Source organism: Quercus lobata, chromosome 5 (assembly GCF_001633185.2).
Source record: "Quercus lobata isolate SW786 chromosome 5, ValleyOak3.0 Primary Assembly, whole genome shotgun sequence".
Lineage (NCBI taxonomy): Eukaryota > Viridiplantae > Streptophyta > Magnoliopsida > Fagales > Fagaceae > Quercus > Quercus lobata.
This window is the reverse complement of record NC_044908.1, coordinates 21,470,965-21,541,976: the sequence shown is the minus strand read 5'-3', so window position 1 is coordinate 21,541,976 and position 71,012 is coordinate 21,470,965. Positions and strand designations below refer to the sequence as shown.

Here is a 71,012-nt window from a genome sequence, read left to right as displayed (position 1 = left end):
TTTAATTATTATGCTGCACATGGAATGTATAATGTTCGGCTCTTTTAATGTAATATGTATAAGGGGCTAAACAATATAACAAATTAAAGCAGTATAATTAATGACAAATAAATTAAAGCAATATAGTTTATTGTTACGCTAAACAACAATAATTAAAGCTATATAATTAAATTAACCAATACATTATAAAAGACAAATTAATTAAATTATTTTTGTTTTTGTTTGAGGGGTTATTATTAATTAAAGTTGTATTAAAAATGGGTTGATTGTTTAAATTATAGTGGAAATTTTGTTTTTTTCTTGAATATGAATAACATTTATATAACTAAGCAAAAATTTCTAATTAAAATTTTATTTTTTAAAATTCTTTTCAAGTTAATTTTTGAGTCATATTCTTAAAGCTAAAAGAATTATGAGCAAACGAAAAACAATTGATGCATTCTTTAAGAAAAAAGATGTTAGCAATTCAGAAATTAGGACACCTGTGGCTGTAGAAACAAATGTTAATACTTCGATGCCTGATGAACACCCCTCCAAATGTCCAAAACTTCAATCTGAAGAGATAGATCGTGATCTAGGAACACGTAAACAAATATGTGAATTTCCTATCAACAAACAAGATGAAATCCGACGAGCTTATCTCATAGAAGGTCCATACCAACCTAAAGATATAGTCTATCCATACAATGATGATACTCATCGTCGTCGATTTCAACCTTCATGGTTTGTTTCACATAAGGATTGGTTGGAATACTCACCTTCAATGGATGCGTTATATTGTCTACCTTGCTACCTTTTTAGTAAGAAACCAATAGGTTGTCCCGAATCAGATGCATTCATTTCAACAGGTTTTAATAATTGGAAAAAGGTGAAAGATGGAATGAATTGTCCTTTAATTCGTCATGAAGGGAAAGAACCAAACTCCCCACATAAAATTGCTGTGAAATGTTGCAAGGATTTAAAGAATTATTCACGACATATTGACAAGCTAATTGAGAAACAAACGTCAAAAGAATTAGACAATAATCGGTTGCGGCTCAAAACCTCAATAGAGTGTGCTCGATGGCTAGCATTCCAAGCTTGTGCTTTTAGAGGTCATGATGAAAGCCTTGATTCAAAAAATAGAGGCAATTTTATTGAATTGATAAAATTCACATCAACTTTCAATGACAAAGTAGCTAGTGTTGTCTTGGAAAATGCTCCAGGAAATGCCAAATATACATCACCCACAATTCAAAAGGAGATTTTGCATATTCTTGCTAGTAATGTGCGAAATGCTATTCGTGAAGAAATTGGGGATGCAAAATTTTGCATTCTTGTTGATGAGGCCCGGGATGAGTCGAAGAGAGAGCAAATGGCCATCATTTTGAGGTTTGTTGATAAAGAAGGTTTCATTAAAGAGCGTTTCTTTTATGTTGTGCATGTTAGAGACACTACTGCATTGACTTTAAAGAATAAGATATGTGCTGTCCTTTCTCGTTACAACCTCCACATTGAAAATATTCGAGGTCAAGGATATGATGGGGCTAGTAACATGCGTGGTGAATGGAATGGATTACAAGCTCTTTTTCTTAAAGATTGCCCATATGCTTATTATGTACATTGTATGGCTCATAGGTTGCAATTAGCTCTAGTTACAGCATCTAGAGAGTAAAAGATGTTCATCAATTCTTTGATCATTTGGTTAATATTATCAATATTGTTGTTGGTTCTGGTAAGCGTAATGATGAATTGCAACATGCTCAAGCAGAACAAGTTGAGAATATGATTGCTTCTAATGAAATTGAGACTGGAAGAGGTGCAAACCAGATTGGAACTTTGCAACGAGCTGGAGATACTAGGTGGGGATCTCATTTTCAATCTATTTGTAGTTTAATTAAAATGTTTGATGCTACTTGCAAAGTTATCAACTCTATCTCTGAGGAAGGGGCTAACTATAAACAACGTAGTGATGCCGAGGGAGCTTATCAGGTATTAACATCATTTGAATTTATTTTAATCTTGCATTTGATGAAAGAGATAATGAGAATTACTAATGTTCTTTGTCAAGCTTTGCAATAACATTCTCAAGACCTTTTAAATGCCATGCATTTAGTTTCAACTACAAATACACTTATTCAAAAGTTGAGAGATGATGGATGGGAGCCTTTACTTGCTAGTGTTATATCATTTTGTGAGCAACATGAAATTGATACTCCTGATATGAATGCTCGTTACACTAAAGGTCGAGGTAGATATCGTCGTCAAGATGACGATTTAACAATGGAACATCATTTTAGAATTGGCATATTTACAGTTGCAATAGACTTTCAATTACAAGAATTGAAAAGTAGATTTTGTGAGCTAACAACGGAACTTGTCATTCTTAGTTCAGCTTTAAATCCCAAGGATGCTTTTAGATTATTCAAAATTGTTGATATATGCAATTTGGTTAAGAAATATTATCCTCAAGATTTCACTGAACATGAACGAGAACTTTTGGAGTCTCAATTGCAACATTATGAACTTGATGTGATAAAACATCCAGATTTTCAAAATATAAGTACAATTTCTGAGCTATGTAGGGGATTAAAAATTTCAGGAAAGTCTAAAATCTATTTTTTGATTGATAGACTTATTCGTCTTGTGTTGACCTTTCCAGTTTCTACAGCAACTACAGAACGAGCTTTCTCAGCTATGAAGTTGTTAAAAACAAGACTTCGCAATACAATGGAGGATGAGCTTTTGGCAGATAATATGATAGTTTATATAGAGAAGGAAATTGCAGGGAATTTCACTATAGAGATGATAATGGATGAATTTTATTCTATGAAAAATCGTCGTCAGGCATGCTTTGATCCGGTTGATGACCCGACCTGACCCGAATAATGGGAGATTTACTAAGGCTTAGTCCATGGAGAGGAGGCTTGGGCCGACAAAAAATTTTTGGCCCGTTTTGTAGCCCATTGTGAATCCTGTGCGCAAGATATAAAAGCCGTTTTTTTGGTGATTAGGGTTTTATCTTGTTGTTGTTTTTGAGAAAGAAAAACACTGTAGCTGCACATTGTAATTTTCTTTGATAATAGTGAAATCCCTGCAACTCTGTGGACGTAGGCAAATTGCCGAACCACGTAAATACTGTCTTGTGCGTGTGATTGTTTTACTTTTGGCGTTTTGTTTTCTCTATTTTTTTTGTTTCTCACAGGTTTGGAATTTCGGTCGAATTCCCAACATGTTCAAGTATATAATGATATATGAAAGTTGATAATTTTGTATCCAATAGACTTAAGAATTATATTTAGTATATCTCTGTTACAACCCGGCCCCCCCAAGTATGTATTCCTGGCTACGCCCCTGGCTGCTCCCAAAGACTTTAGGAAGCTGTTGATGGGACAAGGATCAACATCAATAATCTAGTCTACACGTGGAGGGTAGAGATGAAATAAAAAAAGAGTATTAAAGAGAAAAAATACCCTGAGGGCAAATGGGGGGGGGGGGGGGAGAGTTAAGAGAAAAAAGATTGTAGCAAGAAGAATAGTGTTTGTAATCATATTCAAGGGATATATACAATAACTAATCTCCTTGGATTGTGCCAAGGACAATTTTCTTTGAATTAAGTTATTTTATCTTTGCTTCTTTGTCATTTGGGCCAATTATAGTTGCTGCATGATTCATTAAGGCCTAATTTTTAAACCCATTATCTATAAATTCATTGTATTGGGCTCTTTGGGCCTAATTCCTTTAACCCTTTGGGCTGAAGAACCAAATCTTGCCCTTCCAAATCTAAATAAATAGAGTTTAAACAATCAATTTTATTTCTTAAAATAAATTATTGTAAAAGTGTTAAGGGTATAACAATGTACTAGCAATTTTGTATCCTCACTGCCTTGAATGCTATTAAAAATAATTTTGAATTCAACATTTTTTCTCTATTCTTTTAAGTAGTTAAAATGTGGATTATAGCAAAAACAAGATTGAAAAAAAATTAAAAACTAAAAAATAAGAAAAAGAGTGGAGGCTATGATTTTAGTGGTATATATGAATATAAGTGGGCCATTTTTTTTTATAAAAAATAATGATTATGTAGAACCCACCAAGAGGAGATTTGGTATTTTCACAAGTTGACACTAGCAATTATATAACTGGTAGACAATAAAGTAGTGTAAGTGGTGGACCTAAATGAAAATTGAATATTCAACAATTGTGAAATTTATTGTGAGAAATACTATATAGACAATTGTGAAATTTGTTGTGAAAAAAATTGTGTAAATTCATTATTTACTGTTAGTAGTTTGGAAACTTGTCAAAAGGACAATACTTTTAGTCTTATGTGGGGCCATTGAACTTTGTTTTCGTTGGAAAAAGACGAAAATGAGATATGTACTTATACATGACATTAGACTGCTTTCTTTTAGAAGTAGAAAAGTCTTCTTATTTATGCTAGGGGCAAAGTTGAGATAGAAAATTTTTGTAAGGGGGCAAATTGCTTTATAGGTATATTATATATGAGTTTTTGGGGAGGTTAGGGGGGCACTTGCCCCCTCTCGCCCTCCCTTGGCTTCGCCAGTGATCTCATTTCTCCCTTTCCTGCTAACTAGCTTCTCTGCCAAGCAGATTATCTTGTCGCAAAATCACGAGATTAGTCAAACAAATCAAGCAACCACCACACCCAAAAGGAGTGACAAAAGACTAAAAGAGTCTTCGACGTGTCGTTTAAGTAGGCAAAACTATCCTATGATGTATGATAACATTGACAACAATTTCTTTCTTAAAAGCACATTATATAAGTTACAGTGTCATTAAGCATTAAATATCACTAGTGTGTAGCTCTGTGCATATATACATATACAATTAAAAATAATCACAATTATATGGTTCAAATTACATTTTTCTTATTTATTTTAGAAGATGTTTACGGGTATTAGCTTACACTTTTTTTAAACCTACATTTTTAAATTATGTAATGGTTTCTCATATATATATATATATATATATATATGTCATATTTCATTAAAAAAAATGTCACATGAAAGATATATTATTATACCCTTTTAAAATTTAAATCCCTCTATCTCATATAAGGAACATAAAACCTAAAAAGATAATAAAAATAAAATCAACGAGAATTTAAGATATAACAAAGTAAAACTATATATAAATTATTTAGAATTTGTAAATAAAGAGTATGCATAACCTTGTGTTTGTACAAACACAAGAAAAATGGAAAAACATAAGAGAAACTAAAACATACCTGGCCTAATGTCTACTCCAATACATTTCAGCACATTAATCATCATACTTAAAAACAATAAAAAAAGTTTCTCTCATTTTCAATGTGGGAATAAACATTTTAACTAACTATTAAAAACAAAAATAATTGAGGACAAAATTGAACTCAAAATATAATTTAAGGACTAAAATCGTAGATTGCTCCAAAAAGAAACAGTAGGCTGGGCAATATGATTGAGAGTAATGATTAGATATAAAATTGAAAAAAAAAAAATTCTTAACTTGCATTGCACTAAAAATATAAATTTTAGACTAAATAATAAATGTGTATTGTACACATTTACAAGGTAAAATAAATAAATGTGAGAAGTTGCAGATGTAACCATTAAAAAAAAAAAAAAAAAAGTTGCAAACGTACTTAGTTAACCTATAAATACCCACAAAAAATAAATTGTAAGTGAAAATGAGATAACCTTAAGGCCTCGTTTGGGAAGGAGGGAATGAAATGGAATGGAAAGGAATGAAAAGAATAATTTTAGAATATTATTTCCTTCCCTTGTTTGGAAGTTTTAATGGAGGGAATGGAAAGCTCATTCCCTTATTTAGGAGTTTAAGTGCGAGGGAATGAAATGAGTAAGAGGGAACACTCATTCCTCTCTATTCCCTTAAAATCTCAAATTTTCATTCCTTTCGAAATTAGGAGGAATGTGAGGGAATGAAATTAGATTTAATGATTTTTTTACTAAAACTCCCAAGATACTCCTATATATTCAATCATTTATTTTAAAATAGGGGTCTAATAGTAATATTGTCATAAAATGATTCCATTCCATACCCTCCATGTTGCTCCCAAACAAGATTACTTACATTCCATTCATTTTTTTCCTTTCCATTCTTTTATTTTAAAACATCCAATCAGGGTTGTTTAATTCCATTCCATTCCATTCTTTTTTATTCTTTTCCCTTACTTAAATACATTCCATTCCATTTTTTTTTCCTTTCCATTCCATTCTATTCCTTTCCATTATATTATGATCATTCCATTCCATTACCTTATAAACCTTAAACCTTAAACCCAACAAAACCCATATATATATATATATATATTGTGGGGCCCAATAATTTAAGGGCCAGACCCAGTTGCTCTTGGAAAATCCGAAAGCCCAAGCCGAGGAGAGCTGTGGCCCAAGCTCTACAATACAGAGCACAAAACAGTTTTGGGAGGCAGCCGAGGACAGTTCAGTCCTCGGCAGATCCAGAATCCCATCGGAATAAAGGGGTAAAACTGGTATAGGAACGAATTTGTAAGAAGATCCAAAATATCTTGGGGGAAATTATCCTTACTACCCTTCTAGATAAGACTCTGCACCTGACAGAGTCGTATTCTGCAGCCTTATCAACCATCCCCAACAGTTCTGGGATTAGACTGATGGGACAAATATCAGTCCTGTAAAGATTGACCCTACACGTGGACGAAGGACAGTTAACGCAGACGAGTATAAAAGAAGAAAGTAAGTAAATCGAAAGGGGACTCCCATTCCACCTCCAAAAAAGGGAGACGATCTGGGTGAGAACATCTCAACAACACCTGAGATTACAGAAAAAACCCATCGTCGGGTAACCGGGATAAGACCTTAATGGTCCTCGGATCAAGTCCGAGGAGGCCCATCCCATAGGATGCGATGCCGTAGGGCTTAAACGTTCAAGCCCAAATCCTTTTTCTACACGAATTCCTCTAAAACCAGGACCGGGCGCCGCCCCGTGACCAACGGCTAGCTTTTCAAACCCACTCTCTACAAATCATATTGTGAGGGATCGTTCATGCGCGAGCCCAACATCCTTATTGGGCCGCCAGAGAACTGTGTCCTTACAATTGGCGCCGTCTGTGGGAAAGCTTGCGCGTTGGCGCAGGTGGCGGTGGAGTCAGCCCTCTAGCAAGCAGAAATTCCTGGGGCTTCCGCCGACTCCGGCGACATACAGTTGTTGCTTCGACATAAGCTTCTGCTAGGGGCTACGCCTTACAGTGCCAAGGGCGCGGGCATCTCTAGGGGCTTCCGGCCTCAAGCCAACTTTCCCCGCCCTGGTATAGGGGCTTATGGTCGAAAAGTAAACCGAATAAAAGAAATTTTACAAGTTTTGGACAGAACCAAGGCCTTGCATGGTCCTCGGACTCAAGCCTATGGAGAAACCAAGTACATAAAAGAAATTTTACAAGTTTTGGACGGAACCAAAGCCTTGCATGGTCCTCGGACTCAAGCCTATGGGGAAACCAAGTACATAAAAGAAATTTTACAAGTTTTGGACAGAACCAAGGCCTTGCATGATCCTCGGACTCAAGCCTATGGGGAAACCAAGTACAAAAAAGAAAAAATTACAAGTTTTGGACAGAACTAAGGCCTTGCATGGTCCTCGGACTCAAACCTATGGGGAAACCAAGTACATAAAAGGATCATAAGTTTTGGACAGAACCAAGGCCTTGCATGGTCCACGGACTCAAGCCTATGGGGAAACCAAGTACATAAAAGGATCATAAGTTTTGAATAGAACTAAGGCCTTGCATGGTCCACGGACTCAAGTCTATGGGGAAACCAAGTACATAAAAAGATCATAAGTTTTGGACAGAATCAAGGCCTTGCATGGTCCTCGGACTCAAGCCTATGGGGAAACCAAGTACATAAAAGATCATAAGTTTTGGACAGAACCAAGGCCTTGCATGGTCCTCGGACTCAAGCCTATGGGGAAACCAAGTACATAAAAAGATCATAAGTTTTGGACAGAACCAAGGCCTTGCATGGTCCTCGGACTCAAGCCTATGGGGAAACCAAGTACATAAAAAGATCATAAGTTTTGGACAGAACCAAGGTCTTGCATGGTCCTCGGACTCAAGCCTATGAAGAAACCAAGTATTATGGCACATAAACCTCAAGATCCATCCGAAGAGAACTCCTCATTAACAGTTGGGTCAATCCCTTAATTGCACGGGTTCCCCGGTCTACCCTCGGATCCCCCGTGCCAAAGGGAATGATGCGCTACGGTACAACATATTACCCGAAAGCACAAAGTCCTTCGCTACTCGACTATCATCTCGGACGAATTGTTTAGAGTTTATCGTTCTCGGAAATTGGTCTAGCGTGCATCGCGCAGCACTCAACAGCTATCTCGGTTAGTTCCATGAATTTAATCTATTGAGGATTACCATTATTATACTTGATAATATTTGCGAGTTTAAACTAATAAGGATTTGTGTTAAAGTATTCTTCTGCCCAGAATATTGTTAAAGGCAGGCTTAGACTTAATATTCAGGCCTAAAGTGGTTGTTGCAAAAAAAAAAAGTATGTATAAAGAAATAAACACATCTTTTATTAAGACAAAAGAACAGTACAGTGTACAATAAAAACTGAAACAAGCTTACATTAGAGTTAACTGCGTAAGCAAAAGAAAAGTACAAAAGAGTGAAGATGATGCCGAGGAGATAGCTCAGAGGAGAGATTGGCTACTGTTCCAAGATGTCGTCTAAGGAAACTATTCCTCGACGCTTCTACATGCCCATAACTCAGGCAGCCAAAGAACCTGACCTCAGGCTAACACCATCTACAGAAAAGGTGCAGGGAGCCAGAAGTTGGGAAGCCCCCGCAAAAATTTGCCTGCTATAAGGCAGACGGCGCTGATGGCGGAAATTCCTTCTTCAGACATACCAAAAATCTGGCATGACCAGAACCTGCTTCGAATTTTGACTAAAAGAGGGAGAAACATCCTTTCCCCTCTCTCGAACTGGAATATTCTCTTGAGTCTATGCCTCCTTTGCTCGTACCTCACTATCTGAAGTCTCAGGAAGACACGGCGCCTTTGTGGCGGAGAGAGCTCCTTTGCCCCAACCCTCGCCTCAAACATGATGTACTAGGAGAGGAGACTGAAGGATTTGTGCGAAGGTAAAGCAACTTTCTCTCCTATTTATTTAAAAGATGAGGTGATGGCATTTAATTCACGCAGCGTCCCAAGGAACGCTACAGACAAAATGTCTCCGGCTCGATTTCCAATGCCGTCTGCAACCCTGAGATTAAAGGAGCCTCGTGAAGGCACACCTCGAACACTGGGATGCCCAAAAAGTACCGCGTGACCTAAGACTACGGAAATACCCCCCAATTTATGGGCCCAGTAAATTCGCGGCCCAGGCCCGTTCAGCACGGGGGCCCATGGACAGAACCAAGGCCTTGCATGGTCCTCGGACTCAAGCCTATGGGGAAACCAAGTACAAAAAAGAAAGCTCACAAGTTTTGGACAGAAACAAGGCCTTGCGTGGTCCTCGGACTCAAGCCTATGGGGAAACCAACTACTCGGATAGGGAAAGTCCTCGGCTCAACTACTGTAAAGTGTTAAGGCCAATAAGAGTGTTCGGATGATGGCGGGACACTCCGCTATTTCGGCAGCCTAAGGGGGCTGTTCACTTTTGCGGGTGATATGCCTTCAAATAGTTACTTCCTACACCACATAGAACATCCAGTTCTAATCTCAGTTTTGTTTCGGGCAAGTATCGCTATTTACAGGTACGAATTGCTATGTCAAACAATTCTATTAAAATTATGGTGACATCTTTTTATTATCAAGTATTTCGGTCTTAGTCATCATTGATTTAGATGCGATATTATTGAGCCGAGCAGTACTTGCAAATTTATAAAAATAAAGAGACAGAATATGTGAAATGAAATAACAACAAATTTTTATTAATACGAAAAATTATTACAACGTACAAAGAGGGGCTCAAACAAGCCTATACAAAATGTGAACTGCCTAAGCAACAATAACATCCGTAGTACAGATATGTAAACAGTCAGGTGTCTTTTAAACTCGTCTTCAAAGTCTCTCCAATCTCTGTCTCAATACTGCTCATATTACGATAAGAACCTTCTTTGGGAAAAAATGAAGAAGGAAATAGTAAGGAAGAAATCAATGAAGAAGATGGAAGAGATGAATGAAGAATATGGAGGACATGAGTAAGGAAGGAGGAGAAGAAGAGAGAAGAGATGAAAAGAAAGAAAGGGAGCAAAAGAGGGAGAAGAGAAAGCACCAGAATGGATCTAGTGCTGGGAAGACTAGGGAAGGAAGGCGGAGAGGGCCACCAGTGAACGAAGAAAGGAAGAAGCAAAGACACTTGGTCCCTGCCTCGGTCCTGACTCCTAACACGCTGGGGCCATACTAGGTGAGCTCATAAGAGAGCGGTTGGTTATGATGATGGGAGTTCTCGACTCAATCACGCCGAAAGTTGGACGTGATGAGTCCCTGCTTCGGATTTTGGCTGAAAGAGAGGCGGGACATATCTTAAGTCTGCGCCATCCTTGCCCTGACTGAGCCATTTCAAGTTTTATCAGAACATGGTGTTTTGAGGAGGGGCATGGTTCCTTCATCATTCGTTATGGTAGACGTATAATGATATGGTGTATAACAATCGGGTTAAGCAAATGCTAAAGGAGGCTATGGGTTTCAGATCTCAGAAGGATGGAAAGGGGTCTGCACGAAAGTGATGACCTCCTGCTTGCCTTCTTATAGGAAGGGCAAAACGAAGGGAGTTAAATTCATTCAGGTTTCCAAAAGGAATCTGAAGAATAAAGGTGTGTCTGTTCCACTTCCCCACCTCATCAGATGAGTCGCCGAACGCAAATTAGCCTCGTAAAGGGAAGTCATTAAAGGCGCATCTTGGACAGCCAAACGGCAGGAGTAGATTACGAACGGATTAAAGGGAATACCTGGTAAACCGGCGAGTTTCCTGGACAGGTGGAAAACCGCCCACATTAAATGCAGGGCTGAATTAAATAAAACCATACTGAAGGCCCGGGTTTACCAAAACCCTTCTTTCCAACCAAGAAGTCGGGTAGCAGGGTTTTGAGGGGCTATTGTGGGGCCCAATAATTTAAGGGCCAGGCCCAGTTGCTCTTGGAAAATCCGAAGGCCCAAGCCGAGGAGAGCTGTGGCCCAAGCTCTACAATACAGAGCACAAAACAGTTTTGGGAGGCAGCCGAGGACAGTTCAATCCTCGGCAGATCCAGAATCCCACCGGAATAAAGGGGTAAAACTGGTATAGGAACGAATTTGTAAGGAGATCCAAAATATCTTGGGGGAAATTATCCTTACTACCCTTCCAGATAAGACTCTGCACCTGACAGAGCCGTACTCTGCAGCTTTATCAACCATCCCCAACAATTCTGGGATTAGACTGATGGGACAAATATCAGTCCTGTAAAGATTGACCCTACACGTGGACGAAGGACAGTTAACGCAGACGAGTATAAAAGAAGAAAGTAAGTAAATCGAAAGGGGACTCCCATTCCACCTCCAAAAAAGGGAGACGATCTGGGTGAGAACATCTCAACAACACCTGAGATTACAGAAAAAACCCATCGTCGGGTAACCGGGGTAAGACCCTAATGGTCCTCGGATCAAGTCCGAGAAGGCCCATCCCATAGGATGTGATGCCGTAGGGCTTAAACGTTCAAGCCCAAATCCTTTTTCTACACGAATTCCTCTAAAACCAGGACCGGGCGCCGCCCCGTGACCAACGGCTAGCTTTTCAAGCCCACTCTTTACAAATCATATTGTGAGGGATCGTTCATGCGCGAGCCCAACATCCTTATTGGGCCGCCAGAGAACTGTGTCCTTACATATATATATATATATATATATATTTCTTGATTCAAAAACTTGAAGGCAGACCAAACAGCTCACTCTCACTGTAAGTTTTGCCATTCACTTCTTTCTCCATCACTCACTCTAACACTTCTGCCATTCCTTTCCTTTGATCCTATTTTTCTTCTTTATCCTCTGTTTGGCTCCGAGAAAAATAAGGGGAAAATGACATAAATTTGAGAACCACCTTATCTTCCATTTCTCATCATTCAGAAAACAGAAACCCATTCTCAATTAAGCTTAATATGTGCGTTGCTCTATTTTCTGAAAACCATAACAACACCGAATAGATGAAAATTTCTTTTTCTTTTTTACCTTTTCACCTCAATTTTCTCGGCGACCAAAGAGGGTTCTACTCTTATCCTTGATGGGTTTAATTGGAAACAACGTGAAGTTGTCTGGGTTTTGTAAATTTATAGGTATGATATAGAAACACAAGTTCTACTCATCTATATATATATATATATATATATATATAGATGAGTTCAAGTTACACATTTTTTAAACCAATTGGATTTAAGTAGATCCAATGGTGCCAAGGGTCTTGTAACTGAATTGGAACCTCTCCATGCACAAAGTGTTTGGGGGTTCAGGGTGAAAGGGTTCAAGCTGCGGGGTTAGCAGCATGTTGTAATTATCTCTAAAAAAAAAAAAGATCCAATGGTAAAAAAAAAAAAAAAAAAACCCTCATTAATGCTAATATTCTAATTGATCTAATTTATTATCCCTTATTTAATACATTCCATACATATCTCTAAACCCCAAAAAAAAAAAAAAAAAAAAAAGTCTACGTCTCTCTCTCTCTCTCCTCCATAATCAAGTTTTTCTTTGCTCTCTCTTTCTCCTCCATCGCTTTTCTCCAACTCAATTCCATTGCCTTTCTCTTAATTCCAATCTCACCACCATGCTCCTTACCTCATCAATATGAACACTCCAGATCTTGTCTCATGATCATGAACGTTGTTTTTTCAACAAGAACCCACTACAAACAAGTATTAGTTGCTTTTAATCTCATCCGGTTGTGTGCTGTTTATATATATATATATATATATGTAAATTAAACTCAACTACGCTTTAATCTCACTTGGTGTAATCTCATATGAGATAGGTTCACGCTCTAATCTCACAAACAATAGGTTGTGTGCTGTTTTTTATTTATTTATTTTAATATTTTTTTTTATGAATGGGTGTGTGCTGTTTTTGAACTCAATTGTCCTAAATCTTATATATGAGAAATGTAACAAAATTTTAATTTGGAGACTATATAGCAAAATTTTAATTTGGAGACCGTAATAACTTTGATGTGATTAATAGTTTTATTTATTTATTTTATTTATATAAGCTAATGTTAAGTTCTTTGAAAAAATTCAAGGGCCATTTTTCTATGATGATTACTGGGGATTCAAGGAGAACATATTAAACAAAGAAAAGAAAAATAAAATCTTAGTAATAATCTATGTTCTTTCTACATTCATAATGTCACCAAAAAAAATAAAAAAATAAAAAATTGGGTTTAGAAATAAGTATAGAATGCATTAAATAAAGGATAATAAATGAGATCAATTAGAATATTAGCATTAATGAGGGTCTTTTTTTGACCGTTGGATCTACATAAATTTAGTGGTTTAAAAAATATGTAACTCTTTAGAGTTATATCAAATGTAACTTGAACCCATCTTATATATATATATATATATATAGAGAGAGAGAGAGAGAGAGAGAGAGAGAGAGAGAGAGAGAGAGAGAGAGAGAGAGGCAAGAAATGAACCATCTTTTACATGAAAATGGATAAGACCATATGAGACCATTTATCAAAGAAAGAACAGGGTTGGACATGGACCAGTTGGCACAAGCTTTTTCCTTTTGTTTGTGTGGGAAATGATTGACTTTGGTTATTAGATTTAGGAAGAGCAATGTGCACATTAGTGTTTACAGACATACAAATGTGTAACAACTGAAAACATGAGTTGAAGACATAATTGTAAGTTCAAATAGTTTTTCATATGTTTAGCTTACTCAATTTTTAATTAAAGCCATTTTAACTTATATAAAAAGAAAAAGCACATGTCATCAAGTTTCCATTAGAGAAGATTAAAGCTAAAAAATTAAAACCTAATAAGTTAGAGTTGATGGTAACTATAACTATATCTATATGTGTTAGTGTTAGAGATTTTTATTTTTATTTGAAATAGAAATCTTACTCTAATCTAATCTAAGTTTATGTGTGTGAATCTCTCTTCTAGTTAGAGATTTGGACCTCAACCCTTGCCTTTTCCTCACCTCCACAAACACTTGTACTTGTGGAGTGACTATCACGTCAAAGATGCGCAGTAATTAGTGTTAAAGTTTTTATACAAAATGATTAGTTTATTATATGGTGGGAGAAAAAGAATGGTCTCCTTTTTTTTTTTTTTTTTTTTTTTTTTTGAGAAACTCCTTTTTCTTAATATGTTAGATAAAAAGTCAAGATGGCAAATCAAATAAAGAAATGGCCTCCTTTTTCCTAATACTAGTTTTGAGACGTGTAAATCATTATTATAGGATATTTATGACAAATAATATTATGATTGCATTACATCCTCCTTAAATTCAAATCTAATTAATTTTCTCTTATATCATTTATAATGTGGACCAATAATTATTTAGAACAAAGTTACTTTTGAAGATTTTGTCAAAGTGGATGGTAATAGCAAAATCAAGAGTCCATAATACGTCTATGATATATAAAAATTTCTCAATTTGTTAGGTGAATGATGTCCTTGATTCAAGGTAAAACTAAAGCTTTCTTTTGGGTTTAGACCTTTGTTATGTGGAAAATCCACTTCTGAATTTCCATTTTTTGTATTAGTAGCTTTGGATATTTAGGAAATACTTGGCTTGGGCATAATGCAATTGAAAGTGAATGCATTAATTTTCAATCCTTGTCTCTTTTTTTTTTTTTTTTTTTTTTTCACCGAATGTGCATGACATGTATGGCTTGTTTTCCATTCAATTGGTTTATTTATACGGCTGCTTAGTGGACTTGGAATTTTTGTGATCATATGCAGGTATGTGTTGGGTGATCTTTCACAACAAAAGTATAAAAGCAGCAATTGAGAATGTTTGCAAGCTAGAGCAAAACAGTCTCTCATTTATTTGAGCCGACAAAAAGCCCCACCTGCTCAGCTGCTCTCTCCATCATCGGCTTCCTTTTATTATCTCCTCCAGTGGCGGAGCCAAGAATTCAATTTAGGAGGGGCAATGTTGAAAGCAAAATTAATCTAAAAAAATTAATTGATATTAATAGCAAACTAAATACACAAATATATATTAATGTAATTTGGAGATTAATCTAAATAAATAGAGTTTAAACAATCAATTTTATTTCTTAAAATAAATTATTGTAAAAGTGTTAAGGGTATAACAATGTACTAGCAATTTTGTATCCTCACTGCCTTGAATGCTATTAAAAAATAATGTTGAATTCAACATTTTTTCTCTATTCTTTTAAGCAGTTAAAATGTGGTTTATAGCAAAAACAAGATTGAAAAAAAATTAAAAACTAAAAAATAAGAAAAAGAGTGGAGGCTATGGTTTTAGTGGTATATATGAATATAAGTAGGCCATTTTTTTTTTTAAAAAAATAATGATTATGTAGAACCCAACAAGAGGAGAGTTGGTATTTTCACAAGTTGACACTGGTAATTATATAACTGGTAGACAATAAAGTAGTGTGAGTGGTGGACCTAAATGAAAATTGAATGTTCAACAATTGTGAAATTTGTTGTGAAAAAATTGTGTAAATTCATTATTTATTGTTAGTAGTTTGGAAACTTGTCAAAAGGACAATACTTTTAGTCTTATGTGGGGCCATTGAACTTTGTTTTCATTGGAAAAGGACGAAAATGTGTTATGTACTTATACATGACATTAGTTTGCTTTCTTCTAGAAGCGGAGAAGTCTTCTTATTTATGTTAGGGCAAAGTTGAGATAAAAAAATTTTGTAATGGGGCAAATTGTTTTATAGGTATATTATATATGAGTTTTTGGGGAGGTCAAGGGGGCACTTGCCCCCTCTCGCCCTCCTCTGGCTTTGCCAATGATCTCCTCTCTCCCTTTCCAGCTAACCAGCTTCTTTGCCAAGCAGATTATCTTGTCGTAGAATCACGAGATTAGTTAAACGGATCAAGCAACCACCACACCCAAAAGGAGTGACAAAAGACTAAAAGAGACTTCGACGTGTCATTTAAGTAGGCAAAACTCTCCTGCAATGTATGATAACATTGACAACAATTTCTTTCTTAAAAGCACATTATATAAGTTACAGTGTCGTCAAGCATTAAATATCACTAGTGTGTAGTTCTGTGCATATGTATGTATACAATTAAAAATAATCACAATTATACGGTTAAAATTATATTTTTCTTATTCTTTTTAGAAGATGTTTATGGGTATTAGCTTACACTTTTTTTAAACCTGCATTTCTAAAATATGTAATGATTTCTCATATATTTATAAATGTCATGTTTCATTAAAGAAAAAATGTCACATGAAAGATATATTATTATACCATTTTAAAATTTAAATCCATCTCTCTCAAATAAGGAATATAAAACCTAAAATGATAATAAAAATAAAATCAACAAGAATCTTAGAAATAACAAAGTAAAACTATATATATATATATATATATATAAATTATCTAGAATTTGTAAATAAAGAGTACAGATAATCTTGTGTTTGTGCAAACACAAGAAAAATGGAAGAACACAAGAAACTGAAACATTCCTGGCCCAATGTCTACTCCAATACATTTCAGCCCATTAATCATCATACTTTTTTTTTTTTTTGAAAAGGCATTAATCATCATACTTAAAAATAATAAAAAAAATTTTCCTTATTTTTAATGTGAGAATAAAATTTTTGACTAACTATTAAAAAAAATGATTGAGGAAAAAATTGAACTCAAAATATAATTTAAGGACTAAAATAGCAGATTGCTTCAAAAAGAACCAGTAGGCTGAGTAGTATGAATGTATGATAGCGGGTAAACATTCCTGGCCCAATGTCTACTCCAATATATTTCAGCCCATTAATCATCGTACTTTTTTTTTTTGAGAAGGCATTAATCATCATACTTAAAAATAATAAATAAATTTCCCTTATTTTTAATGTGGGAATAAAATTTTTTACTAACTATTAAAAAAAAAAAAATGATTGAGGACAAAATTGAACTCAAAATATAATTTAAGGACTAAAATAGTAGATTGCTTCAAAAAGAACCAGTAGGCTGGGTAGTATGAATGTATGATAGCGGGTAAAGATTAGATATAGAATTGAAAAAAAAAAAAAAAAAAAAAAATTCTTAACTTGCATTGCACTAAGAATGTAAATTTTAAACTTAAAATAAATAAATTTACAGGTAAAATAAACAAATGTGAGAAGTTGCAAGTGTACTTAGTAAACCTATAAATACCCACAAATAAATAAATTGTAAGCGAGAACGAGATTACCTTAAACCTTAAACCCAACAAAACCCATATATATTCAGCTTGATTCAAAAACTTGAAGGCTGACCGAGTAGCTCACACTCTCACTGTAAGTTTTGCAATTCACTTCTTTCTCCATCACTCACTCTACCGCTTCTGCCATTCCTTTCCTTTGATTCTATTTTTCTTCTTTATCCTCTGTTTGGCTCCGAGAAAAATAAGGGAAAAATAACATAAATTTGAAAACCACCTTATCTTCCATTTCTCATCATCCAGAAAACAGAAACCCATTCTCAATTAAGCTTAATAGGTGCGTTTTTCCATTTTATGAAAACCATAACAACATTGAATAGATGAAAATTTCATTTTCTTTTTTACCTTTTCTCTTCAATTTTCTCGGCGACCAAACAGGGTTCTACTCTTATCCTTGATGGGTTTGATTGGAAACAGCGTGAAGTTGTCAGGGTTTTGTAATTTTTTTTTTGCAGAATTGTCTTGTTTATAGTTCTTGTAGAAGTGTTCTATATCATTCATAGTGGAAGGAAATTTTGTAATTTGGGCTTATACTATGGTGAAGTTGTAATTTTGTTTGTCACCCACTAATACTGGAAGGAAATTCTAGTTTTGTGAATTTAAATTATATTTAAGCGTTGAGTTTTAAAGGTTGGTTGCTCTATTCACAAAGGGGGTTACAACTAACATGTTGGGTTTTTGGGTGTAACAACTGTTTGATGAAATGCGTCAGAGAGAAGAAGCTTTTAAATTTATGGATTTGTTTTTAAAGAAATTATTTATATGTTATTTGTGATTGTTTTTTGGTGTTTTGGCAGTTACTTAGAAGTTGAGGTAATTCATATTGACAATGGAGAGTGAAGATGATGTAGTGAAGAAGACAAGGACGATGGAAGCCCGGGCAAGAAACATCAGTCACAATGTCCGGTGCACTGAATGTGGAAGTCAATCCATTGAAGATTCGCAAGCGGATATTGCAATTCTTCTCAGGAAGGTAGTTTGCTTACTTTAAACGATTATCTTTGCCTTTCTGAAAACAGACCAATAATATGCTTCTAATCCTTGGTGTTATAATATCACAAGGAATTACACTATGTTTGGATGGAGGGAGAGGAGAGGGGCCCCTCCTCCCCTCTCCTCTCCCTCCATTACAAAAAATTACCCGTGGTGTTATATTTAGGCTAATGTTTAGACTTTTTCTAAACTTCTAGCTGTAGTCAAAGTTGTGAAATCTTTGAATTTGAGTAGGTACAAGTCTGGTTTGAGTTACGCAAAGATTGGAGCACTTGCTAGTGTCTTTAAGTTGATTTTGATAAACTGTATATGCCTATGCGTGTCTGCAGGCATGCTAACCCACACACACACACATATGAAAGCACGTCTCTAAAGGGACCTATTGGATTGATAACCTGCGTGCAACTGGTAAAAAATTTTCTTTCTTTCTGCCTCTTAACTTTTTGCTATATTTGATTAACCTCCGTAGATCACTGGTGGAGATTAATCAGGGGCATCCTGCAATAAGCCTCTTATTGTTATCAAGGTTTCCATTTCTTATTACCATGAACAGGGGTTCCTTTTCTAATAGATCTCATTCTAGTGTCAACAACTGGATTCCTTTTTATTTCTTATTTTTTATGGAGACAATGCAATTCTTTCTTTTCCCAATCAAGTTGTGAGTTTACATCAGATTTTGGTTTTCTTTGTCAAATACAAATAGAGCTTAAATTTTGATAGATGAGTATTTTAACAAAGAACAAGCTTCCAGTTTTCAACTAGATATTAATTGTGACTTCCGACTTCTAATTTAGTTTTTCAGTGTAAAAATTTGAAGCATCGTAAAGAGGACCTGTTTTAGAAATTATAAAACACATAAAAAAGTCAACTAATTTCAGATAATTAAATAATAAACACCATTCTACTCGTATAAAGAAAGTATCTTAAAGAGGACTTAATATTTCCTGCATAAATTTTTCTGTCTTCTTTATGCTCTTTTGATAATTTTTCTATGAACAACCTTGTAAATGAAAAATTCCAATTGGATACTCATAATGCTTGCAATGCAGTTAATTCGTGATGAGATTCAATCTGGGAAGACTGACAAAGAGATTTTTAAAAAGCTTGAGGATGATTTTGGGGAGACAGTACTTTATGCCCCAAAGTTTGACCTGCAGACTGCAGCATTGTGGCTCTCACCGGTTAGTTTAAGGGCCTAAAAGCAACATTTTCATAGTGCTTAAACTATTAATTTTACTGATATTAACCTGTTGAGTTTTTGGAGCAGCTTATAGTTGCAGGTGGTGCTGTAGGAGTATGGGCTTTCAACAAGCACAGGAAACAGACTAACGTTCACATCATGGCTTTAAACCTTGTTAGAGGGGTTTCATTGACACCAAAAGAGAAGGAAACAATGCTAGATCTCCTCACGCCTCCTCCTTCAGAAGGAACTACTCGATCCTGGTGGAGGAGATGGCAAGGTCAATGATGTCCATTGCTCCCATTGTTTTTTATTTGTCTTGGCTAGAAACTTTGTGCTGGAAATTTAGAAACCGTGGTTAGTCCCGGATTTGCAAAATCTGAGAAGCAACTTGTTGGAGAGTTTGTTTTGCTAGGCTGGACTAGGTCATGACAAAGAAGTGTGATTTCTGTACAATATTGTACTGCATAAGATGACTTTGTACATTGAGGATATTATTCTAGTTGGTTTTATAATATAAAATATCTGATCCTTATCGTGTTTGAAATATTTCATGTTTATCATGAGGTTTGAATATTTCAGCATTCTTGTTTGATTGAACTGAATGGATTATTGTTATTCATTTTATTAAAAAGAAAACCTGAAGTTTACTTTTTTGCCTTGTATGCATGTAACCAAACTTCATAGACTGGGAACCTGTTTACTGACAAGCATCACCTGATAAAGATTACCTGACCAATGGATCATCAATTTAAAACTGTCATTTGTTTTCTTTTCGAAATTAAATATATGTTTTTATTAAAGGGAGACAGTCATCATCAACCGTTGGGTTCCAACTTCTTGCATGCAATGGCATGGCCTAGATGCAGAATGGAATTGTAATATGGCTCATCATAGATAGCAGGGACATAAGATAATTTAGGACAAGAAGTTCAAGCCGCACTGTAAAGTCATAATTCAAAGATGAATGGGAAAGCAATTATGGATTGACTTGAAAAAATGGGCTTTAGAAGTTTGTATAAGGTACAATAGTCTAAATTGGTTTGCAGACCTTTGATGGGCATCGGAATGTTGTCGAAGTACATTGGTCTATCCTCTGACAAAAGGGAAAATGGGTCCCGTTAAGTATTGTTTTTCTAGTTGAACTTCCATTGAGGTTCATGCTATTGACCTAAAAATTCAGAAGTCTTTCATCATTTCAAGTAGTTGGGGTAGTATTTCAATCACATCCTATTGGGATCTGAAGTCAAGGATCTTAAAATTCTAGAAGTCTAATGTCATTTGGAATGGTAGGAACTGCACTTTAGTGTACACATCCTGTGTATCAAGAAAAAAGATATATAGGGAGGAGAACGGAGTGGGATCACTCAAATGAGGTTGGTTGACTTGACTGACTCTTCATACTTCAACTTGTGTTCAGAAGGGTTCAAGTTTAAATCCTATTGCTTCCCGTTGAGTGTCCATTGGCCAGTAATCATTTGCAAGATTTCTTAAAAAATAAGGCTATTAATTACAAGCCTAGTACATTCCCACTCCTTGTCCTTCAGAAAGCAAAGCAACTTGGCAACTAAAGTACTGATCAAATGGGTAGGGTCGAAGCCACCCAGGATGGAGAAATACCACAACTTGGTGAACCTATTGGTTCATTTACTCCTAAGTTTCAAGAACAGAAGAATCAGGCCATTGGAAGCCCCTGGAGCACCGGATTATTCGACTGTCATGAACACCAGACAAATGGTATTAGTGTTCTTTAGTTATATTTTTGGCTTTGTTTTGTTGGTTTCTATATATCTATAGTTTGATGTGTTTGCTCAAAAGATTTTTGCTAAAGACAAACATGTCTAAATCTTAAAACACTAGGAGAGGATTTTAAAACCTCAATTCGAACTCACTTTTTAGTAGGTTGGTCCAACTCATGCTTGATATAAACTAGGGCTTTTTTAGGAAGAATTCTGGACTCAGTTTCTAAAGTCACGTGTGCGTGTTTGTGTGTGTGTTTTGGTTTCAACAAATGGGAGAAGGGAAACTTGAATTCAAGTTCTCTACAATGGGATAATTGGGCAAAGCCATTGAGTCACAAGACTCTTAGAAGTCTGAGTTGAGTAAGTACTTCGAATGATCAGATATATAGACTCTAAACCATTGAGCTTATTGGAACACTGCAGCAACTGGCTGAGTGGTCATACCAACAGTAACTCAAGTTTCAAAATCATCCAAACTTGTACCAAAGGATTAGAATAGGCAGTTTAGAATCTGGCTACATGTACAACAACACTGTTTGACAGTCTTGAACATCATATTAAAAAATGGTAATCCTATCACATGATTGCTAACCTAAAAAATGGCAATCTTAATGCAATTTATTTAGTTTCTTTTAGCTGAGATTAAAGAATTTAGTGACTCTACTGATCATCACAAAACTACAAAACTGTAACTTTTATTTTCTTTGAATGAAATCTGCCTGAGGGTAGCTTCACAAAAAAATTTGTGTTGCTTCTTTTGGCTGCTGAAGTCTAAGCTAGGCCAAAATGACTAGCTAATAGTAAGAAACTAATAATTTCTAAAGAATATGAAGAAAGAAACGCTTAAATAGCACTTTTCTTTTGCTTGAAGGAAAGAGTGATTGGTTTTATTAAGCCATACTAATGGGATCAGATCAAATGGAAAATAACACATATATCAATAATTCATTACACTCACCAAAAAAATACATGTATATTGTTACAGAAAGAACTGCTCATGATCCACCGATTATTTTAACAGGCCTATGTATGATATAGCAATATGGTACAAGGCAGAACGATCCATCTAACTCGTTATTTATTTATCTTGGCAGCCATTATGACAGCCTTTTTACCTTGTGTGACATTTGGGCAGATAGCAGAAGTCCTTGATGCTGGCAAAATGAGTAAGGATCCATTACCCAACCTTCCCTATTTCATACTTCTTTCTCATCATAAACACCTAATTAGTTACATGGTTATGTACTTATATGCATAATAATGGCTTCAAATATTTGTAGCTGTTTTTTTCCAATATTTCCAAATATAAGTCCCCCATCTTTTTTTTTCTTTGCTTATAACAAGTGGGAGAAAGGGATTTGAACCCAAGTTTGTTTAATGAAAGGAACTTGGTAGTGTGATTGAACTATAAGGCTCTTATCAAGTCCCCTATCAGTATGACTATTAATTCTAATATGATTGGAGACATGGTTGCCACCTACTAATTGATGATGACATATTGGTGACTGCAGCTTGTCATTTGGGGAGTTTCATTTACCTCTTGATGATGCCTGCCTTGTGCTCTCAATGGATAATCGGCTCAAAATATAGAACAAAGCTGAGGAAGAAGTATGATTGGTAGAAGCTCCGTATACAGATGTGATCTCTCACATCTTTTGTCCATGCTGTTCCCTTTGTCAGGAGTTCAGAGAGCTTAAAAACAGAGGACTTGATCCTGCTCTAGGTACTACATCTCATTCTTTATTTATTTATTTATAGGTCTCTCTTAGCATAAAAGTGCAAATGGAGTTTAAAGTGCTTAAAGACTGATTGCTCTAGAAGCTATATTTTTATCTACAGTGAAGAATGTCTCCTAAAAGGCACTAGAATGATTTAACAAAACTACTTTAAGTGCAAAATAAATATTAGCTTGCACTCAGAATCATATTCAAGGGAGAGAGTGACATCTAATGACTTTGATATATGCTAATTCTTGATGACACATTTTCATATTATTTTTCTTGAGAAAGTCTTTCTATATCAACTTCACTAGTTTAATATGATGCAACTCCACCAGGAACATGCTGATGTGAATGGAGATAATATTAACCACTTCAATTAGAACTAAGAAGTTTAAAATACACACTGACTCTGGTTATAATTTAAATTGCTGATTAACTAATGGAATTTTTTTTTTTCTCTTCATGTTGTTGAGGGGTCAGACAAAGACAATTTACACAAAATAGTTGAATTGCCTTTTCAAGCTTCAAACTTTAATCAGTTTTACTTCTCAAAAGATAAAGAAAAGAAAAGAAATCACATTTCACATTCAAAATGCCAACCCCAACATCTAGTTAGCATAACAAAGGTGGCATCACAAGTCACATCATTACTCAATGACTCCAAAACATTAGAGCCTAAAGAAAATTTTAGTTTCAAAATATGTTATAACATATTTTGTTTTCCTGGCTTTTTTAACATTTCAATTTCGAAAATTTTCAAATGGAGTTAAATTGGAGTTTGTTAATATTGTATGTAGGATGGAATGGAATTCTTGCTGAACAAGAAGGAAGAAGGCATCATGATCAAACCGTAGCTGTCCCTCCTCCAAAGCAAGCCATGTATACCTAAGAGTTACAACCTCACATGGAAAGTTGTCAAATCTCTATATTTGTTTTTATTTTGCATCTTGTATTTCCACATATTGAAGATTAAAAGGTTATGTTGGGCTCGAGTTTAATTACAACCACCCCTTTTTAAGCTTGTGACCATCCTGTTGAATCAAAGAAGTGATCGAAATTTTTAGTGTGCCTTTTATAGTAATACCTAGATTATGCAGATTTATGTGTGAACTTGGATGCACTAGGACTGTTTTGAGTTCTATTTCAAGCCTGTATTTAGTTCGATTTGTTTTTTGATATTCATAAAACATTTTTTTTTATAAAGAATTATTTTTAATTTCCTTAATTTTGAATCCTCCAATATAGAAGTTAGGGGTCTATTGGCCAAAGGTCTGTAGCTCCCCCAAGGAGAAAGTATCTTCACGAGGGTATGAGACCATCTTATAAAGTTATAAGGCATCTTTTTCATATTTGGTGGGCCTCACACACATGTGAAATCTTCATATTTTGAGAGGGGTGAGTTTTATGAGGCTGTCTCATAAGGAAAATGACTTGAGACATTTTATCCATCAGCCTTGACAATTTTTGCTGTTACTGAATATAAACAATAATCTTCTTTTTAGATATAATATATTTCAATTTAGGATACCCGTTTCATGATATTTTTCATCATTTTTTTTTTTGAGAGAGTTTCAACTTTTAACCTATGACGTCTGCTCCTAATGATAATACTTTATCATTAGACCAAGATACCAATCAGTTTTTGGTGTAGGCAAAGATTGAACCTCAGATCTCTTACTCAACCATCAGAGACTTTACCAATTGAGTTAATTGAAATCCACAATATTTTTTTATCATCAAATCAAGACACTCATTGATTTTTTAGTATAAATGAGGTTTGAACCTTAATTTTCTTATTTGAACATAAAAAACTTTAACAATTTTATTGACTGAAAATCCGTATAGACAACAACTTTAATAATTGATGCATGGATGATGCATGTGACTAGATATGGCAAAATGGGCGGGTCGAGTTTGGTTAATCGGGTTGCAGGTCAAACGGGTTGTGAGTCAAAAAGGGTTATTTTTGGCAAAGTTAAAAACCTGTTTGGGTCAATCAGGTTGCGAGTCGAGTCAGGTTGGGTTGATCCGTATTTTTCACATGAATTTTTTTATTATAAAGAAAACAACATGTATTTGCCATTTAGAAAGTCATGCAATAAATTACTTGATGTAAAATGCATTACTTTGAATTCACCACTTATATCAAGAATGAATTCAGTTAAACTTATTAATACTTATTCAATAATTTTAAAATTATACAAATCCTAACATTACTATCTAAAACAAAATAACACAAAGATAAGTAAAACAAATACATAAGTTTTATTTCTACACAATATTAACATTCCAAAATATAAAACAAAATTACAAATGACTTGTTAGATAACTCATTTGACAAAGAATAAAAACGTATAAGAAATTTACAATCTTGAAAATTAATTTTATAAAACGTATAAGAAATTTACAATCTTGAAAATTAATTTTATAATCTATTATCAATTGTGGTTGACACTTTATTTCAATTTGAGATGTACATTAAAGTTTGATTGTTTACTTATTTATACATGATCTATTTTATGAATATCATATCATTGTTAAGTAATACACACTTTAGGAAATATCATAATTTATTTTGAAATGCCGTTTATTTTGGGCATAAATTGTTAAAAAAATAAGTCTAAGCATTTATAATTTATGCTCATTTGATACTTTGACTTCACTATTTTCACACTTGTGAATGTTTCTCACACATGTCTACAATTTTATATCTATATTTTTAACTCTACTGTAACCAGATTATCTTGGCATATACTTTGCTATTTGATATTTAAAAATCTTTACTCATTACAGAATGTTCAACTATTCATCTTTCAGTTAATTTGCAAGCAGTTATGTAAATGTCTTAATCATTTCCTTAAAACTCACAACAAACAATTAAACAAATATTGTCTTAATTTTATTAATTTTTTTACAAAAAAAAAAAGTTTTAAAAAATGGTTTGGGTTCAGGTCAGGTCGCAGGTCTAGTCGGGTTGACCTGCAAAAAACACGGGTCAGGTCACGAGTTAACCCGTTTTTACTTCGAGTTAAAAAATCGGATTTGGGTTAAGTATTGTTAGGTTGGGTCAGGTTGGGGCAGAAAATTCTAACCCGTTTTGTCATTTCTACATGTGACAGAGCTCTCAATAATGTTGAAGGTCAAATGTAATGGAATCATGGTCCCCTAGTAATGATGAGGCATGAGATCTCAATAACTTTGAAGGTACATTGAAATGGATTTGTTCGCTAGCGGGGATGAGATATGTATTAAAAATTAGAATTTTGCATTAGGTGATTTATGTGTACCAAGGCAATTCTAAGAAAATTATGGCATTTACATCCACGTTGAGAAGTTTCCTAGAAACCCCCCACCAAGTCCCCAAAACTGTTTTTTCTACTTCACCTTTTCAGTCATCATTTCCTTTCAATTGTCCTTAATGGGGGTTGCAAATTACAACTCAGTGGCATCCTTGCCCCCATAGTTCTGCCTTTACTTGTCAAACCCCGCCTCTCCTTAAAATTACTAAATATTTATTGATAATACTAAGTCCACAATATTTTTACAATACTTTCATAATAAATTATAAGTAGTAAGTTATTATTAGTTTTAATGTGAATTTATAATGGAAAGTACTTTTTTGCCCACCAATAACAATCTACCATATAATATTTTTTGTGAAAGTGTTATAAAAATGTTGTGACTTTAACATTTATTATATTTTCGATAAGCTCTGTTTGTTTCAGCAATAATATTTTCTAAAAAATGAGTCATTTTTTAAAAAGTATTTTCTATAAAACTACCTCATTTTTCTATATTTGGTAGCAACCTTAAATGAGTTAAAAAATAATCTCTTAACTTCTCTTTTTTAGTTTACTGTGAGATAGAGTTGTTTTCTAAAAAAAAAAAAAAAAATTAGTGAAAAACAATCTCTAAAAATAAGTATTGCTTTTTTGGTTGACCAAAAATAATTTTCCTTTGACTAATTTTTTCTAATGCTATTAAACGCTAGAAAACATGAAAATTATTTTTACACATAGTTTTCCATCGAAACAAACAAAACGTATATTTATTTGTGAGTTTCATCCTCTCAAAGCTATTCCATTGTAACAAGGATAATATTATATACTTGGTACATAATCGTGCATAAAAATGATCAATTTTTCTCTTTTCTTTTTTATGTTGTATAAAAAAAACAAGAAGAAAACACCTGTACATTGTGTTTACTGGTTAGTGTGACTTCGTGAATAATAAAATATAAAAAAATACTTCAGTCAACCTGTTATTTATTGTTATTAAATCAAATGATCCAATTATAATAAGAAAGTGTCATTCACAAACAAAACAAAAACAAATTTCTTTAGTATCATAGGTTTTTTTTTTTTTTTTTTTTTTTTAATAAAGAGAATTTCAACTTGCTCTTAATAATAGCTCTTTATCATCATACTAAGATATCAATAAGTTTTTTGTGTAAGCAGAGATTGAACTCTAAATCTCTTATTCAACTATCAGAGATTTTACCAATTGAGCTAACTAAAATCACGTTATAGTATCATAGGCTACTCCTATTCCAACTTCAAAGAATCATTGGTTAGCAAATTAAAAAGGAAAAAAGTCAAAAACTACAAAGAATCCTGTATATATGCAAAGAGTAGGTACCTTTCTTTTTCAATGGCCAAATTAATTTAGTCCCCTCATAAAAGAACCTTAAGCTTTAAGGCCCATATTAACTCCCTTTTTTTCTTACAACTAAAATAAGAAACCTTTCTTTTCTTTTCTTTTTCCCTTTTTCTCTCCTAATTTTTTTGATGTTTCATAAATAACAATGGGGGGAGCTTATTAAAAGTGGATTTTTATAAAGCAGATTTAAAAAAAAAAAAAAAGAAGGATGTTTTTGTAGGCTCAAAACAAAACAACGCATAAGATCCATAAGAAAGAAGATTCAAAAGCTCATAATAAAGGTATGCATCATTATACTCATTTCAAAGAAGATTCAAAACTAGTTCTTTACGAATAAAATTCATCACATGCCTCCACAAATAGATATATTATGACTTATGATTGTCAAAATATTTTGTAAAATGCAAATAAATATAAACAATTAAATCGTATTTTAGAGCAAAGTAAATCAAAAAATGATTTTATGGATTTATTGGAATTGATCCCAAATTCTCAATCTCATTGCCATCAAGCATGAAATTCATTCAAAAAAGTTCCCCCCCCCCCCCCCCTCTTGTAACAAAGGAGGAGGATTAAAACTAATACTCTCTTCTTTAAGACAATAGCCATTAAATCTTGGCATAAGTTAGTAAAATTTGTTGAAACTTCTTTTAAAATTTAATGAAAAGTCAAAAAGGAAAAACATCTGCAACCATTCCCTTTTACTAAAGAACAGTCTTCATTAACTTTATAATGTAATTTTCTCAATATTGAAAGAATAATTTACTATCATCAGGCAATCTTATAAGATAAATTTCTTATTTTTATTTAAAAAAATATAAAAATTAAGAGTCTTTATAAGTTTACATTATATTCGCGATCTAAATTTACATTGCAAGTAAAAAAAAAAAAAACTTTTCAAAATAAAAAAAAAAACTTTTCAAAATAATGTTATAAAAAAAAAAAAAAAACTTTTTAAAATAAAAAACCTTATATCCCTTTCCATGAGAGCTTTATCAAAAAAAATTCCCTAGTGAAGTAGAACCATTTTTGTTCTTTACAAAGCCGACAAAATCACACAAAACATTAAAACCCCACCACCACCTTTGCTTTTCTGTTTTACTGTCAAGCTTCCCTTAATCCTTTCTTTCAATCAAGAACTAAGCACACAAACCCAACTTTGATACTGTCTGTCATTAATTGATTGTGCCAAAAAAAACACCAACTACCGACTTGAAACAGTCACATGACACACCACACATAATATTGAAACCCAACTAATTCACACACGCAAACCTATATTTTTCAGCACCCATTATTAACAGTCAACTACTTTCTTCAGCAATGAATTGTTCATTAATAAATAAATCTTTCAACTACCAGTTATCTAGGCTCCCTTTTACTTCTTCTTCTTTGCGTTTGGGAACTACTTTGTGTTGTTGTCTTGCTCTCTCTGTAAGGCGTATCAGGAGCCAAGCTTGTTGTTGTCGTGTCTCTGCACCTCGGTCTTACTCCTGTGAGTGTTCTTTTATTTGGGTAATTATCAAAATGAAAACTTGGTTAGTGAAAAATCATTGAAATGAATGCAAGCAATGCAAGTTTTTTTGGGTGTTATGCTTTGTGCTTGAAGAAATGACTGACTGGTCTGGTCTGATTGGATAACTATGCTTGATTGTTTTACTGTTGGTGTTTAATGTATGTGTTTGCATGTATTTGTGTAAGTATATGATGTTGTTAAAGACTTGAATATGTATGTGTATGTCGGTGGTCAAAGAAAGTTAAATTAGGAAGTAGTTTGTCGTGTTTGAAATTGAATGTTGAGAATGCGAGTGGTTGTGAATTATTTTTCTTATAAAATAAAAACATATGGCAAAATATTATCTCTTTTTCTTTTTCTTTTTCTTTTTTCCTGGTTTTTTTATGTTGGTTTTGTTGTTTAGAATTCAATTTGGTTGAATTCTTGATAATGATGGAGAATATTTTTGGTTATGTACAATTTTATTAGATTAAAATGAAGTTATTGGTGAGGGAATGGGAGAATGGACAGGATAATTGAATGGCAGCATCATTCTCTTTTACATTGCATTTAAAGGTGCAATTCAATTAAGAACAGCCATCAGAGTAGACAGCGATAAGGAAATCAGAAATGTGTTGTTTCATAGTATACTATCAATTATGGCGATGACTCTGCCTCCACCCAGGGTGCCTCAGCAGTAAGGGGGAGTGCCTAGACTAACTATAAACCCAGAAATCTCTGGTTTGACTCCTAGCTGAGACATTTTGCAATTTACCCGATGCCTGCTCAGTGGGGGGTGTGTAGGCATCCAGCCTGATTATTAGTTACACCATTCTGGACCTTGATTGCCATTATTAAACACAACGGAGGAATTCGATCTCTCTAGGTTCCAGATATGTATTTTGAGGTTTCCATTTAGTATTTTTTAGTGAAGTCAAAATCACATTAATATATGAGTGAATTTGATATATATATATAAGATGAGCACTATGAAGTTGAATCATCAAAGGGGATTAATGACCGAAACATGTTGATGTGGCACCCATAAACAAATTACAAGCCCTTGTTTTGTGCTGGGGTATTCAGTTGCAAGGGCTAATGGGTTTGATGAACCATCTTTGTTATGCATGAATGCTTATATCTCACGAAATATGTTGCACTGATTTTTCTTCCATTCTACAGCGTCACATTCTGGGACACTTATGGAGGTGGTCAAAGCAGTTGGTCAGCAGGGGTCTGCTGCCCCCGATAGTGTTGCTATTAGAGCTGATCAGCAAAGTTATAGTTACAGACAAATCATTTCATCTGCAGTGAAGATATCTAAATTTTTAAACAACAGTGACATAAAAACTGTGAGTAGTTCACTTACTCCTATAACTTTAAAGATAGCATACCCCACTCTTGTGCATGAGACTTTTATATTAAGTTGGGAAGAAGTATGCAAGTTCAATAAGAATGTGGCTATTATGTTGCACCAACCACTTAATTGGTAAATTTACTGTAAGAATTTCCAGTTTGGTTCATCGATTTTTCAGGTATATTCTTTTTAATATACTTAATTAGTAAATTTACTGTAAGAATTCCCAGTTTGGTTCATCAATTTTTCAGCTATATTCTTTTTAATATACCTGTAAAGAAATTAATGTTAGACTTTTTACCTTATTCATGCAATATTTTGTACTCATTTATAATTATTGGGTGTTTACTCAGCCTTGTGAAGCAAGGAAAGATGAAAATCCTTCTCTTTCTATTGATGGCATGGGTAAACAAAGACATCTTGGTGGAGCTCAAATAGGAATTGTGGCCAAACCTTCAGCTGAGTTTGTTGCTGGAATATTAGGGACTTGGTTTAGTGGAGGCGTTGCAGTTCCGCTAGCACTCAGCTATCCAGAGGCCGAGCTCTTACATGTGATGAATGATTCGGTGTGTCCTTGAGTGCTTATTCTCTTTTGCCTTTAAATTGCAAATATTCATATTTGTTTCATATTTTTTTATTGTTAGAAGTGCTTCTAAGGGTCCTTCCCTGATTCTTTTGTTCGAATTTGCAAATGGAAATTAGTGAACTCAAACTCCGTGTACTAGAACATTTTTTAGTATCAACTGCCAACCCCGAAACAATAATATGATGCCATTTGACTTCAGAATTTATTTTATGGAGTTCACTATTATGATTTTTACTCTTTTTGAAGATGGTCATTACTCTTTTTGAAGATAGTCATGCTAGCTGATGGCATCTTATTTTATAGGTGAATTAGAGGTACTATGATTGCTTAAATTTTATAGCAATATATGTGCTGAAAGGAGGTTGTAATTCATGCCAGCATCCATCATCTTCATTTTGTAATGTATATATATTTGTAATTTTCTGTATTTTTTTTTTTTTTTTTTGGGACTTGGTTTTTTTCAACTCTTTCCACTTTTTTTTATAGGATATCTCCATGGTACTAAGTACCAACGATCATCGTGAGTTACTGCAAGAAGTTGCTTCAAAATGTGCTGCTCTGTTTTCTATTATTCCACCTGTTCCCAGCACTTCTTCACTGAAAAATGCTCATGATCATTCACATCCTGGAGAAATAGATGAACTTGGAATTTTGCGTGGTAGTATTGAGAACTCAAGTAAGATGGTCATAAAACTTTGAGAAATTATAGAAAATTGTAGCTGTTCACACTCACAGAAGACATTTTTTTCCTTCTCAATCTGCAGGTGAGGATCCGGCATTAATTATATATACAAGTGGTACAACAGGTAAACCTAAAGGAGTTGTTCACACTCACAGAAGCATCACTGCACAGGTATGCAGCATGTAGAAATCATTCATGCTGATGACTATTCAAGAAAAAATCTTCTTGTAGATAACCGTTCTTCAGAGCATTTACTCTGAACATTGATTTCTTTTTACCTGCTGTCTGACTCCATGGTGACAACCAATGCTAAAATCACCTTGATCGAGCAATTACTTGAAACTATGCAATATTTTCTTATTTATATAGTATCTAAATTTTATTTTTAATGATTTTTAAATTGATATTTGCTGCACTATTGGGTCAATTTCAGGTACAAACATTGACAGAAGCTTGGGAGTATACATCGGCTGATCAATTTTTGCATTCCTTACCATTACATCATATCCATCATATTTTACATATTTAGATTGCAAAACTTTTATAGTTCTTCATATGATTACATCTTGAGTGTACGTCTTTTTTGACTACTTTTGTGAGCTGCTGTATACAACTTGATTTGGAAATTCAGTGTTACAGTGATCCTTAACTTATAAGACACACGTTCATGGCCTTTTTAATGCTTTGCTAGCTCCTCTCTATGCGGGTTCAACGGTAATATATTCTACTATCTACTTTATGTTTCTATTAGACCAATGATTAATCCCTTTTTCCTTTCCTCAAGCTCATGTTTTCTACTTTTTGTTCCGCTTAACTCTTAAAGTTCACTTTTCTTTCACCACTTTTGGTTTTAATATCTTTTATTGTGTTATTGAAGGTTGAGTTTATGCCAAAATTTAGTGTAAGGGGAATCTGGCAGAGATGGCGTGAGTCATATCCAGTTGATGGGACTAGGGCTGAAGATGCTATAACTGTATTTACAGGAGTAAGTTTGGTCTTTGTCTTAAGCTTGTTTATGTGAATGGACACTTTTTATGGTACCTGTACTATTTTTGTGTACTCTAATCTTGTTAGGATATGGTGCATTGTATTCTGTATATTAGTTACCTGCTGCTTGATGGTTATTTTGTTTTATATCCTTCAGTCACTTAGAATATTACCTGGTTGGACTCTTTTATTTACCTCTTGAAATTGCAAATTTATGTTCTTGTACCACCACATTAACTTAGTGGACTATGCCGTGGATTATGTGGATTTCAATTTCTTTTGGTTCATACAGAGTCAAGAGTGGGCGTGTCATAGGGTAATACTTAAAGATAGAAATAGTGAATCTTAGTTAGGTTCTAATGCACACTTTTTTTATTATAAGGTACTTATTCCTAATATAGAGTGTTTATAGTGTTTTAGTAGAATGGTCAAAGTTGAGAGTTGATGCAATGAATTAATTTGTAATATGTAGGTTCCAACTATGTATACTCGACTGATACAAGGTTATGAAGCAATGGATCCAGAGTTACAAGTTGCTTCTGCCTCAGCAGCAAGAGAGTTGCGACTTATGGTAAGTAGAAAGGGGCTTTTTCTATGCTGTAAAATATTTTAGATTTTGTAGCTTTTGCTTATATTGTGGATTGTCGTCTATATTCTTTTGGTTTTTATCCATTGACAGCAGATAAAGCTACTTTTATTTCCTCTTTTTGTTTTTTATTTTTTATTTTTTATTTCCTTTCACAGATGTGTGGTTCCTCGGCACTCCCTCTACCTGTCATGCAACAATGGGAAACCATCACTGGGCATCGCCTTTTGGAACGATATGGCATGACTGAAGTAAATGAATTCTAGTTTAAGTCTCTCTTTTTTTCAGGCTATCTATTAACTTTATGGAGGAGAGTATATACTGTGTCTAATCAGCAGATGTTTAATGGTTTGTTGTTTTTAGTTTGTCATGTCAATATCAAATCCTTTAAAAGCTATGCGGAAGCCCGGGACTGTTGGGAAGCCATTTCCTGGTGTGCAGGTTAGTTAAGTCAAGATTTTTTTATTTTATTTTATTTTTTATTTTTCTTGGCTCTAGCGGTTTATTGACCTCCATGATGAAGTGGATGATGTATTATAACCACTGAACAGAAACAATTATTGTAAAGATTTCATCTAAACATTTATGAATAGCATAGTGGAGTTTTATTTTTCGATTTATTAGAATTATATAAATGAAATGAATTTCTCACCAGAATAGAAGTTAATATGAAAGAAATTGACAATTATGTGTGAATAATGAAATGATGTATTTGCGATAGGTCAAGATTCTAACGGAGGATGAGAATGGAGACAATACAGATGGGGTGGGTGAATTTTGCGTTAAAAGCCCTTCATTATTTAAGGAATACTGGAAACTTCCTGAGGTACTTTCTGATATCATATACTTATTTCCGTGCATCACTTATTATTCCTTCCTAATTGTTTAGTAGCTGATGCATTTTTCAAAGCCCACTCAGGATTATGGAGACAACTTCATTTTTCTTTTGTTGGTTAGTTACACATGCACTCAAGCAATTGAACCTGTGACCTCACCCTTCATCTCTTTCTACTGGGGGTGTGGGTGCAATCTAAGCTAAAGCTGATTGGCAGCGAAAACGACCATTATCATTAGGTTTTTAAATTTTACTAAGATGTGTATCCATTCCAAAATTTTGTCTATGTTCTATGTTAGTGCCATCTTTTTTTCTTTTCTCAGATCATTTATAACAACCAAAGTAGAGAAATGCATGTTATTTGACCGTTATATCTCTGCACACACCCCCACCCCTCCACTCGGCCTTTTTTTTTTTTCCTGTGGAAGCCATGATCTAAGAATTTTGACAACATATACTCCATGGGCTACAATCTCATAGGTCTCATTAATGTTTTAAATTTGGGTATACAATCATATTGAGATTCAAAACTAATTTAAATTCTGTAACATATGGCCTAGATATCATGCAACTTCAGAGTTTTTGTCTAAGGATGTCTTTGAATTGTACTTATATGGATTGAAAGATGAAATATGCTTTAGAAAACAGGAATACGTAGAATAATGGAATAATGAAATATGGAATTAGGAATACTCATACAAATTCACTTTTGCCTTTTTTTATTTATTTTTTGGGTTATAGGTAACTAAGGAATCATTTATTGATGGTGGCTTCTTCAAGACTGGAGATGCTGGTAGAGTGGATGAAGATGGATATTACGTCATTTTGGGACGTAAGGACATTTAGAATCTGTGCATTGTATTGTTCTTTATATTTTGCCAAATTCTTTTTATCTCAGATTATGCCTGAGACAAACTTTTTACTTGAGATCCATTTATGCTCGATGTGTTCCTTTGGTTCCATGCAACATTCCATGTGTAATATACATAAATAAACCTACTTATCAATATATATATATATATACACACGTAAACCTGGTACTGCTGGTTAGTGAAGACATATATCTGGCTCTTTTAACTTGTCAAAAATATGCTCATGCCATTTTTGCCCTGGTTGGACTCACTCAGAGTAGTTAGAAGTTTTATAGTGAAAGTTAAACAAAAGACTAAAACTACTGTCATCCTATGTTGAAGAAGATGGCCCTGCTAGTCCCAGATGAAGAACTTATTAATTTATATTTTTTGAATTTTATGGGATTCAGTTCCAGCTTCATATATTAATTGCTTCCTACACTGATAAATGGGCCCAAATTTCATGATTATCTGAATACTAATTGCAAGTGGTATCAAGTTTAATATTGTTATAATATTCCATAAATCAATGATCACATATTTATACGCTACTACACTGTGTGGTGTGTGTATCAGGTACAAGTGCTGACATTATGAAGGTTGGTGGATACAAATTATCTGCATTAGAAATTGAGTCAACTATTTTGGAGGTAAGACTTCTTATCCACTCTCTATCTGTGCATAGTCATGGTCCCTTTATTGCAGGACATTTATTCTTGTTCTTCTAAAATTCTTCACCCTCGGGTACAAACATTCAAAAAAGGGGATTTTTAAAAAAAAAAAAAAAATCACAATCAGAATATCTTTTGTGCAGCATCCTGTTGTTGCAGAATGTTGTGTGCTGGGCTTACCAGACAAAGATTATGGAGAAGCTGTTTGTGCAATTATTGTGCAAAAAGCGGATGCAAAGGTAAAACAGGAGGAAGATTTGAAGCCTGCAATAAGCTTGAAAGAACTCCGCACTTGGGCTAAAGAAAAACTTGCACCTTACAAGGTATTGGAGCATGTCCATCTTTCACTTCTTCCCTGCTAGCTCCAATTTTCTTTAAAGAATGCCTTGTCTCTCCAGTTATTTGTATGTTGATTGATGGAATACTGAAGCATACTCTTTACACTAACATAATTGATGATAAATAGATTTCCAGAGGATAGATTTTCTGGTGAGTTTGATACTCATTGCTAGACTTGGGGCTGTGTTTCACGGAGACTTCAAAATTGGGAAGTGGTTGAGGCTTAGGCAGGAAACGTCTGTGTTAATGATTGGGCATGCCATGTATACGAGCATATTGAATGTCTTCTCCAGTAGTAGATTTAGCCTGATGTGCTTGATTTATAAATCTGTCTATATATGCAGTGTCTTTAATTTTAGTAGATTTAAATAAATTCCTGTCTGTTAACTAAAAAAATTTGTTATTTCTCTCCAGCTGCCAACCAAATTGTATCTATGGGACTCGCTGCCCCGTAATGCTATGGGAAAGGTGAATTGCTTTCACTTTATATTTTTGCAAGAAAAATATTGTTTCGTTTCCATTTCTTACCATGAAAATTTCTGTTGAGTATGTACGAGTTTTTTTGTTACACTTCCTTAATGTGATCATATCTGATTCCAGGTGAATAAAAAAGAGCTGAAGAAAGTGCTGGCTGCTAAACAATAAGTGTGTATTGACTTTAGATCAAAATGAAGCATGTAACATTCAGCGTGCGTTTGCCAATAGATGTTCGTGCGTTTTGCCTTTTTTTTTTTGCTGGTCCCATGACACTATTCACAGACCAGCCAACTTTAGTAAAATGCAGCAACAATATTTTGCATTTTAAAAATTATTTTGCTATAGTGTTTTCAGCAATAAGTTTTTAGTTTTCAGCAAAATAAATGGTATCTAAATAGATCTCAGTATAGTATAAAGTAAATTGCTTTCATTTTATACTTTTGCAAGAAAAATATTGTTTCGTTTCCATTTCTTATCATGATAACTTCATATGGGTATGTAAGAGTTATTTTTTTACACTTAGATTGCGTTTGACATTGGCTTAAAAAGTCAGTCTTTTTTAATATCTAGCTTATTTTTGCTATTATTTATGGGTTTTATTGCACTTTTTAGTATTATTCATGAGTCCCATTATACTATTTCAGCTACCTTTAGCTTTATCTACAGTACTTTCAGGAAAAAAGTTTTCAATTTTAATTAAATAACCTATTCCTAGATGAACTCTTAGGTTGCGTTTGACATTGACTTAAAAAGCTAGCTTTTTTTACCATTTAACTTATTTTTATTACTATTCATGGATCAAATTGTACTTTTTGATAATATTCATGGATCTCACTGTACTATTTTAATTACTTTTTAACTTTATATGCAATATTTTTAACAAAAAATTTTCAATTTCAACTAAATAAGCTGATCTCAAACGGACTTTTAATGTGATAATATGTGAACAAAAAAGAGCTGAAGAAAGGGCTGGCTGCTAAACAGTAAATGCTTTTTTTATTTTGTTTGTTGATAAACTGCAATTTCATTAAACAAAAGTAGAACAACCAGGGAAATCTCCCTTACAGATAGCCTCAAGAGAGGGGGGGAGATTCCGTTTATTATAACAAAAGACATGAAAAGAGTTCAAGGCAAGTCTAGCAGAGCAGTCACATGGGCTGCAGAATTACAAGTCCTCTGGACCCAACTAAATTTAAAAAACGGGAAATTAGCAGCTAAACTACTGATATTACTAATGATAGTGTTCATAGACCAGTCCGGGATATGATCTGAGCAAGACAGTGCATCAAAGCAGCAATTTGCATCTCCTTCAAACAAGACACAATTCCAACGCTCTTGGATAGCTAGGTTCACTGCCCACAGGAGTGCCTCAGCTTCAGCTTGGGCTGAGGTACAGAGGTGATGCCTTGTTCCCCAAACGTGAATGAACTCACCATGATTGTCCCTTGCTACAACAGCTAGTGCAGACCTGGTATCGTTTAAGGGGGCATCCACATTGATCTTGATCCAGTTCTCAGGAGGGGGAGAGCAAGCTGCTATGCTTTGTTCCGGTGAGGGGTGGATAACTGGAGAAAAAAAAAAAGAGAGAATTCAATGAATTTAGCGTGAACGTTTTGCTTGGCTTTTAACAGATCAGCTTTGCCATCTTGAAACAGAATATGATTCCTAGCCCTCCAAATTTCGTTGATAATTAGGGCCATATCCAGCGATATTGTCCATTGCTCGTGTGCAGGAGCAAAATGTATATTGACTGTAGATCAAAATGAAGCATTTAACATTCAGTTTTGGAATTTAAAATTTTTATGTGAAGGTGAACTGTATTACAAAATTTTGAACAGAATAAAACCTTAATAATGATATATAGAGGAAAAGAAATGTTTTCTATATATTATATGTTTCATGCCATTGTAATTTGTTCATCAAATTATCTTATCTGTTACATTTCTCCTAATGGATGCAATAGTCATTGCAATATTATGGACCTCGTGCCTCGTATTATATGGATGAAATTAGTCAAAGCTGATAAGTTGTAGTTATCAAAATGTCATGTAACCCAAAAAACTAAATAAAATCTCTCTCTCTCTCTCTCTCTCTGGGATTGCTATTTGGGACTTTGGTTTTGTAAATAAGTAGAAGTGCAAAGCACCAAAACTTATGCTCAGTTCTAGGCCAAAATGGCCAAGTACCACTGTTTGATCAAATATGTATGGATTTACCATTGTTTGCTAAATAATTAGGGATCTATCACTTTTTTAAAACTCAAGTTTCACAAACTCGAGTTCCATGGAAAATTTTTTATGTAACTCAAGTTCCAAAAAAAATAGCATAACAAATTTGAAGGCTATTTTTTTAAAGAACTTGAGTTTATGAAACTTGAGTTGCATGGCAACTTAAGTTTCAAAAAGGTGGTAGATTACTAAATATTTTGCCAAACAGTGATATATGACCATTTTAGCCCTCGGTTCTAATGTTTGCTACTCTTGTTAGGACTATCTTCTTCCAAGCCAAACACATCAGTGCAAGGACAGGAGCTGAAAGATGGGGGTGAATTGGTTTCAGCTCATGGAAACATTAGATTAGGATTCTTCATCCTAACAAGTGACAATTACTACTTGGAATATGGTGCAGCACCAACCATTAACTATAGTGTTTGGGATTGCCAATCGAGACACTCCAATCTTTAACAGTTATGTAAGTCTGACAACTTTAAAAAAAAAAAAAAAAAAAAGCAGAAAGGTAATAAGGGATATAATAAACAATAAGAAATAGTGTGGCAATAGACTTACAGTACATTCCGGAACCATCCAAATTATAACAGGAGCAAGTTCCTCAAATGCTACATTGAAAACAAGTTTGCTCTAACATAGAGTCCTAACCTAGGATGGCAAAAACAATATGCGCCGCATGGCCCACCTCTGCCTCGCGCCCTAGAGTGAATTTTTCTCACTGCAAAAAGGTGATAGGGCAGGGACATGTTTTGCTCGTCCCATCCGAATGTATATATACATATTTTATTTAATATATATTTAACCTATTTATACATATAATGTAATTTCTTCTTTCTACACATATCTTAGATATAATATCTTTTTTCTACATATTCTATTACTATCTTCAAAACATTTGTCTTTATTTCTCTCTTAAGTACTATCATAGTTGTGGGTTTCAGTTAGCTCAACTAGTAAAGTTTCTGATAGTTGTTTAAGAAATCTAGAATTCAATTCCCGCCTACACCAAAAACTAATTGGTGTTTTGGTTTGATAATAAAGAGCTATCATTAGGAGCGGACGCTATAGGTTGAAACTCTCTCAAAAAAAAAAGAAAAAAAAGTACCATCATAGTTTCCATTTCCCTTTATGCTGCATCTTTATCTAATCAATGTCAGAACTAATCTCATTAGGATTAGTAAAACATCTCTAACCTGCCCCAAACTCAACTTACCCAACTACTGTGCCAAACAAGTTTTCCTCATCCCAAAGAGCAGATAGGGTGGGGACAAGGCACCCATGGTCCGACACCCACCCACCCCATTGCCATCCCTAAGAGATCTTATTAATAAGAAGAAGATCACAAGTATTCTCTCTCTGTGATAGAGGAATAGATTATACCTAGACTTAAAATCATCTACAATTAATAAAATAATTGCTATGGAGTTGATACCTTAAGGAGACTACAATTAAGAGGCTAATATAGTTTATATGTTTGTGATCATCAAAACCTGTGTCATAAATACAAATTTGTTAATATTGTTGGGAAATTTTGACTCCAGTTGATAGAATTAACAAGTTTTAAACCCAAGTTACTAATTAGATCTATTATAAATAATCCTTCTACAAACAAACAAACACCAATATCAAGCATAATGGAATAGTAAATAAGACAAGATATGATGACCTAGGAAAATTAATGAAACAAACTAGTTTCATAGTAAAAAAACTTAGGGAGAAACCTTCCCAAAAAGTAATCCACTATAGTAAAGAGAAGTTTCAAATCTAGTAAAAAACCTTTGTCCCGAGACTCTACAAATCCAGTAGATAAACTTACAGCAGAAACCTTCTACCACTTTAGAACCTCTGTACTTTCCAATATATGAACACTTCACCCACAATCACAATTGGAACCTCCAATTGACTTCAAGAACCTCTTGAAAGTATGATCTAGAAAAACCAATGAAACAAACTAGTTTCACAATAAAAAAATCTGGGGAAAACCTTCCCAAAAAGCAATCCACTATAATAAAGAGAAATTTCAGATCTAGTATAAAAATTTTGTTCCTAGACTCTACAAACCCAGTAGATGAACTTACAGTAGAAAGCTTCTACCGCTTCTGAACTCTTCAATATATGAACACTTCACCCACAATCACAATTGGAACCTCCAATTGACTTCAAGAATCTCTTGAAGGTTTTCTTCACAGTACCAAGTTTGTGTTGGTTGCTATGACTTCAGCTTCTTCACCAATGGAATCTTCAAATTTACTTTGAAACTCTTTGATATGGTGAAATAGAGAAAACTTGGTTACAAAACCCCAGCTGCATAAACGGAGTAGTTCTCTCTCTAAAAAAAAAAGCCTTCTAATAGAAGGCTTTAATTTCCTTTAAATATCGGTTCAAACGGATCTCAATTCGGGCTTCAATCGAATAAGTTACGGGCTTTTTCGCATTGCTGATTTTTGGTGATTCGCTATGCTTGATCGATCGAGCTTGTGTCGAGACTTCTATCGAGGAGAAAATAAGTTTCGAGCTTTCATCAAGAGGTATCGAGTTGCTATCAAGGTACATTTTGAAAAAGTGATGAAAATGTGTTTTTTTTAGCTTTTCTTGAGCAAACTTTATGTCTTCAACTTGGTCTTCAATTACAACTTTAAGATACATCAAAACTCAATAAAAGACACATAATTTGACAATACCAAATCACATTACCCTAACAATCTCCCCCTTTGTTTATCCATGACAAAACCTCAAGTACAAGAGTAAGCCGAATACATTAATAACCTGAATACAATGAATGAACCCATATTCAAATAAACTAGCCTATTTAAAAACAACCAGTCTTGAGAAACTATAGCATAAACTAGGATTGATTGTTTTGATTGGCTTCATACTTGTCTTTCCTTAAAGCACTTAAAAAACATTTTATGTGCACCTTATGAAAAACAATTACAAATAATAAACAAGTAAAGTACATTTTGTCATAAGATATGCTAATTACATAAAAATATTCAAAATTTTGTTCACATGCAAGATCTTGTAGTTTGATAAACGCATTACTTTGAGGGAGTCCACTCTAGACCTCAAAAGTGAAACTTTCATTTAATAATAATAGTTTCAGCATGCTTTCTTATTAGGCGTTAGCTATATGAATAGATAGTTTCATAAGATAAAGTTAACATGTAATGGTAACAGACAGCCAATTACAGTCTGTCATTTGTCACATATGACCGTTTTAGTGGCAAAGTGTGCGTAAAATTGTGTGCCACTAAGATAGGACTTCAATAGATTGGTCACACATGTTAGAACGTGAGAATAGTTTATTTATTTATTTTTTTCTATAATGGAGATCACAAACAGAACAAAATTTACTAAGTTCACCACCATATATAATAAGTTAACTATGAATAGAGATTCCTCCACAGATCGGGGAGATAGAGAGATGGAAGGCCATATTTCGGTGGAGAGCTTGATTGGTGAAGAGCTTGAGACCATAACAATGGAGGGACTCAAGGTTGTTCAGGCTCAAAAGGGTTTCATTCGATGTCATTTTCTTGTCCCCAATAGCGTAGCAGTAAGTGTTACCTATTTCTCATTGATAAATCACTCACTTTAATCCTTCTCTTTTTCCCTAATATATATGTTATCTTTTTAGGATAAAGAAGGGAATTGGCACGTGGGTGCAATGGCAACGCTAATCGACACCATTGGAGCTGCCGCTGTGTTATCTTTAATTGGTCTCATCAACATTTCTGTACAGCTCAATATTTCATACTACTCCACGCCTAAGATTCAAGTTCTCTCTCTTACCTTTCTTCACTTCATTTTTAATTTTTATTTTATAATTTAATGAATAGGGTGTTGGAATTGAAACTCTGGATGTCTTCTTCGATGTTTTTATTAGAAACGCCAAGAGAAGTCAACCCATTAATCTACAACGTTCTTTGTCCCACTCCCCCCCCCTTCCCAAAAAAGAAAAAAAAAATTGATAATCACGATAGGAGAGGAGGCTTTAAATCCTGAATACTTCTGTTAAAAATATGAAAAGAAAATGTCAGTTAAGGTACGCAATTTTTGACATTTTTTATTACTTATTTATTCTTTTTTTTTTTTTTTTTGGATATTTGGAAGAGATGATTTGAACTTAGATACCTCCATTGGAAACATTAATTAATTTCATTAAACTCCCTTCCTTTCCATTATATTGCTTTTATAAACTCCAAAATGAAAGTGTTAGGGCACCAATTAAATTTGTTTTTTTTTTTTTTTTGGACGGGTTGTTTTCAAAAATTATTCCCTCAAAAATCAAGATTATGTTTCTAATTTATTTTTACGACCTTGATAACTGAACTATGAATCTATGACAGGAAGAGGTTGAGATAGAGGCAAAGATTATGGCAGAGAAAGAAATATTAACATCTGTGGTGGTGGAGGTCAGACAGAAAGATAATGGAAAACTAATTGCTTTGGGTAAGCAATGGATGACCACATGGTCCACATCCAAGATTAAACTTAGTGAAAAGAGCAAGCTTTGAGCTCAAACCAACACAATTCAGAATGTATTTTAGTTTTAGTTCTACAAATCAATACAAAGAATTTATACATTTGAAAAACGCAGGACTATGTCAAAATTCTGTGATCACGTACATTGCAATGCATTTCACTAATTCAACTTTACGGGTAATTTCCTCCAAAAAAAAAAAAAAAAAAAATTACGGGTAATTTGTTCTCTCTCATATGAGTTGCCATCACTTAGGACTTATGAAGCACGGGTGCATTTTCAGATTCAGGTGGGGGTGCGGGTGCGGGTGCGAGACTTAGTAATTTTTTAAAAAATAGGGTGTGGGTGCGGCAATTAAAAAATTATTAAAAATATTTTTATTTATATTTACTATTAAAATATTCTTAAAAAAAACATTATATGTCCTTGGTTCACAAAACAAAGAAAGAAGATGGCAAGAAACACAAAACAAAATAAAAAAAAAAAACAAAAAAGAAAACACAAAAGAGGCAACAAATATTCAAAAAAAATTTGAGGAAGGTCAGATTTAGAATGTTAGGGCCTCATTCAAAGCCGATTTTGGTTGTTTTGGCATGATTTAAGGCCAATTTTAGCCGTTTCGGCCAGCTCTGATTCGGCCGATACAACCTTATTTTGGCCAAATCGGCCCGATTTGGCGCAAATCCGTAAAAAAAAAAAAAAAAAAAAAAAAAAAAAAAACCTTAGATGTGGCATCGACGCGCGAGTAGCGACGTTGCTCACGCGTTGCCGTGTTGAATGCGGGTGCGACGCCCATTTTGCTGCGTCCGTGCATCATAGCTTAGGATAGGAGGATTAATCAATTTCTCTGTGAGCAAATAATTATGAAAATACGCATTTTTTGGTTGAAAATACGCATATCTTTGAGAGGTTGCTAGCCCAAACACTTACCACACCCATCCTGAGTGTAAAGTGAGAATTTGGTGCTATTGGGAAGCATTGGAAGGAGCCATTCATTGGCAGATGCAATCGGGCTGAATTGCAAGATTCAGAAAGCTAGAGAAGACAAGGCTCTAAGAAGTCAATTGGTAGCAGGAGCATGGAGGGCTCAAGTACATGGGGTAGACTAGGCTTCGAGTGTCTTTTGTTAGTCGTGTACTCTAACTTTATTCTCTAGTGGATCGATTTTGACTTGGAGGGTCGTGGAGAGGTTTTTTGCCGAGCTCTTCGATTTCCTCTTCGATAACATGTCTCAGTGTTATCTTGTGTTTGTATCTCTCGTCCCTACTCTTTAAGCTTTCCTTTTATTGTTGATAATGGATGAATATGGATTAGGGTAGTGATAACGGTTCTTTGCGCTTATTTATTCTTATTCCGCACTTAGTATAAGTTAGAGTAAAAGCTATCTAGCTGTAATTTTTATTTGGGGGCCTGAACAAGCTTTTGTGTTTTTGCACAAATCCGAGCTTTTAATTGGTATTAAAGCAGGTACACTTATCGGATTTCATTATCCTAGTATGATCCTAGACCCCAAGTGAGATGGATAGATCTCAATCCCTTAATGCTCCTCTATACTATGATGAGAGTAACTGTGCTTTTTGGAAAGTACGTATGTGTGCTTTTCTTTGTGCTATTGATGAGACGGTGTGGAATTCTGTTTAGAATGGGTATGTAAGACCCACTATTGCCAAATCCGAATGGGATAAGGCTGCTCTTGCTTTGGCAAACGCCAATAGCAAAGCGATTAATGCTATTTTCTATGGTGTTTCTACCAAAGAGGCATGGACCATTCTTGAGACAACCTACGAAGGTACCAAGAAGGGTAAGGACACCAAGCTTCAAATGCTCACTACTCAGTTTGAAGAAGTAGAGATGAGCGACTATGAGTTGTTTGATTCCTTTTATGGGAGACTCAACGAGATTTTGATTTCCAAGCTCAATCTTAGGGAGAAAATTGAAGATGCCAAAGTGGTGAGGAAGATCTTGAGATCCTTACCCGAAAGCTTCTGGGCTAAGGTCACAGCCATAAAGGAAAGTAAAGATTTGGATGAGATACGGATTCAAGAACTCATTGGATCTCTCCAAACCTATGAGCTCAGACTGCCCTCTCACAAGTTCAGCAAATCACTTACTCTTAAGACTATAAATGAGAGAATGGGTGATTCCTCCGATGAAGAAGATGTAGAAAAGAAGGTGGCGTTCCTTGCGAAGAACTTCTGAAAATTTCTCAAGATGAAGAACATTGGGAAGTCATTTGGAAAAGGAAAATTCTCATCTTCAAAAAATGACAAGGAGTTCAAGAAGAAGGATGGGAAAGACTCTTCATCAAATCAAGGAATCGTGTGCTATGAATGTAATGGGCATAAACATCTCAAGAAAGAATGTCCAAATTACTTGAGAGGAAAGGGTAAAGTGTTTGCAACCACCATTAGTGATTCAAAAAGCTTAAATTCCAATGCGGAAGGAGAATGTAATAGTGAGGGAAACTATTCAACTTTCATGGCAATTACCACAGTTGACTCTAGAGATGAGTTGAGCGACTTGGTTGATGAGCTAGGTGTATATTCTAAAGGTGAAGAAGTTGATGATTCGGAAGATGAGGATGTGTGCCTCAACGAAGGTGAGAAGAATCTTCAAGAAGTGTATGATGTGTTGCTTGAAAATTATGGCAAATATGCCAAGTTTGCAAAAAATGCAGTTAAGAAGATGAAGAAAATTGAAGAAGAGCATAAGTACACACTTGTGCAACTTAAGGAGGCAACGTGTGAAGTTGAAGGGCTGAAGGAAGAATTGTTGAATGCCTACTTGAAAAACAAGTTCCTTGAACTTGAAATCATTCAAGCAAATGTCAAAGTGGAGTGCATTTCCACCAAGAAACTTGATAGTGTGCTTTCTTCTCAAAAAATCTTCAAATGACAAGACTGGTCTAGGCTATATCGGTGAACGAATCTCAAGCAGTGAACCCAAGAAGGAAGTGAGGTTCTTATTGGCTAAAAATGTAGAAAAGTCTAAAGTAGAGAAGCCCGAGATTGAGACCCCTGTTGTTGCAAAGAGAACCATTGGTGCAAAACCAAAGAAAAAAGGAAAGTCATTACCCAAAAGTCAAAGGGGACCTCAAGTGAAGCATTTTTGTCATCATTGTGGCGTGCAAAGGCACACAAGACCAAATTGCTTCAAGCTTCAGGCACTCAAGAGGACTGATTCTTTGCGTGGCCAAGACAACTCAAGAAGAATGCCAAAGGGAATTCAAGCTAAAGGAGAAAATGAGGGACAACTCATTGGAGATGTTATGGAAATGTTGAAGAACATTTCATTACACCTTGCTAGCTTCACCTCGAGGTTTGAGAGTTATGTCGATTGTATCCCTCCATCTAAGGATCTCACCCAAAACACTCGTACAGTGTAGGTGAAGAAGGGTACTCATGCATGATCACTTACTATGTCCATGCATTAATTCTTCCAACGTATTAGGGTTATAATTCATGCATCATCACACATGCAATCCTCTTGTGCCATTGCTTTTGTTTCAAGCATGTTTCTTTTTCAAGCCTTTGTTTGTTTTCTGTGTTTTTTTTTTCCTTTTCTTTTGTTGATCTTACTTTGTTTGTCCTATTTTTGAGTACGTTGAAAAATTCAAAACCCCATAAAAAAGTGAAAAATCTTAAAAAGTTTGATCGTTTGTGTTGTATATATCACATGTGAGTTTGGCCTAGTACCTCCATACTTATGACGTAGTGCATTTACGAGCTTAGCTTGTTATGTATGCACATTCTTTAAGTGTAAGCAACATTTAGAAATTTACGTTTGATTGTTGTAAATACATCTTCAAGCTTGTCATGAATGATTGGTCAATAGGCTTGCTTGATCTTGATACATACGTAGACTTGTGTATACATATCTCCTAAAATTTTTCTTTTTCTTTTTCAAAAGAACTCTACAAATGTCAATTTCTAAAAAGAGAAAGAGCTAAAAAAGCCTTACTTCGAAAACTAATTTGACTAAGAAAAGATGGAGTAAATATGTATTAAAATGTATAGTGCCAAAGCCAAAGGTTTATTTGTCAAAAATATATCAAAAAGTGCATGGCATTGTTTCTCAAGAACTTAAGTTGTATTTGATCAAAAGTATGAAAAATGGAAGCCAAATGAAAAGCTTTCAATCAAAATGTAAACACATTGGTGAGGAGTCATATATATTCATTTATACAAGTGAGATAGGGCACTTGACTTCGTATTAGTTGTGTATGACTTGATTGAATTGATCATTGAAACTTCATACTAAACTATGGACTAGTTCATACTTGATCCACACACACAACACACAAGTCTAATGTTCAATGAATGCTTATTTTATTTGTGTGATTGTACATATTCAAATGTGATATGTATACTTAATTGCTTGATGATCAAACCCCAAAAGATTTTTTATTATTTTATATGTTTTTTAAAGTGTTTTTATGTTTTTGGGCGTTTAGAGTTTTTCCAAATTGTCCATTTCATTTTTCGTTGAAAAACTCTTTTAGAGGCACTTTTGTGACTAAGTCGCGAGTAAGAACTTACCCACAAAAATGAGGAAGCAAATTTCAGTATTTTCTGAAATTTACACAGAGAGTTTTGCGACTGTTTCACGAGTAGAAGCTACCCACAAAATCTGTCAAGGCACTTTAAAGGCCATTTCGCGAGTAACTTCGCGAGAAGCTTACCCGTTAAATGAGCAGTTTTGTAGTTTTTAAAGCCAAACAGTGACAGTCTTTCAAGTATCTCTATTTTGCCTCCTTCATCTCTCAGCCCAAAACACTTTCTCTCTCAAAATCTCACCCAAAACTCAAGATCAATCCTTCCTAAGACTCATCTCAGGTATGTTTTAACATTTTTTCACTCTTGATTCCTTAGATTAAGTCTTAGATTCTAGGATTTCTAGGGTTGGGTTATTTTTGAAAAGGGTTGGGAAAACTTACTTTTTTTGCAAAATTTTTAATTTTCTTGATTAGGCTGTGTCCTATTGTGTTTGTTTGTGTTGGCCCCAAATGGTATTTTTAACATGTATTTAGGCAAGATTTCATCATGTTCATGCATTGTTTTACATGTTAGTAGTTTGTATGCACTCTAAGTGTTTGATGAAATGCCCAAATGACATTTTCTCATTGTTTTGGACTCCAATGAGTACCAATTTTTGGGGATTATTATGTTTTTACATTCTTAACATGTTTTAAACATTGGTTATGTGTTTCACACACTTTTTCCAATAAGTGCCTTGTCATGCATTGCTCATGTATCTCACATGCACACCACATGCACACTTAATGTACACACTTGATCACTTGACATGTTTTGCATTTCAATCATGCTAGGTAAGTCTTGTTAGACGTTTAGCACCTATAACATGGTCTTGTGACTTTGTTTGCTTATGTTTATATGCTTTTTAGGACTTTTGTTCGTTTTTGTGGACTAACTTGTATCTAATCAAGTTTGTTTCCTTGTTTGTGTCTGTCTTTGTTTCTTTGTGTGGTTGTTCTTTTTGCAGATGTATCGTCATTCCTCTCACAATAAAGAACAAGTGATTGACTTCACGTCATTCCCTGTATCAAAGAGGGCTCGTCATTCGTTCGATGACTTTGACAACAAGAGATTCAAGACTCTCTTGGATTTTCAATCTTTCTCCAACAACTTTGAGAGTGCACCTACTGTGGTGGAAAAGGTTGTCAGGTTTGACACCCTGGGATCCAGTTTCATCCCTAAGATATTTGGGGATAAAGATTGGGCAAACATGTTCGAAAACTTTGAGGATCCCATTGATGAATTGGTTAAAGAGTTCTACTCGAACGCTTGGTTCACCGGAGTTGAATTGATGTGCTGGGTTTGAGGAAAGGATTTTATCATCACTCCAGCTTATCTTGCGAAGATTCTTCACATCAATCATTTAACGAATGTGGACATTTCACCATATGATGACAGACTAGCTCTAGTGACAGAGATTCTTGATATTCTCGGAGTTGATTATGAGGTCTCCTCCAAAGGTACTTCCATTGGTACTGCAAAGTTTGGACCGGAATTGAAGACTCTCACATTGATCATGTTCTCCAACTTATATCCTTTGTCCAACATTGGTTTCATCAATCTTGGAAGAGCGCATTTTTTGTGTGATCTTATCAAAGGAGCTCAAATTGACATTTGTGCTTACATATTTCAAACCATGGGGAAAATGGCAGGACGATTAGCTGCATGAATGTGTCTTCCCTTCTGTAGTCTTGTCATGAAGATCATGGTTCTTAAAGGTGTTTGTCCACCAAAAGAAGGAACTATCTTGCTTTGTCAATGAATTTCAATGATGTCACTCCAAATGAGCAAGAGTTTCTCCTCTGCTAAAGGGCAAAGCAAAGTCCCTTCAAAGCTCCAAAGAGCAACTCCTCCCATCATGCCACTCCTTCCGGACAATGATCAACTTCTCCCACTATCCCCGGGCATCCTGAGACTGCATTTCCTCACACTCCTAAGCTGGAACCTACTAGCACTCAGCCGGGATCATCTAGTTCTCATTTTGATAGGTTGACAACCTTGGTTGAGGATTACATGAGCGTATTTCAAGTCTTGCTAATGTAATATACTATACCAACAACTAGGTTTAGATTCGTCTAACCACCATTGAGACACAGTAGGATGAGATTCAACGCAAGTTAGAGGAAAGCCTTTAGCTATTCGTGACAAAAAGGGGGAGAACAAGGGCCCGTTTGGTAGAGGAGTCTGAGTAATGTTGTTTGGGTGTTTTTGATGTACGTGTGGGTAAAAAAGTGTGTTGAAATGTTTGTAAGATTGTTTAAAATGTGAAAATGTGTGTTAGAACCACACAACCAAACAGGGCCCAACTCATTATATATCTTTCACTATAGTATATAGTAAGGGGGAGAGCATCACATGAAAGGAGATGTGCATATTGAAAGGGGGAGATTTATGGGCTCAAAAGGAGGAAGCTTACCTACAGTCACACACTTTTGGATAGTCTAACCATTGTTTGGCTAGTCTAGTTTACTTTAAGTCTTTATAACTTTTGGATATTTACAATGCTTTCGTTTAAAGATTTTAAGTACTTTAGTTTAAAACCTCATTTTCTTTAGTACTATTTTGTACCTTGGTTGTTATAGCAATTTCTTGATGCTTATCACTTTTTATTGCTTATAGCCGTAGTTTCTTTAATGCATTATGTGTTTGTTGGACATGCAATTGATTTTAGTATTGCTCTTAATTGCATTGCGTGTTTGGATGATCATTTACTTGATAAATGTTCGTTGTGGTCATTTCTTAATGATTTTTCATGTTTGATCAAGTTATGCTTTATAGCTTACATTTCTTTCGGTATTTTGATCACATTTTACTTGTTCCTTATACATACCTCGTGTTCTACTTGTTGTGAGCTTAATGAAAGTTTGTTGTATGTGCAAGTGTTTCAGGATACAAGTGTACACTATGCAAGTGCTTTACAGCTTCTAGAATTAGGTGTGAGTGAGTTTTACCTATGTTCCCAAACTTACGTTTAAGTCTAGAGTCTATTTAGGGGTTTTGTTATGGAATAGCCAAAGAGGGAGATTGTAAAGTTGTGATTTCCAACTATGTTGTGTTGGCTTTAATTCTGTGCCAAATTTGATTGTAATTTCTCCAATCATTTTCCCTATATATATGTGAGATTATTTGTAAGGGATGAGTGTGAGAGATTGGTGAAGACTCAAGCTTTAAAGGATATACAAGTGGATTTTGCGACTGTCTTGTGAGAAGCTTACCAGCGAAAAGAGCCACGTGTAGAGTACATGACTGGAAGATGAAGAGTCATGCCAGGCTAGATGTTTCGCGAGTATCTCATGGGTAAAGCCAACCCGTGAAGGACTCACGAAACTCTCTATTTAGCAAACAGTTATGTTTTGCTTTACCATGTCTTCACCCACACTATATATACCCTTATTACCCACAAATTGTAAGGAGTGCTTTTCAAAGAGAAAACCCTAAAAAATACACTTAAGAGTTAAAGATTGTCATACCCATAATCATCTATACATTTCCTTGTGATTTTCCTCAACTCCTATCTCTCAATCTCTATATCTTTAAGAGGCTGTTAGCCCAAACACTTACCACACCCATCCTGAGTGTAAAGTGAGACTTTGGTGTTATTGGAAAGTATTGAAATGAGCCATTCATTAGCGAATGCAATCGGGTTGAATTGCAGGATCTAGAAAATTAGAGAAGACAAGGCTCTAAGAAGTCAATTGGTAGCAGGAGCTTGGAGAGCTCAAGTACATGGGGTAGATTAGGTTTCGAGGGTCTTTTGTTATTCATGTACTCCAACTTTATTCTCTAGTGGATCGATTTCGACTTAGAGGGTCGCGGAGAGGTTTTTCCTCGAGTTCTTCAGTTTCCTCTTCAAAAACACGTCTCAGTGTTATCTTGTATTTGCATCTCTCTTCTCTACTCTTTAAGCTTTCATTTTATTGTTGATAATGGATGAATATGGCTTAGGATAGTGATAATGGTTCTTTGCGCTTATTTACTCCTGTTCCGCACTTAGTATAAGTTAGAGTAAAAGCTATCTAGCCGTAATTTTTATTTGGGGATCTGAACAAGGTCTTGTGTTTTTGTACAAATCCGAGCTTTCACAAACTAATGGGAGAGTCAAACAACAAACATTAATTACTCACCATTACAGTTGTGAATTTGAGCGATACCTTTGTCTCCAGCCCTTTGTACCAACTCTCCCTCTCTCTCTCTCTCTCTCTCTCTCTCATTTTCTCAATGGTTGCTTCACCATGAAGAATACCCTCTTCAGTTTAATTAGTGTTTGAATCCCAGTGGATGAGGTTTCGCGTAAAGGTAATCTCTTGTTTTTCCTGGATTCTAGTTCTTGTTGTGGTTAATGTCCCAATTTCTTCTCTTTTGCAAATTTTTGGGTTTGCCATAGGGAGTCCAAATTTTTTGTCCCACTTTTCCTGCTCCACTTTATATTTCACCAATAAAAACTTGCCACATGTTCACCTAATTAATTAAATACTACCATTAATTAATAATGGTAGTATTAATAAGTCAATAATTGTGGTATTGAATTAATTAGGTATACATATGACAAGTTTTTATTTGTGGAAAATAGAGTGGAGTAGGAAAAGTGAGACAAGATTTGGACTCTGCCATAGGTAACACATTAATAACTTTTCTCTGTTGGGGTATGGATGTTGAATTTTTTTTTTGGCAATGTTTGGATCTTTTTGGAGGTAGATTGTGTCTTTTGTATACACCAGATGGTAGCACAGAGGAAAGACGCCCAACGTGAGTTCAAGGGATAATTGTTTGACTATGTTGAAGAAAGATTGTTGGCCGGAGATTGCCAGTTTCATGAACCCCGTGGATGAGATTTCAAGTTCAACGTGAGCTATAAATCATAACCGAAAAAAAAAAAAAAAAAAAAAAAGGCTGCGTTGACAGACCAAATTGAAGAGTGATGACCAAACGTAAGGAAGCCGTTTAACAAAGAGGAAAAAAAACTGTTGAAGTTACACTTCCTAGCTAGCGTTCAAACTTCAAATACAAGAAAGTTAGTAATGTTATCCCGACGTTAGTACAGAAGGAGAATTAAAAAGGCAGCCAGGTGTTATATTTTTATTGGTGGTACATATATAGATTGGTACACAATTTATGGTACAATAGATCTTGATTCCTCGGCATTATTTATTGCCAATAGCTCTAATGTAATTGATTAAGGTGAAAAATTGAGGGAATAATAGTGATTTTATCAAGTTGGTAGGTTATGACCAAAAGTCAAAATCACATTGTTTATAAAAAAAATACCAAAATATTATCAACTCAATTAGATTTGATGAGGTCAAAGTAGCTACATACAATAAGCTTCGATACAATCTAATATTAAAATTATTCTTTAAAAAAAAAAAAAAACCTATTTCTATTGTTTATGTCATCATCTTTTTTTAGAAAAGTTAGGGTCTGTTTAGATATTGCTTATTACTAAAAACTAAAAATTAAAAATACTGTAGCAAAATAATTTTCAAATATGTAAATAGTGTCGTGTAACACAGTTTTAAAATTGTTTTTGCTAAAAAAAAATACTTACGGGTCCCTTGCATAGGATCCACTATTTTTCAGCAAAACGCTAGAATGCATGAAAAACGTGTGTTCCAAATGCACACTTAATGGACACCTTAAGGATATTAGTTAATAACATATTTTTATAAGAAAATGAAAAATAACCAATATATTTGTTTAACTTTTTGTATTTCTCATAAAAGTAGTATTAAAATTTTCTTAAAATAATGCGAGAAAAAAATGCACTAAGACACTTGTTAAGAGGACCCATCTTTTTCTTAAAGAATCGTTCATGTCATAAATTCATAATCTACGAAAAAACATTGGACTTCCAATAAATTGGTCATACATGGTAGGAGACGTGTGAATAGTTTTACTATAATACTAGTTGCATCGCACGGGTTTATCTCTTCTTTGAGTAGTTTTTGTTATAAACATGTGAGTTCAAGCTAATAGAGCATGTTCTTAGTGTCCATAAATCTGCCAATAAGAAACATTATATACAAATCTCTGCACTGAAATAGACATTAAACATGTAATATGATTTTAGCTAATACGATTTGGCCGATGAAAGTCATGTGAGACGTTTATAGATTGAAAGAAAAGAAGAAGAAAGTTGATAGTAAATTTTGAATAGAATAGTACTTCTCTGTTTGTGGTCTACTCTCATAAAAAATGAAAAATAAAAATAATGAAAAAATTAATATTACATTTTAAGTTTCTCTAACAAACTTATCATTAACTCACACAGTGAGCACATAATTATATTCCTAATCAAATACTTGCACAAACTCCAACAATAAATCTTACAAGCCTCAAAGTTCATGAATATATTCTAACATCAAAACTAATAAGTAAAAATTTTAGTTTAAAATATTTTTTGTTTTAAATTCAATACTTATTACAATGGAGGAAGGAGGATGTTCGGAAACCTACCCTTTAAACTATAGAAACTTATTACCACAAAAAGGAATCATAAACATGCACATGTTTTTGAAATCAAACTAAAGAATTAGAAAACATAGAATTAGACAAACTCATATGTAAAAAAAAAAAAAAAAAACAATTACTAATAGTTGTAGCTGTAGATTTAGATTCTAATAGTTGTAAAACACCACCTTTGGAAGGTTTAGATTTTGATGGTTGTAGAACACCTTCAATTATCTACTCTCTGTATACCAGATTATATGTGACATTAAGTGAGGAATACTGTAAAACATCATTGTACCTAAAAGAAAAATTAGATAAAAACAATTACTAATTCTCGTACCTGCTAGGCTATGTTCTTAGGAAACCTACAAAATCAAAAGGAAAACAAAAAAAGAAAAACATGAAGAACCATCAAACAATCGATTTTTTATTCTTTAGATTAGATCATACGAGGTTTAATGGCTAGAATGGTTGGTGAGTTCTTCAAACATACATGAAAGTCCATTTAAGGCATTAATAGCATTAGTGTACACACAAGTATCATGCAAGAGTTAGTTTAAGCAATTGTCTTCTTCTTTTTGGATATAGTACAAACGTTGGACAAATTTGCAGATGGCCAATTAGGCATACAAAATCAAAGAAGCCCTGCATAGGTTCTTGAGGGAAGGGAAGAGTTCTAGGGTTTTTATGTTTTAATAGTATAATAGCGTTCAGTTTTAGTACCGCATCTTTTTTAATTGAAAAAAAAAAATAGATTTAAAAATTATAAATAAAAAATGTTGATGTGTAAAATTGTGGAGAGGTTAACTAAAAGTCAAAGGCTTGAGAGAGTTTGAGTTTAAGTTGGACTTGTTAGAGAGATAAAATTTCACTCATTAAGTTTGGAATAAACAAAAATAATTTTATTTAACAAAAATGATAACGATTTTTTTTTTTTTTAATATTGTACTATTGTGAAAAATTGTGGGAACTTCAGAGCCTTCGGTTTTATATATATATATATATATATATATATATAGACCACAGACAAAACAAGTTGACTGAGTTCACCAACATTACAAGTTGATTGTGAATAGAGATTCACATCCACAGAAAGGATCAGAGAGAAAGATATGGGAGGCCATAGTTTGGTGGAGATATCCCTGAAATGGCTTGAAGGTTTGTCAAGTGGTAAGATTTGTAAAGAGGTTGAGACCATAACTATGGAGGGCCTCAAGGTCGTCCATGGTCAAAAGGGTTTTATTCGATGCCATTTTCTTGTCCCCAGTCGCCTTGCAGTAGTTTTACTGATTTTTCATTGATAATCACTCACTTTAATCCTTCTTTTTTTACCTTATATATATGTTTGTGAGATCAGAATAATGATGAAAGCTATATCTGATTGTTTTAGGATAAAGATGGGAATTGGCATGTGGGTGCTATGGCAACTTTAATCGACAACGTTGGTGCTGCCACCATATTCTCCTCAATTGGTCTGGTCAAAGCTTCCGTAGAGCTCAATATCTCATATTACTCCACGGCTAAGATACAAGTTCGCTCTCTTATCTTTCTACACTGATTTTTTTTTTTTTTAATAGCTTTGATAGATGCGAGTGGAGGGATTTCAACCATAAATATTTCAATTATAAAGATTAAAAAATGCCCACCAGTTAATCTTGACATTTTTTTTTTATAAATAATTTGATAGTTGTAACGAGAAATGATGAGTTCGAATCTTGAATGTATATGTTAAAAATGGTATAAGATATTAATTGAGTTACAAGTCTCTTAGAATTTTTTTTTTTTGGTTAATTTATTTATTTTGATCATATTTTTAGTTTATATTATGATTTACTTTTTGGTATGTGGAACCAAACCAAAGTTATTTTTATAGGATTTTGTGAATCTTGAATGTTTCTATTGAAAATACTAAAAAATATCATTTCTTTTTTAGAAAAATTCAACCCAATGGCATTTACTAAAAGGTCCCTTTTTTTTTTTTTTTTTTTTTTTTTTTCGAGAAATAGGTAAGTATCATTAGGTAGTTCTTCTACCCATACATCAAAATCTGTGGATAAAACCGCTCTCCTACCTAGGACGTGAGCCAACTTATTACCTTTTATTTGAACATGTTGAAACTGGCAAAACTGTAAAAAAAAAAACACCTTAACTACGCACATCCTCAATAACAGTCCCACACAAAGTGTTGCATCTCTCCTTCGCTTTCAAAGCCTAAACCACCTTCAAACAGTCAGCCTAAAAGGTCCCAGTTAAGTTACAATACTTAAAAGCTTTTTCCTAAAACTTTTTTTAAGCGGTCCACACTAGTTGACTTAAGATTATGAAGCATATCGAAATAGCCAAGATTTTTTTACCTAATAATACAAAAATAGGAATATATTATAAATGTTTGGTTTAGGTTGTAGTTTACCATATTTATAGAAGAAGCTTGTAAAAATTAAATTTTTTTTTTTGAGGTGGGGGTAATTTTTATTTTTATTTTTTGTAAAAATGCATGTAAAATGTTTTTTTCCCCTTTTCTTTATAGATGTGAAATGTTTTCAGAAATTGTTCCCTCAAAAATCAAGATTATGTTTCCAACTTATTTTTATGACCTTGATAACAGAACTATGTGTCCATGACAGGAAGAGGTTGAGATAGAAGCGAAGGTTGTGGCGGACAAAGAAATATTAACATCTGTGGTGGTGGAGGTCAGAAAGAAAGATAATGGAGAACTAATTGCTTTGGGTAAGCAATGGATGGCCACACTCACACTAAAGGTTAAACTTGGTGAAATGAGCAAGCTTTGAGCACAAACCAACGAAACGCAGAATGCATTTTGGTTTTTTTTTTTTTTTTTTTTTTTTTTTTTTTTTTTTTTTTTTTTTTTTTTTTTTTTTTGTGGATGTATAGAATGCATTTTGGTTTTAGTTCTACAAATCAATGCAATGAATTTATACATTTAAAAAACACAGGTGTATGCCAAAATTAATTTTGATCACATAATGAAATGCAATGCATTTCACTAATTCAGTTTACGGGTAATTTGTTCTCTCTCATATGGGTTGCCACACACAACTTAGGACAGGAAGATTGGTCAATTCTCCGTGAGCAAATAATCATGATTATAATAACTCAAAGTTGTTCTTTGACACACTCTCTCTCTCTCTCTCTCTCTTAATAGATGCATCATACTTGATAACATTTAAAATTAAATGGTATTCAAATTTTTTTTTTTTATAAACACAAAAGAGAGAGAGGAAATGGAAAATATATATATATATATATATATATCCTTCTATGGATGAACATACTTATGCAACTTCTGCTTAGGGGATATAATTAGTCAATTAAAAGTAAAATCAAAGGTCACTGGCGAGAGTTGAAGCTTGAAGGTCACTAGCCAATGCCGCAGTTGTTGCAAAAATCCAAAGCCCAAAATTATGCATTGTGCCATAGTTGAGCTCTTTATAATGGAAGGTTGTTGATAAGTTTGTTCGAGAAAACTTGTAGGAATTCTAGCTCAAAGGAAGCACCAAATGAAAATTTCAACGTAGCTTAAAGGTTTTTTTTTTTTAATTGTATATATATATATATATATATATATATTTTTTTTTTATAGTATATCTAGTTCAAATATGAAGTTTAGATTTGAAAAGGCAAATTAAACAACTAACCCACATCTATGGCCTTCCCGTTAAAACAAAAGAAAGATAAACACTTTTTTAAGTAATAAAAAATTAAACTTAATCGGTGCAATCTTATTTAAAGAGTTAATAATTACATCAAGAAATTTTATAAGTTTGTATGCAAAGTACAAACCACCCATACATTTATGCTCTCAATCATTGCCAGAAATAACAATACAAAGAGGAGTCAACCCTACAAATTTTAAATATTTTAAAATTTGGGCCCAAAATAACAATACTGGGCCCCACAAAAATTAAAAATTGGGCCGAGGAAACAAATGAATTAGTAATCCGGTCCATCCGTGTGAGTATGCATTATAAGACCTTGTGTGCCTATGTGGTGTGTTATTTTTTTTACTTTTTTTTTACATCAAAACATGTTTGTTAATTGTTGATTTTTTTTTTTTTTTTAAAATTTCAAATGACAGTGTGTTTAAATTTTTTAACTTTGGTTGCTACCCAAAGTTTAAAGTTGGCACTTTGGGGATTTGGATACTATCGTGATGTTGTTTAGATATAACTAAATGACTTATTTGTGGTTTTTTTTTTTTTTTTTAATTTCTTTTTCTTTTTTTAATTTGACAATACTTTTGAGCATTTCAATTAAAAGAATATTACTTATAATTTTTTTTTTATAGGACTACTTATAGATTTAGATAATAGGTATAACTTTTATTTGATTTGTAGATTATGGAAAAACTAGCTCCAAGCCCACAAATAATTCAGAAACTTTTTTTTTTGTTAATACCAAGTAGATGATAGTTTGAATTTTCATAAAAATCTATTAGTTCATGCTTGTACCCCTAAGCCAAAATCTCAATTCCATTCTTGATAACTTTCACGGAAACCTACGATTGACAACATTTTTATTAGTGAAAATCATAATATGCCACCTCATGAATTATGAAAAAGATTGTGAAAATTTGTGTCTCTATTCATAGTACGTATAGGTAGAAAATTGTAAAGAATTATATAGCTTGATCATTAACTAAGCCAATTTACTCTTAAGACTCTGGTTTTATTTGATGTACACAAATTATGTATGCTGGTGAGGAATATTGTAGATAGTATATATGGAATAAAATTGAAGATTAATTAACATCTTTAATTGGAACTTGAAGTTATATCATAGATTCAAAGATCATAGTCTTCATTATATTTCACTACATAGGCATAGCTCACAAATATTCACAAGAAGCAGCACAAAATGGTTAAACATACATCAAGCTAATTACTCTAAAAGATATCAAACCGTGTGAAGTCTTGTATGGAAACTTTAATAACTCTTATTTGACCTTTAAACCTTTCCCTTTCTCTTTAACTTCATTCGCCAATTTGTCCATCCTTAATTTCTGATTCTAATTCAACAGCTGCAGGTCCATAAATCCAACTACAAACAAAAAAGTACAGCAAATTTATAAAGCTCAACACAGCAAGAAGCCAATAGTAATTGTCATAATGACCCTTGTCAATATTCTTTGAAACCCAGCTATCTTTTCCTCCACTTGAAGTTATTTTATTAACAGTGCTCAGTATAGCACTAGCTGTCAAGCTTGCAAACCCCATTCCTAATTGAAAGAGAGCCATGGCAATACTTGACATACCCTTTGGCAACTCTGCATAATAAAACTCAATCTGGCCTATTGCATTAAAGGCTTCAGCTAATCCAATCAAGCAATATTGTGGCACAAGCCACAAAGCAGACATCTCTGAGTCTTCATTTGCATTGTTCATAAACCCTTCCTGTATCGCTCTTCCACGTCGAATTTTCTCTACCATTGCGGAAACTACCATGGCCAAGCATGAGAGAAATACTCCAATTCCCATTCTTTGCTTTGCACCTAGCCACATTGGTTTACCTTTGATTTTTGACGCTAAGGGAACGATCACGCGGTAATAAAGAGCAACCCAAACTATTAGAGCAACGATTGAAAACAATCCAAAAGAGGCTGGTGGAATTTTAAAACTTGAAGTGATGTGTCTGTTCATGGACTTAGCTTGAAGCAATGGAAATGAGCTCTGAGTAGCGCTTATTGACACCATGATCCCTGTAGACCACAATGGTAAGACCTTAATCAGTGCTTTTACCTCTTCCACTTGCTCTATTGTGCAAAAATTCCAAGGATCTGAAGCTGCAAATGCATTTGGTGCTATCTCTTTTCCAGTATTTCTAATGATGCAAGCTCTGTTTAAAAACCTAATAATAACAAAGAAAATCAACAAAGGTTTATGAATGTTTGGAATTGAAATGTTGAAATTGAAACTATGTTAAATATATGATACCATAGCTTGTTGGTTGGCAGGACAAGCTTTGAGCCCTTTTGATAATACCACTTGTAACTTAAGTCCGTGTGTGGCAGTGGGAATTTTCTTTTTCTATAAGCAGCCACAAGCACGTGAAGAAAGCTTGTGAAAATGCTCTTGCTGGGTTTCTTCATGACATATAAGGGTGAAGCAAGGAAAAAGAAGAAAGCAGACAAGAACATAAGAATGGTAGGAACTCCAAAACCCACTTTCCATCCTAGATGATCTTGAATGTAGACAATTCCCGTGAAGGCAATCAAGATTGAAAGAGCTGCAGAAGCGTAGTACCAGCCAAAGAAGCTTCTTAAGACTCTCTGGCTTTGGGGATTATCTTTCTTTTCTAACTGATCTGCACCAAATACTAGGGAACATGGCCTAGTTCCACCAGCTCCAATGGACATGATTGCAAAGGAGGAGATTAGAAGAGTCATTTGAGCAGTTGTTGGAGATTTGCAGCTATGTGTCGTAAATGGATTGCATGGAGGAGGCCGTGCTTCTGGAATCATGGTTGTCAAACATAGGAGTAGCATTCCCTACAAAAATGAAAACTTTAATGTTATTTTTCTTAATAAAAGTACAAAGAAAGTTTGCTCTTTTTTTTTTTTTCTTTTTTTTTTTAAAGGATAAAGCTTGATAATTTCATTCTACCACATAAAGTATACAACTGGAGCAACCAGTACAAGCTAGAGGAAACACCTCCATCCAAAACCAACAATAGAGACAACAATACAAAGGCTTCTGCTATATCTAAATCAGTTGTCATTTCCATTTAATTCCCCAAAGCAACTAAAACAAAGAAAAAAAAAAAAGAGAGAAAGAATTCCTATAGAGAACAAAACAACAAAAAAATATTAGGAACTCAAGTAAGACTACCAAAATTAGCCTCTACATATTCTAAGGTATGGGGGCAGTAGCTTTTCTAGCTAGGGATGCAGGGTTGGAATGCCTAGGCGAGACTTCATTCCGCTTGTTCTAAATCATCCAACTAATTGTAAAAAATATTGTAATTTCTGGCTCTTTTAATCCGTTTATCACTTGGGCATGTATTGTTGAACATGTAATCACATTGATCCTAGAGCAAATTAATAAACACAAAAGAAATTTCTAATTAAGTACAAACTGCACTAATTTAAGAAATCATTGACCTCTAGTTAATTTCTAATGATTTGTGCACTCTTCATCGTGGATTCAATAACATGTGTCATGATGCACGCACTATAAGACCAAGAAGACCTCCGACAACCAAGTGAAATATAGCTAAGCTGCCAGAATCTCTTCCTATCACGCTGACCAGTCCTCGTATGGCCCAATAAGCTCCTTAAGACTGACAATGTTACAGCGCTCTATAATTTTTTATTAAATGAGTATATTGACAAATTAACTATTAAATTATATTTTCTTGTTCTATTTTACGTGCTTACAAAATATCAAACTAATCAAATATTAATAACTATCTCATCAATTCATATTTAAATTTCAAGTATGTTTAACTTTAAAATTATATGCAAAATATGAATTTATGAATCAAATAGTAAAAAACATCCAATTAACATAGAATTTGGCATAGACATTAAGAACAAAAAGAATATGACCAAACAATGGAATTCTCAAAATATTAATGTAATAAAAATTTATGGAGTGGTTGATGGCACAACTCTAGCGTGGTTAGAGAAGCAATATCTTACGGAGTGGTTGATGGAGCAACCATAGTGTGGTTCTCTCCTCCAAGACGAATTGTGCTATGCCCCCATCCCTATAGAGGGAAATAGCTGCGTGTGGTTGATGGAGTTAATTGTGTTTTTATATTTTATTTTATGCTTTATTTGATTATTTCTAAAGTCAAGGTTTTTTTTAGTAATTTTGCCATTGTTGGGATGAGCCATAGTTGTGGTCCTTGGGTTTTCTTTTATATATTAACAAGTGAGTCCTGCTTAATTTAGTTTTGAGCCTTTTTTTTTTAATACAAAATATAAATTTTAATCTAACATAATCTAAGTGTATATGTGTATAAAACTTCCTCTTGGAGACTTGATCCCTAGCCCTTACCCCCCACACCTCACAAACACTTATATTGGGAGAGTGATCATCGCACCAAGGGTGTACAATAGACCAGTAGTTCTTGAGCCAAATTTTAACGTCTCCTACTAGAACACTTATACAGACCCTAAATCTTAATATTGTGTTACTTCTAGAATAACACACTTATATAGACCTAAATCTTAACTAATCCTACTAGAACTAAAACCTCTTCTTTGACTAGTAAACCAAATCCTAATGGAATTGAACCAAATTAAGCTCACACATAAAGATACTCCTAAATCCTAATATGCTTATGTCAAATCTTAACTTCTCCTACTAGAACACACTTATAATTAAAGACCCTAAATCTTAATAGTGTGTTACTTCTAAAAATACCACACTTAAATAGAGACTTTAAATCTTAACTTCTCATGCTAGAACTAGAACCCCTTCTAGTAAATCAATCCTTAATGGAATTGAACCAAAGCTCACACATAAAGATAAACATATTTATAAAATGAGTGTATTGAAAATGAAAATATTAAGATAGATAAATATCTCAGCAAAAAAAAAAAAAAGATAGATAAATGAGAATATTTCAGTTTAAAGAGACATCCATGTCACTATGGCTTTTGTCCCGTATGTGATGGGTGAGATCTATGATTAATGCACAATATCATGAAAAGTGAAAACAATTTTTTTTGTTTGCTGCAAGCCGTATCGGCAATAGGTCTACGGGGTTAAAGTGCCAGGAGATATTGCCTTAAATTAAAATCTATTAGATAGAAAAAGAAATGTCATAAGAAAGTTAGAAGATCAACAAAAAACATAGTCAGTACGTACCAAGAGACTGGCAATTGAACCCAAGGCAATGGTGAGGAAGCGACCAAGATATGAATCAGCAAGGAAAGCCCCGAAGAGAGGCATGAATTGGGTGGCAGCTAACCAGTAGAAGAGTAAGTTGGCCCCTTCGGCTAATCCCAGATGGTACTCTAGCATCAAGTACATTATCATATTTGGAACCAGCCCCCAGCTTGCCACCTTCTCAAGTGCCTCATTTGCTGCAATTATTAATTTCAACAAAACTTCATCATAAAGCTGCAAGATCATACAACATATGGTGTACTTCAAATAATATTAAAAATCTAGCAAAGACATTAAAAAAAAAAAAGATTCTCTTCTCTTTCCTTTTTGCATGTACCTATTATGAACGGTATGGTTACCAAGCCTCCCTTTGGTCTTTTAGCTGGAACATCTAGGTGGGTATTCATTTCTGTGTATGTGTGTGCGTGTGAGAGAGAGAGAGAGAGAGAGAGAGAAGAGCAACTAGCTATGTGGCTTCCGATATTCTTTTTGATTCTTAGACTAATATCTCTTTGAATATATATAGTAACGTAGTGCTTGAAGATTCAGCCAAAAAAAAAAAAAAATGGTTGATATGGAGAAGGCACTTGACTAAGCAAAACATATATTTATAGAGGACAAATTTTGGATTTTCATACCATGGAACTTCCAGAATTATAATATAAAAGATGCAATATTGGAGTATTTGGTAATCTTTCAAAAAAAATTAAAAAAAACCAACCCAAACATGCTATCAACGTATACAATTAATCATCAATCAATATAGCCAAAGGACTTGTAGCTGAATTGACACTTCTCCATGCACAAAGTATTTAGAGGTCTAGGGGAAAAGGGTTCGAACTGCGGGGTTAGCAGCATGTTATAATTATCTCAAAAAAAAAAAAAAAATTCATCAATCAATATATATATATATAAAAGAGGTCTCATGCAGAAGTGCATGAAGTTTTGTCATATGACGCTTTGTATTAGTACTTTTTCGTTAAACCTTTCACCTCCCATCTTTTTATCAATGACTAGTTTAAGCTATAAATGTAGAAAAATTAAAAGATTTGGTTCTTCTTCCTTTTCCAACTTCTTGAACTCTTTCACTTTTAATTTCATTAATTTAAAAAATGAAAGGTTTTCAAAGGTTTTCTCCATTCAATGTTAGTTTTCATGTTCTTTTATATATATTCCAATTTCACAAAATATCAAAAGGCCAAAAGAAAAATAGGATTGGAGAGATAGAGAGACAAAGAGTGAGAAATTAGTGTCAAAAAGAGTATGAAATTGAATTTGGTTTCAGGTGCATATGCTCTAAACTCCTTAACAACACTATCAAAGCTTGAGACAATACTTTCACAACATATGGGATTTCTAAAAGGTATGTGTTTTTTTGTTTTTATTTATATTTTTGGAAAGTGTTTAATCTTTGTAAGTGATTAAGGTACTCAAATGTAAGTAAACTCCTTAACAACACTATCAAAACTTGATACAATGCTTTCACAACATATGGGGTTTCTAAAAGGTATGTGTTTTTTGCTTTTATTTATATTTTTGGAAAGTGTTTAATCTTTGTAAGTGATTAAGGTACTCAGATGTAAGTAAACTCATTAACAGTACTATCAAAGCTTGATACAATCTTTTCACAACATATGGGATTTCTAAAAGGTATGTGTTTTTTGTTTTTATTTATCTTTTTGGAAAGTATTTAATCTTTGTAAGTGATTAAGTTACTCAGATATAAGTAAAATTAAACGTAAGATATGAAATAGTATAAGTTTATATTTCCCTATTCAATTATTGTTTTATTTTTAATCTCTAGGCATGTATATCTAGTTTTAAGAATTAGAAATTATAAACCTTAAATCTTAGATGTTTAGCCTTCAAAAGTTAACATGTTTTCTTTATAAATATATATATATATATATATATATGTATATATATATATATATATATTTCTAAAAAGAAAAAGAAAAGGAAATAATAAAAAAATTTATATTGGAAATGGTCAAATGTAAGAAGAAAAATATACATGTACACCTGATCAAATAAGAAAGGACATATAGTGACATTTTTAGAGTCTAATTAATTATGGTTACTTATGGATATATTGTGTTACAAATTTTTTTTTTCATTCATTATTTTAGTGATGTATATAGTACATAATCGAAATTAATTTTCCAAACATATAACACATATGAGTATTATAAAATAACTAATAACGAACACGTGCATCGCGCGAGACATCCACTAGTTATTTATAAATAAACTAAATACATTACTGGTTCTAAGTTGTAACTCAAGCTTATTATAGGATTATTTAAACTAGTAAACAAAAGAGAATTTCATGAAAACAATTAGAAGAAATATGAATGACAAAAGCATTAATTCATACTTTTGTATACGATGTTCACATCTTGGAATAATTAAACAATGAGTCAAATTTCAAAGTTAAAAACTAAATAATATTTTCGATAAAATATTGGAAAAATAAAAATGAGATTGAGATTGAAAAATATTGATACCATTTATTTAAAGGTGTATCAGTGTATGAGTCTTTGGATCTAAACACATAAAGGAAGAGACTTTTTTGCTTTAACAAAGTTAATACAGATTAAATAATGCAGTAAAATTAATGAGCTTGATGATTAATTGATTTTCTTGAATAAAATCTCTAAAACAATTGTGCAAAACTAGAATAGCGCCATGTGGTAAAAAAAAGGTCATTCTAGAGTTCATGGACGGGACTGTTTTCCAGCTTATCCCTTTAATATATTTTGTTAGGGTTTAAACTTTAAAGATGTTCTGAAAAAATTGTGTGACTTACCTCTAGTACTTTTTTAAATGGACATGTCTTTTTGTTTTGAGGACAAAACTTAGGTACAATACCTTAAGTGCTATTCCTTAGATTTCCCACTTAAGATTGAGCCATGTGACTACTTAACTAAAAAATACACTTCAATCCCATAAGGAAAAATTCACATGGCAGAATCCCATTAGAGACTACCCAGGTATGAATTTCCTTACCATTCTTTTCTATGTGATGTGCCTCTCTTGAACATGTTCTTGTTCCATGTTGTACCATACCCAACTCCAAAATACCGACTACCTTATTTGTATACAGTATACACACACGTTTTGGCTTTTGGTGGGTATGAAACCATTGGAAAAGATAAGATTTTTATTTATTGTATTTAACCTTAGATTTTATCTATTTATGGGAGACCCCATTATAGATTTTGATCATTGGATTGTGATATATCATATATCTGTTTGATCAAGTTCAGTTGGATTTTCTTTCTCTATATTCAATGTCACAATATTAAACCATATATGGTGTAAGTCTCTCTCTATTCAATGTCACTAACCAATATTGCACATTACACAAACCTATTATTTATAGCTGATATGACACAAAAACTTTTGGTAACATAACGATAGATCCTGGACCCATTGATCATAGTGTATTGACGAAACAAGTTAAACATCGATCTAAGTTACTGTGGAACCCTGGGGGGACAGGTAATTGCATGAGTTTTCTTGTACTATGCATTTATGTCACAACTCTAATTAGCCATAAATACTAAATATTTGCATAAGATTTTTATCTATTGTTATCATATTTGCAAGATCCTCCTAGCACACTGGATTGTCGAAGTCGCCATGAAGAATTGACACTTCGAGGTCCTATGGTAGATGATCGTGTCCATGCCATTGTGAGGTTGCTTAGTCTAGAGGGTCTGCACTTGGTCCCATCCATACAGCTTGACCATGCATTGATCACTGCATTTGTAGAGCAATGGCGCCCAGAGATCCATACATTCCACCTACCACATGGTGAGATGACAATCACATTGCAAGATGTGGAAGTTATCATGGGGTTGCCCATCAAGGGTGAGGCAATGGTTGGGTCCACTAAAAGAACTTGGACAGAAGTGTGTGCTGAAATGCTTGGAATTCAAATTCCAAATGGCCGTCAAACTATACTAAAAGGTCAAAGGATTCTAATATCCGCACTTGTCGACCGAATTAGACAACCACTACCTCCGGATGCTAATGAGATTCAAGTTCATCAGTATGCTCGCTGCTATATAGTATCCCTACTAGGGGATATGCTATTTCTTGACAATTCCGAAGATAGGGTCCATCTCATGTGGTTAGAGTTCATGCAGAACTTTTGTAATCCACGTAAGTATAGTTGGGGTAGTGCAGCCTTATCATGGTTGTATAGACAGCTATGCAATGCAACCGACAAGAAGGCAAAGCAGATTGGCAGACCATTGATTTTGGTCCAATTGTGGATATATGTCAGGTTCCCACATAAGTCCCCACAGATGGTGCCCTAACCCAAAGGTGTTTATGGTCCACCATTACCACCAATTTCTCTTTTTATAAAGTAAGTATATATTGCATAATTAGTGTGCTATCATGTATTATGCCACATTTTTTTATGTAAATGACTATTGACCATGCGATGTTTCTCGCTTATAGGTGGGCAGGGGCGATGTGTACAAAGGATGCTCCCACGCACGTGCTTTCCGCATATTGCAATCAAATTGCCACGACATGGCTTGACCAGGTATAATATACTTGTATTTATACGTCCATAAAATCTTATGTCCTTCAAAAAGTTTTTCATTGCCCACTATTGTGCTACTTGTTATGCAAATTTTGGGAAAATTTTTTAATGTGGTTGCTTTACTTGGTGGCTTTTGTAGGTTAAGTGGGAGCCATATGGAAATGACTTGAGTCACCTTCCTCCTAGTTTTCGCATCGAGGGAAGTAACGTGTGGAAGTCGACCGTTCCACTTATATGTTTTTGGTTTGTAGAGTTCCACCTACCCGATCGTGTCCTACGACGGTTTGGGCTAAAGTAGGAACAACCTTGAGATGCTAATACCAAACGTGATTTGCACAAAATAGATGCGAGAGGCAAGGTAGAGAAAAATTGGTCGATGGAACATGCAGTCCATATTCAAAAGTGGAATGATCGTGACAAGTAGGTTTGTAATGCACTCAGGATGGAGGAGGTGATGTCACGTCATTATCCATATATAGTGTGGTATCATAGGGTCACTCGACTGTATATCGACCGCACTAGTACTAAGATGGAAATTTTGATAATGTACATAAATTTATTTTGTATTGCTTGTTGTGTTTGACGTTATGTATATGTCGTACTTAATAACGCCGGTGATTTAATGACAGCTTGCAACCCAACTGGCTGTCCTCAATTGGTTCAGTGAAGAATCTTATGAATACAAGTTTATTAAGAAGGCCTTTGAGGATGTGAATGAGGTTGATTGTATCGATGTGCCAACCAATGACGAAGCAGCAAACCGGATTGAAATACCAAATGTAAGGCCTAGTACAAGCTCAGCTACTCCAGTGACACGTCATCGACCTGTCCCTACCCCTCCTCTGGCCACTAAGACCCCTGTTCCACCCATGTCCACCCCTCAGGACACAACCGAGCCTCCCATGTCACCCATCCCTCCCATTGACACCAGATCTCCCTCGCAATTTACCCATGCTGAATTCGAGTCCTCCCCACACACCACCACCGTTGACCATAACTCACCCATGGCCCCGTCCTGTAGCTCCCCCCAGATAGTTATACCCACCCCTAGCCTTCAAACACCCCACATTGAGCTCATGTCTACCAGCCCAAGTCATACATAATCACCTCTTACCTCCTCTACCTTGATACATGTTCCACAGGCCATGCATCCACTTGACAGTGACGTTGAGCAGGGGCAATGTGACCAAGCTAAGCAGCCACAGGATGCAAACGCTTATGCTCCACCCAAATGGAAATCGACTCGCGCCATCCAACCAAGGAGATGTGGCATAGGCTCCCACCTGGTATTCCAAGTACTTTAATTTGATTTTAATTTCATATATTTTTCGGGTTTTCTTTGTGCATGAATTTGTTTGTTTGTAAAAGCTTAAAAATATAACATTATAAGTAGGTAACAGAGCATGTTACAGCCAAACAGTACACTAGACGCAACCAAAAAAGAAGTAAATGCGGGGAGGGTGCAGCCTAATATGTTGAAATCCTATAAAGGTTGCTACAGTCTTGAGATTCTAATTGTAAGTATGAACTAATTTCCTTTTTCTTTAATGAAAATTTATATTTTTTAGGTTTGAACATTCTGGATTCCACATTAGAATATCTATGTTCAATAGAACCAAGGAGGTGACAGCATAAGACAGTTGTGATCTATTGGGTATTTTCGCTTCTTAGGATGCAAGATTGTGAACACTTACTAATTGTTCAAACTTTAAGATAAATAATTAGTCAAATTACATATGGATTGGCTATGTTGGTAGGAAAATAGCAATAGTTGTGTTGGCTATATTAGTATGAAAATGAAATTGTCATGCTACCTGTAAAATTGTCTGTGTTGGCTGTATTGGTTGTATTAGCTATGTTGGCTGTGTTTTTAATGTTGATATTAGTTGTATTAGCTATGTTGGCTGTGTTTTTAAGATAACATTTTAATTACATTAGTTTTGATTCTCATGAAAACTATCCTAACTCTATTGCTGTTATAATTGACAAGTGAGGTTTGTAATGTGGCAGAAAGCCATTACTGTACCTACTCTTGGTGTTTTGTCCTTGTTCCTTTATTTAATCAGTCAACTTATACTCTTTTGGTTAAAGTTTTTACAAGTTAATGCTAGTGGACAATTTTGTGGGGTAGCTGAAATGCAAATTACTGGCAGCAAGATAGATGGGGTGGGCAGTAACATAGACTTTGGTGTACTTGAATAGAAGTGATTAGCTTTGTGCCATAAGTGATATTACTAAAGTGCCATGGCCTCATAATTAAGAAATATGTAATTGAGTTACGTACAAAGATTTTTCACTGTGAACTTAATTTATGCTATTTGCCATCTTTAATGATTGTAGTAATTTTTGAATTCCCTTCCATTAGGGATCAGAGCACAAAGATTTTTCCTCAATGCTTCATAAATTTGAATTCATCATTCTGTCATCTTTGTTCACCCCAACTGACGGACAGGTGTGAGGACCGCCGTATACTATGACGGCCCATAATCCGTTAAGCTTCCATTGGGAGAATGCTCGGACTTTACATGCATATGACTCATTCTCGCACTTCACACACAATCTTTGCTGGTTGAACCACTCAGTTATATAATTCTTGTTGTTGTCCATAGAGTAAACCATTAATGCCTGTCTCACTGCGTCTTTATTAGGAAAACCAACCCTTTGCTAAAATTCATTCTCCGCACCCAACTTGATGAAAATGGTATCTCTACATTTGAAAGATCAACTATATTATCCCAAATGTTTGCATGGAATGATGGGCTAAAGTCAAATAAGTTTACTAAAAGTTAGTGACGAATATAACACCTTTATTCGATATGAACTAAAAAATATTGCCTCAAGGCAAATATAAAGATAAAATTGTATAGTCCACCAAACAATTATAAACAGTTGAAATTTTATTCTCTCCAAGCAAAAATTTGAATTTTTAAACTCAAGCAAATTTTTACATGGTCGCTAACCTTAAAAAATTAATATTCGTTACACCTTACAATTAACAAACCATTACACATTACAACACATTGCAAATAAATAACATGTTACCCATTCATTCGCATTATACATAACAACACATTACAAAGAAAAACCCATTGCATATTTCAAATAACAACCCATTACAAAGCACAAATAACAAATACAAAAAACAACAACAACAACAACAACAACAACAACAACAATAATAATAATAATGATGATGATGATGATGATAAATTACTATTACAAACAACACATTACTCATCAACAATATAAAAATGGTATGTGTGTGTATATATATATATATATATCTACCAAATGAAAAAGTGAGTATATATATTTACCAACAAATTGAAGAAGAAAAAAAGCTTTTTAATTTGTA

General features: G+C 34.2%; 7 protein-coding genes across 9 annotated transcripts; 6 read left to right on the top strand and 1 right to left on the bottom strand.

Moving 5' to 3' along the window:
- The first annotated feature begins 763 nt into the window (after positions 1–763).
- On the top strand, positions 764–2,859 carry LOC115990155. Its single transcript, XM_031114010.1, has 3 exons — positions 764–1,597; positions 1,720–1,971; positions 2,125–2,859. The coding sequence occupies exons 1-3, from the start codon at positions 764–766 to the stop codon at positions 2,857–2,859; spliced, it is 1,821 nt and encodes a 606-aa protein (XP_030969870.1).
- Positions 2,860–17,364: 14,505 nt separating this feature from the next.
- On the top strand, positions 17,365–20,110 carry LOC115991955 (cytochrome c-type biogenesis CcmH-like mitochondrial protein). Of its 2 annotated transcripts, none has more exons than XM_031115947.1 (4): positions 17,365–17,463; positions 18,185–18,360; positions 19,430–19,561; positions 19,648–20,110. In XM_031115947.1, exons 2-4 carry the CDS (start codon positions 18,217–18,219, stop codon positions 19,846–19,848), a joined length of 477 nt encoding a protein of 158 aa, XP_030971807.1. In that variant the 5' UTR covers positions 17,365–17,463; positions 18,185–18,216; the 3' UTR covers positions 19,849–20,110. The 2 variants fall into 2 exon arrangements, with proteins under 2 accessions (XP_030971807.1, XP_030971808.1); XM_031115948.1 differs by lacking the exon at positions 17,365–17,463 and adding an exon at positions 17,470–17,664.
- Positions 20,111–20,949: 839 nt separating this feature from the next.
- Positions 20,950–24,166, top strand: LOC115988350 (protein PLANT CADMIUM RESISTANCE 8). Its single transcript, XM_031111881.1, is given in 5 exon segments — positions 20,950–21,297; positions 22,397–22,468; positions 22,814–22,915; positions 22,918–23,025; positions 23,821–24,166. Coding segments are annotated over 5 exon segments (528 nt in total). The 5' UTR covers positions 20,950–21,143; the 3' UTR covers positions 23,913–24,166.
- Positions 24,167–28,790: 4,624 nt separating this feature from the next.
- LOC115991708 (malonate--CoA ligase) lies at positions 28,791–37,054 on the top strand. 2 transcript variants are annotated; one of them, XM_031115565.1, is made up of 17 exons: positions 28,791–29,177; positions 30,360–30,529; positions 30,888–31,100; positions 31,607–31,796; positions 31,885–31,973; positions 32,236–32,305; positions 32,464–32,516; positions 32,680–32,787; positions 33,262–33,360; positions 33,534–33,626; positions 33,739–33,816; positions 34,097–34,201; positions 34,952–35,042; positions 35,638–35,711; positions 35,876–36,055; positions 36,486–36,539; positions 36,672–37,054. In XM_031115565.1, exons 1-17 carry the CDS (start codon positions 29,006–29,008, stop codon positions 36,714–36,716), a joined length of 1,884 nt encoding a protein of 627 aa, XP_030971425.1. In that variant the 5' UTR covers positions 28,791–29,005; the 3' UTR covers positions 36,717–37,054. The 2 variants fall into 2 exon arrangements, with proteins under 2 accessions (XP_030971425.1, XP_030971426.1); XM_031115566.1 differs by having other exon boundaries at positions 29,123–29,197.
- Positions 37,055–42,161: 5,107 nt separating this feature from the next.
- LOC115990154 lies at positions 42,162–43,293 on the top strand. Its single transcript, XM_031114009.1, has 3 exons — positions 42,162–42,332; positions 42,414–42,554; positions 43,126–43,293. Exons 1-3 carry the CDS (start codon positions 42,162–42,164, stop codon positions 43,291–43,293), a joined length of 480 nt encoding a protein of 159 aa, XP_030969869.1.
- An 11,987-nt stretch (positions 43,294–55,280) lies between these two features.
- LOC115992418 lies at positions 55,281–57,231 on the top strand. The gene is made up of 3 exons (XM_031116614.1): positions 55,281–55,518; positions 55,632–55,772; positions 56,866–57,231. The coding sequence occupies exons 1-3, from the start codon at positions 55,354–55,356 to the stop codon at positions 57,028–57,030; spliced, it is 471 nt and encodes a 156-aa protein (XP_030972474.1). The 5' UTR covers positions 55,281–55,353; the 3' UTR covers positions 57,031–57,231.
- A 2,001-nt stretch (positions 57,232–59,232) lies between these two features.
- Positions 59,233–63,503, bottom strand: LOC115990153 (protein NRT1/ PTR FAMILY 1.2-like). The gene is made up of 4 exons (XM_031114008.1): positions 63,434–63,503; positions 63,076–63,293; positions 60,193–60,746; positions 59,233–60,106 (listed from the first exon to the last, which is right to left on the bottom strand). The coding sequence occupies exons 1-4, from the start codon at positions 63,501–63,503 to the stop codon at positions 59,233–59,235; spliced, it is 1,716 nt and encodes a 571-aa protein (XP_030969868.1).
- Between the last annotated feature and the right edge of the window lie 7,509 nt (positions 63,504–71,012).

Coding starts and splice junctions, on each gene's coding strand:
- LOC115990155 (XM_031114010.1), top strand. CDS start 764: ATGGATGCGTTATATTGTCTACCTTGCTACCTTTTTAGTAAGAAACCA. Junction 1,598..1,719: donor ATTGCCCATATGCTTATTAT/GTACATTGTATG, acceptor GGTTCTGGTAAG/CGTAATGATGAATTGCAACA. Junction 1,972..2,124: donor ATGCCGAGGGAGCTTATCAG/GTATTAACATCA, acceptor CTTATTCAAAAG/TTGAGAGATGATGGATGGGA.
- LOC115991955 (XM_031115947.1), top strand. CDS start 18,217: ATGGAGAGTGAAGATGATGTAGTGAAGAAGACAAGGACGATGGAAGCC. Junction 18,361..19,429: donor TTGCAATTCTTCTCAGGAAG/GTAGTTTGCTTA, acceptor CTTGCAATGCAG/TTAATTCGTGATGAGATTCA. Junction 19,562..19,647: donor CAGCATTGTGGCTCTCACCG/GTTAGTTTAAGG, acceptor TTTTTGGAGCAG/CTTATAGTTGCAGGTGGTGC.
- LOC115991708 (XM_031115565.1), top strand. CDS start 29,006: ATGAATTGTTCATTAATAAATAAATCTTTCAACTACCAGTTATCTAGG. Junction 33,627..33,738: donor AACGATATGGCATGACTGAA/GTAAATGAATTC, acceptor TGTTGTTTTTAG/TTTGTCATGTCAATATCAAA. Junction 35,712..35,875: donor TTGAGTCAACTATTTTGGAG/GTAAGACTTCTT, acceptor TCTTTTGTGCAG/CATCCTGTTGTTGCAGAATG.
- LOC115990154 (XM_031114009.1), top strand. CDS start 42,162: ATGAATAGAGATTCCTCCACAGATCGGGGAGATAGAGAGATGGAAGGC. Junction 42,333..42,413: donor TTGTCCCCAATAGCGTAGCA/GTAAGTGTTACC, acceptor TTATCTTTTTAG/GATAAAGAAGGGAATTGGCA. Junction 42,555..43,125: donor ACTCCACGCCTAAGATTCAA/GTTCTCTCTCTT, acceptor AATCTATGACAG/GAAGAGGTTGAGATAGAGGC.
- LOC115992418 (XM_031116614.1), top strand. CDS start 55,354: ATGGGAGGCCATAGTTTGGTGGAGATATCCCTGAAATGGCTTGAAGGT. Junction 55,519..55,631: donor TTGTCCCCAGTCGCCTTGCA/GTAGTTTTACTG, acceptor TGATTGTTTTAG/GATAAAGATGGGAATTGGCA. Junction 55,773..56,865: donor ACTCCACGGCTAAGATACAA/GTTCGCTCTCTT, acceptor TGTCCATGACAG/GAAGAGGTTGAGATAGAAGC.
- LOC115990153 (XM_031114008.1), bottom strand. CDS start 63,503: ATGAATACCCACCTAGATGTTCCAGCTAAAAGACCAAAGGGAGGCTTG. Junction 63,294..63,433: donor AACCATACCGTTCATAATAG/GTACATGCAAAA, acceptor TAATAATTGCAG/CAAATGAGGCACTTGAGAAG. Junction 60,747..63,075: donor GTTCAATTGCCAGTCTCTTG/GTACGTACTGAC, acceptor TCATTTTTGTAG/GGAATGCTACTCCTATGTTT.